This window comes from Vicugna pacos, unplaced genomic scaffold (assembly GCF_048564905.1).
Source record: "Vicugna pacos unplaced genomic scaffold, VicPac4 scaffold_20, whole genome shotgun sequence".
In the NCBI taxonomy this organism is placed as follows: domain Eukaryota; kingdom Metazoa; phylum Chordata; class Mammalia; order Artiodactyla; family Camelidae; genus Vicugna; species Vicugna pacos.
In genome coordinates, this window is record NW_027328741.1 from 11,686,375 (window position 1) to 11,758,463 (window position 72,089).

Here is a 72,089-nt window from a genome sequence, read left to right on the forward strand (position 1 = left end):
ATGACGGTCACTTCTGGGAGTGGGATTTGCAAATCTCTGCACTTTTCCTTTAGGCAACATTTCAAGCGTTTATAATGTATCTATGTTGCTTTACTAATTCTAAGGTATTAAAAGCATATGTTACTTGAGATTCATTCATATTTCATCTATAGAATAAAGTTTATTATTTTTATTTTAAAATATTTGTTACAAGTACAATCAGCATTTATGAGAGTAAAATGATAAATTCTAAAGAATTAAGAATCAGATAAAGAACAAAACCTTTTGGTGACTCAGACACAGGCCAGCTATTTGGCAGTAAATGGCAGGGTGGGACAGGTTTCTCCAGAAGGTTGTGTATGTTCTGAATCAGCATCCAATAGAGGCAAGGAAAAATTACAAGACATGTACGCTGAAAACTACAACAGCTTGTTAAGAGTAATTAAGAAAGACCTAGCCCTATTTTAAAATTTGAAGGAGCCAAAATGGCAGAGTAGACAGACTCACAGCTTGACCTCTCCCACAAATACGCAAAGAATTACATCTACAAAAACATTGAATTGCACAGAAACCTCCTGAACTCTGGTAGAGTGTCTCTTATTTTGAAATACAGGAAGATTCTCACAAAATATGGCAAGGAGTAAAAAGAGAAAAGAAAAATTCAGTGCAGAACTGATCCTGCAGGGAAAGAGTAGCATAGGAAGAAAGGCACACTCACACTGGGACACAACCTCTCTAGCTGGGAGATCAGCTAGGAAAGAAGCAGAGCTTCCAAGGTTTGGAGGAGACAGTGGCAACTGCATGGCAGGCAGAACTGGGGAAAACTGACACAGAGGGTCCCTGTGATGACCAGCCCTAGACATGAGCTAGCAGGGATGAGCCAGAACTGGCTACTGGAGTCAGTGAAGAGCCCAGGCAGAGGGCTGGGTCACACTGCAGAGAGGCAGCCTCAGGAAACTAGAGGGCAGTGTGAGCTCTGGCTGTGTGTGTGTGTGTGGAACAGAACAGACTGAAACTCTCATAAAAAAGCACCAATGTTGGTATAATGGGGGAGGAATGAAACACAGCTGTGCCAAAGTCACTTTCTCCACTTGGCTCCATTGTTGGTGTGTTCTCATGAGAAGAGAAATGGGGCTTGGTGATAGCCAACACTGCTGCACAAAGGCAGAGCTGAATGTTGACGCCATACCCTGTGCCATTGCAACTTCACAGGCAGGACTGAGATTTGTTTACAGCCCCAGGCAGAGAGGGTGGATTTGCTGTATCTGGTCACTTTGTGGATCCACACCTCTGAGACTTACAGGCAGTGAGTGGAGTTCTGACTCAAGAAGGGTGGCCAGTGAGGGTATTTACAACAGGGTGGTGTATGGTTCCATATGTGGGTGCGGGATTGGGGTTTGAGGTGAACCTATAGTGGACCACAAATTCATGTGTGTGACTGCACACTTGCTAAGGCAGGTCCAAGGGACTGACACTGCTGGATCTGCACTGATGTTTCCTGGGGCTCAGAACCTGAGGGGCACCAGAGTAGGTGGCTGACATTCCCATAGCTAAGGCAGGGATAAAGCCAACATCAACAAATAGTACTTTGTAAGTCTGCATAACAAGTGACAGGCAACACCACAGAGAGAACTCCCCAGTGAACATCTTCTGCCTATTCTTCTTCACAACTGAATTGCTCCAACCCTGCCTACTACATATCACAGCTCAGAAACGGGTCTAAAAGAAATACATAGAGCCAGAGAAATATAAGTAAAATAAAGAAGCCGAGGAACCACTTTCAATTAAAAGAACAAGAGAAATCCCCTGAAAGAACAATCAGTAAAATAGACTTTGATAGTCTACTAGATTTCAAAAAGGAAATGATCAACTCACTGAAAGAACTAAAAGAGACTATCAATAGAGACAGAAAACTTTAAAAAGAAAATTTAAACTATAAAGAAGAGCTAGTTAAAAATAGAAAATTCAACTACAGGCAATCAAAAGAAGACTAGATAATGCAGAGGAATGAATAAATGACTTAGGAGACAAGATAAAAGAAATAATCCAAAAAGAACAGCAGACAGAAAAGTCAATAAAAACCAATTAAAGCAAGATAATATAAAGTGTGCCAGCCTATGCATAATGGTGAGTCCCAGAAGGAGAAGAAAGAGAAAGTGGGATTGAAAAGATAGTTAAAGAAATCATGACTGAAAACTTTCCAAACCTTAAGAAGGAAAGAATTATCCAAGTACAGGAGGCACAGAGGGTCCCAAACAAGGAGAAACCAAACAGACCTACACCAAGACATACTATAGTTAAAATGGTTAAAGTAAAATAAAATATTCTAAAGGCAGTGAGAGAAAAACAAAGTGTTTGTTACAAGGGAGTCCCATAAGCATTCAGCTGATTTCACTACCTAAAATCTTCTGGCCAGAAGGGAGTGGCAAGATGTATTCAAAGTCCTGAATAAGAAAAAGGCTGCAAACTAGGATATTCTATCTAGAAAGACTATCCTTTAGAACAGAAAGAGAGAAAGATTTTCACAGACAAGCAAAAACTAAAAGAATTCAGCAGTACTAAATCTATGCTAAAAAACAATTTGAAAGTTCTAATCTAAATAAAAAATAAACAGGAAGCTATAGAAATGAAGAAACCATAATTGGAAATGCGATAAATACAGTGAGTTGCAAGGGAAAACATGAGGATATAAATAAGTCAGTAAGTCAATAAAGAAAACAAGAAGGCAAACAAGAAAGAGAGAATAGCAAAATCATGAAAGGTGGAAGAGGAGAGCAAGAGAATATATATTTTTTCTCTTTTTTTTCTTTTTTCTCTTTGTCTTCTTTCTTTTTAGGATGCACTTGAGCCCACATGACTATCAACTAAAACCAAACAGATGAAGTAAGGGGTTACCATACTTGAATGACAAGGTAACCACAAATCAGAAGTATATATTAGAGTCATAAAACCCAAAAAGAAACCAAGCTAATAGAAAAGGAATTTATCAAACCACAAAAATAAAAATAATTAAAAGAAAGAAACAAATAATTACCAAAATCAACTGGAAAACAAATTTCAAAATGGCAATAAACCCACATCTATAAAATAGCTACTATAAATGTCAATGGACTAAATGTTCCAATCAAAAGAAAAAGAGTGAAGGAGGAGGAAAGATGGTGGAGTTAAAAGGATGCTCAGAGCTCACCCTCTCCCACAAATTCACCAAGAGTGACATCAACAGACACACCCATCACCCAGAACACCTGCTGAACTTTGACAGAATATTGACTTCTTCAAAAGATAAAATTTTCCACAAATCTGGTGGGAGAACAGGAGAAAAGAAGAAAAAGGAAAATAGTTCTGGACCATTCCAATGGGGAGGGAGCTGCAAAGGAAGAATAGCATTAATACACTGGGTCTCTCCAACTCCAATGGCCAGTTCAGCAGGATGGAGATGGAACCTCACAGGCTCAGATCTGTATAGAATAGACTTTGACTGACAGAAATAAGTTAATGGGGCACAAAGGGTCCCAACGATCCCCAGCCCTAGATGCGAACCAGCAGGTGTGGGATGGGACAGGCTGTCTGAGTTGAGCAGAGGACTTGGGCTGACTCTACAGAGGAAAACTTGGGGGACTGCAATGTTCTGTGTGCCATGGCTGGGAGAGTATACAGAATAGCCTGGGTCCCCCATAAAATACAAAAAAAAAAAAGGCAGAAAACACTGCTGGTGTGCCCTGGGGGGAATGGTAGCCGTAGCCTTTGTGTCCGCAGACCCACAGTGCCATTATTGGAGACTTCTTGGGAGAAGAGAGTCAAGGCTCAGCCATAGCCACTATATTTTCTGGTGCATGTTTCCCAGGTAGAGGAGGGGTCAAAACCCAAATCCCTACCTAGGGGCTCCACAACCTCATAGGTGGGACTGAGATTTGTTTACAGTCCCAAGAAGGGACCATTACACACCGATGCTTCTCTGAGTTGGCTCTTCTAAGACAAATGCACAAGAAGCAGTGTTCTGGAACAGAGCAGGGATGAAGGCTAGTGAAGCTGTTTCCTCTGAGTCCACCTACAAAGCATGGACCTAATGCGGCAGGGGAGCTACCTGCCAACTACCTTGCACAAGTGTGGTCCTGGGACCAGGCATCTGGTGGGGGGTGCAGACCACCCATTTACTGATGCTGGGACACAGACCAGGGGCACGACTAGATGGCCTCTGGAACCAGCAAGTGGAGTTTTCACAGCAGGATATGGGCAGGAGTGTGACAACCACAGGAAAAAAAGTAGCTCCTGCTCAATAGCCAGGGCAGATTCAGGCCACCAGAACACCAGCCACACCACCAACAAAGGGGATAACAGGAAAAAGGCGTGGAAGGAAGACTTGGCAACCACCCATAGTTAAAAATAACCTTATGACAAAATTATTAAGAGTGTATATTCTTGGAGAAAGGCCAAGATAGTGGAGTATAAGGATGCTTGTATCTTATCCTCTTCAATAAATTCACCAAGACTGACATTCACAGACACACCCATCCACTCAGGACATCTGCTGAACTTTGATAAAACATTGCCATCTTCAAAAGACAAAATGTGTCACCAATCTGGTAGGAGAAAAGGAAAAAAGAAGGAAGAAAATGCAAAATGGCTTGGGGTTCGTCCTTTGAAGAGGGAGCAGCAAAGGAGGGATAGTCCTGGTTGACTGGGTCTCCCTGTTTCCAACAGAGAGGTCAGCAGCATGGACAGGGAACCTCTGAGGCTCAGATGTGTACAGAACCACCCTTGACTGACAGAATTAAGTTAAATGGGCACAAAGTGTGTCAACAACCCCCAAACCTAGAAGTGAATCAGGGATGGGAAGGGACAGGCTGCTGGATCCAGGCAGACTCTGGTTGACTGTACATAGGTAACCCTGGGGGACTGCAGTGTGCTGTGGACAACTGCTTGGATTGTATACAGATCAGAACAGCCTGGGCCTCAAATAAAATAAGAAAAAAATAAAGCAAAGCAATATTGCTGGCTTGCCTGGGGGAAGGGGTGTTTCGTCCTTTGTTTCTGCTGACTCATGGCAACATAACTGGTGATTTCTCAGAATAAGAGAGATGAGGCTCAGCCACAGCCATCATACCCACCCAGGCAGACATGGGGTTGAAACCTGAATATGTACCTGGCAGTTCTGCAACCTCATAGGTGGGACTGAGACTTGTTTACATCCCCAGACATATAGGAAGTTTCTGTCCTGGTGCCTCTACGAACTCACACCTCTAAGACAAGTGAACAAGGAGCAAAGTTCTGGCAAAGAGCAGGGACTAGGGCTGGTGTGGCCATTTGCCTCAAGCCCACCCACAGAGTGTGGAACAGATGTGGAGTGGGGAGTTGCACTGAATATGGGAGCAACCAACCCAACTATTGTGGAGGACTGCTGCACCTGGACACGGCATTGGGAAGGGGCACAACCTGCCCACCTACCATGCAGGAGTGCAGCACCAAGATGCAGCACTGGGAGGAGATGTGACATGTCTACCTACAGGCACTGGGAGCAGCACAGACCAAGGGTGTGACCAGAGGGTCTCTGGAAACAACGAGCTGAGTTCATGAAGCAAGGCAAGGGCAGGAGCTGTGACAACCACAAAACAAAGAGGAGTCCCCATTCAATAGCCAGGGTAGGCTCTGGTTAACAGGTTAATGGCCACATCATTAACCAAAGGGATAACAGACAAAAGGCACAGAAGTAAGACTTGGTAACCACACATATTTAAGAAGGACCTCTTGATAAAATTACTAAGGGCACACAATCTCCACGGGAACATACTCTTTTCTTTTTCTGTTACATTTTCTTTTACTTTTTAAATGTTACTTCTTAAATAATTTTTATATTTCTATTTTTAATCCCTTTTAAAATTTTCTTTTAAAATACTTTTATTATTATCTTTCAATTTGTCTAATTTCATTTTTATCCTTGTTTTTTTCTTCTGTTGTGATGATTATACTCTGTTGTCAAATATTTTTTCTTCCTTTAATATTTTAAAAATTCATCCCAACTCAATTGTTATCTTGTTTCAATATGTTCTTCTGTTATTGATTATACTGCTTTTAAAACTAATTTCTTTGTGCTTAGTTTTATTTCTGCATCCATTTTATATAAATAAGTAAACTCTTAAAAGACCACAGTAGATAATTGATACTCCATAAGCCATAGTGCCAGAGAGATATAAGCAAGATAAAAAAGCAGAGCAACCTGTCTCAATTAAAAGAACAAGATAAACCCCCTGAAAGAACAATCAATGAAATAGACATTGATAGTCTACTAGATGATTTCAAAAAAGGAGTGATCAAAGTACTGAAGAAACTAAAAGAGATTGTGTATAGAGACAGAGAATATGTCAAATAACGAAATTGAAACTCTAAAGAGGAGCCAGTGAAAATTGGAAAACTCATTTGCTGAGATGAGAGTTGAGGTAAAGGCTGTAAATTGTAGGCTGGATAATTGAGAGGAATGAATATGTGACTTAGAAGACAGGACAACAAAACAGCTGAGAGACAACAAATAAAAACCAATGAAAGCAATATAAGGGACCTATGGAATAACATAAAGCATGCCAACCTACTCATAATGGGGGTCTCAGAAGGAGAAGAAAGAACAAAGGAGATTGAAAAGATATTTGAAGGAATCATGACTGAAAACTTCCCAAACCTAAAGAAGGAATCAGATATCCAAGTACAGGAAACACAGAGCGTCCCAAACAAGGAGGACCCAAACAGACCCACACCAAGACATATTACAATCAGGATGACCAGGGTTGAGAATGGGAAATGATTCTAAAGGCAGCAAGAGAAAAACAAAGAATGAGATACAAGGGAACCCCCATAAGACTTTCAGCTGATTTCTCTACAAAAACAGTAAAGGCCAGAAGGGAGAAGCAAGGTATATTCAAAGTCCTGAATGAAAAAATGATGCAGCCTAGGATACTTTATCCAGCAAGGGTATCCTTTAGAATAGAAGGAGAGATAAAGAACTTCACAGACAAGCAAAAACTAAAAGAAGTTAGCAACACTAAACCTATGCTAAAGGAAATATTGAAAGACCTACTCTAAATAGAAAAGAAGCAGGATGCTACAAAAAGGAGAAAACCATAATTGGAAAGGTGATTGCTACAATGAATTACAACAGAATAACCATGAAATCATAAAAGAGGGCATCTAAATCATTAAGGGTGGGAGAGGCGAGCAAGAAAATATACAGGTTTCTCTCTCTCTCTCTTTCTCTCTGTCTCTCTCTCTTTTTTGTTCTTGGTAGGATGGGTTTGAGCTTATATTACTATCTGTTTAAAACAAACAGATATAGTAATGGGTTAATATATGTACAAAGTAGGTTAACCACAAGCCAAAAAGTTACAATAGAGTCACAAAACTAAAAAGACACCAAGATAATAAAAAGGAAAATTATCAAACCACAAAAAGAAAAAGTAAGGAACAAAGAGGAAATACAAAATGAACTACAAAACAAAGTTCAAAGTGTAATAAACACATTTCTATCAATAATTAATATAAATGTCAGTGGACTAAATGCTTTAATCAAAGGACATAGAGTGCAGAGTGGATAATAAAGCAAGTATCTACAATACGCTGTATAGAAGAGACCCACGTTAGGGAGAAGGACACACATAGATTGAAAGTGAGAGGATTGAAAAAGATATTCCACACAAATGGAAATGACCAGAAAGCAGGAATATCAACAGTGATTTCAAATAAAATAGACTTTAAAACAAAGATTATAAAGAAAGATTAAGAAGGATATTTTATAATGATTACAGGAGTCATAGATGAAGATATTTCACTCATTAACATATATGAACACAACATAGGAGCACCTAAATACATAACAGATAACAAGAAAATACTAACAGATAAAAAGAGAAAATTTGATCGGAACACAATCACAGTAGAAGACTTTAACAATCCATTAACATCACTGGACAGATATTCCATACATAAAATTAATAAGACAACATAGAAATTAAATGATACAATAGAACAATTTGTCTTGGGTAATATTTTCAGAACATTATATTTCCCTAAAATAGAACATACATTCTTCTCAAGTGCACATACCACATTTTCTAGGATAGATCATATACTTTGTCACAAAAGAAGTATTAACAATTTGAAGAAGATAGAAAATATTTGAAGCAACTTTTTCTGACCACAATACCATGAAACTAGAAATGAACTACAGAAAAATAAAGGAGAAATAAATGACAGTATGGAGGTTAAACAACATACTACTTTAAAAAAAAATGGGTGGATGATGAAATCAAAGAAGAAATAAAAAACACATTCAGACAAATGATGATGAAAACACAACCATACAGAACCTATGGGATCCAGAAAAGGCAGTGCTTAGAGGGAAGTTTATAGCGAGAGAATCAGGTCTACCTCAAAAACGAGGAACAACTGCAATAAACAATCAAACTTACCACCTAAAAGAATTAGAAAAAGAAGAGCAAAAATAACAAAAGTAAGCAGAAGGAAGGAAATAATAAAGATCAGGGAGGAAATAAATAAAATAGAGATATAAGAAACATTTGAAAAAATCAAGCCAAGAGATGGTTTCTTGAAAGAGTAAACACAATTGACAAAATTATGTTCTATGCTGGAAATTGACACAACAATGCAAACTGACTATAACTCAATAAAATAAAAATTAAAAAAATAAATATATTAACAAAAGAAAAAAGAAAAGGTAGTTTCTACTCACCAGACTGGAGGAGGGGACTGCAACCCATGCGGGGTCACACCCCATGGGAAATCCTGGGGTCAGGATCGGAGGAGCAGGGTGCTGTGGACATGATCTGTCACAGGGTTTCTGCAGGAGGGGAGTGTGAGGCATGTGAGCAGGCTGAGGACTGGCCATTTGAGTAAGTTCATGGGCTCTGTGGTGGAGGGGCTCCCCCAAGTTTCTGGACTTGACTCTGGGTGAGTTGGGCAGGTGGACAGTGGCTCAGTGTGAGTCCAAGTCCAGTGGAGGAGGTAGTGAGTTAGATCTAGAAGGACTCCTTCTGGGGTGGGAGGGCCCACAAGGGAGGCAGGAGGCCAAGTCCAGGTGACTGAGAACAGGGTGTGTCCTGCACAGGGCTGCAGGGCAGATGAAAGCATCCAGTCTACAGAAGGTGGAAACACGGTCCATACAAGGGCTCAGCTCAGATGTCACCTCCTCAGAGGAGCCTTCTCTGCCTGCACAGTCTACAGGGACAGCCTCCTCCAAGCACATCTCCCCAGCAGACACCTGCTCCATTTCCTGCATAGCATTCAGGACACGGGCCCCTGCTCCGTACCCAGCCATGGTTCCGCTGCCCTGAGGAAAAGCCCTCACAGGAGCCATAAAGCCCTACACGACCTGGGCCCCACCTCTCTGTCTCCTCTGGCACCACTGTCTCCACCTGGCCCTCTTCTCCTCCACTCCTGCACTCCTGACTTCCCCCAGCCTTATGTGCTCTCCAGAGCACAGGTCCCTCCTAACATGCTGTGTGTGCTCACTGTGTCTAATCCACTGCATGCCTCCCACCCAGGTCAGTAACCAGCACACAGTAGGGCTCAGTAAGTAGAGTATGAATGACTCTTACCATGACTGCTGGGAAGGCTTTTGTCTGTGGCCTACAGTGATCACACACCCGTCACACAATCTCTGAGGTCCTACTGTGTTGGGTGGGTTCCAGATACCGGGCACAGCAGGTAGTGAAGCAGTCAGGTCTCCATCCTCATGCAGCAGACAGCCTGGTGGGGGACACAGAGAAAATTAAGTAAAATATACACAATGTCCGGAGGTGATATGTTCCATGGAGAAAAATAAGGTCAGGGAGGACATTTGAGCAGATTCCTGGAGGTGTTTAAGAAGCAGGGGGAGAGAGAGCCTGGCTGAAAGAGCAGCCATCCCAAAGGCCCTAAGGGCAAAGTGGGATGTATGTGGAGGGTCTTAGTTATCCGTGTGAGTTCTTAGTCCTGCCTTGAGTATGTATGTTGCTTTCATTTGTAAACCTTGATTTCACCTTTATAGCAAATTAACCTGCATCATCAGTCTGCATAATTTAGTCAACTCTGTTTCAGGTGTTGTGGGCACAATGGCAGGCTAATTACTTGGGTTGGTAAAGAATTACCAGCGTCTGAGAAGGGTTTAGGAAAGTTCAATAGGGACACTGCTATAGGCAACATCAGGCCACACAGGCAAGAGGTGCCTACACGAGAGCCAATGTTGAGTGTGTGGGGTCTGTTATTGGGGGGGGTGCTGTGCACACAAGGAGGAGGGGGCTGCATGATCAATTCATGCACAGGTACCTTGTTGGTTGTGAGATCTGTCAGGGGCTTCTCTGAACAAAAGGCTTTACCAATTTAATAAGGGAAGGATGTGAGTTCTCTCTTCCTGGGGCAATGAGGTTTCATAGGGTAAACACACAGCAAGAGAAGATGTTTTATAGCTTGTGGAAATGCAGGTGTGCAAAGGGTCCTGCAGTGGGGAGTGGGAGGTAAGGGGCCACTGGGCTCTAGGCACACAGAGAGCCCATGGGTGAGGGTGTATGACTCTGAAGAGTGCCTGCTGGCTTCACACCAGGGACTTTATGTGGAAAGAGGAGAATCTAGGTTATCGGCACGTGTCTACTCAGTGACCTCCCTAAGCCTAACTCTGTCAGGCACCAGGTGGCTATGAAATGAACATGAAGGTCCCCACCCTGAGGACCCCAATGAATGAACATCTTGATATCCTCAAGCCCCTTCCCCTGCACCACCGCCCCACCACATCTGGGTCTCAGGCTTTGACCCTGACATCAGTGGCATCTTCGTTCCCTACATCCAGCTCCTCTGGACATCTCTGTGATGAGCTGTTCCATGTCAGCAAGCCCCAAACTGAGCTCTGCCTTTACCCCATGTTTGCTTCCTTCCTGTGAAGCCCCTCGTGAAGGAGCCACCACTAGCAGGATCCTACAGCTCTGAGGCTCTGCCTTCCCCACCCCTCCGATGTCTCCCAGCCCATGATCCCCTATGGAGGTCCCTATTATCCTCTCCCTCCCACATCATTCTTGGGATGCACACCAAATCCCTCTTCACAATCTCCCACAAGACAGGTCCAGGTCCACTTGGGGACACTGAGGTGACACAGGCGGATGTTGCTGGGAATGAAGAGCAGGATACTTTAGCAGAGGAGAGGAAAGGGCTCTAAATCCACCAGAACACACGCTAAAGTGGTGGCAAGACACCCATAAAGGGTGAGGCAGGCATCACACTGCAGCCCCGCCCTCTGCTCCCCCAGGGTGCCCTGTGTTTCCTGCTTTGGCCTAGGGGACTCCCCCCTCACTCTCTGTTAGAGGGGTGCCCATCCATTCATTCACACCCTCATTAACCATGTACATGGGTCCTGCTCAATGCCAGGCCTCAGCTAGATGACAGCTCATCCTTGGGGACACAGCTCAGATCTTACCTCCTCCATGAAGCAGTTCTGGATTCCCACCCCCCCTGAAGCTCCTCTGGCCTCAATTGAGACCACTAGGGCTGTGACCACACTCTGATTACATCCCAAGTCTGTGATCTCTGTGAAAGCCCTGGGCCCAATGTAGAAAGAGACTCAGAAAAATGGGGCCAAAACGGGCTAAGAAAAATGTTACTAGTTCTCTATTACAGAGAAGGGCACTGAGCAGAGAGAGGGCAGTGTCCAACCAAAGCCACAGAGGAGGGTCTCAGTGAGCCCTCCCATGGCCCTGTTACTAGTTCTCTGTTACAGATGAGGACACTGAGCCACAGAGAGGGAGCAGAGCCCTGCTATAGCCTTGGCCCCACGACCTGTGTCCTTTATGACTAGCTCCATGCTGCCAGCAGGGGTGTGGGCCTGGAATGGACGTTGAAAGCAGCCTGACCCCCAGGCCCCCTTCATACACAAAGTCAGTCTCAGGAACACCCCTCAAGACCTACCCTATACCCCTGGGATTGGGACCTGATTGCTGTTCCTGGAAGCTGTCTGGGCTTCCCTGTGAATTGCCCCAGGAGGTGCTTGGGACAGCCACAGGGCCCCTGAGGCTTCCTGTCCCCAGCTGAGCAGCTCTGGTCCCTTTGACTGTCCCTGGCCCAGGCCTGATTACACAACGTTTTGGCTGGGTAGCCAGCTGTGGAGATGAGGAAATGGGGGCAACATGCAGATACACGCAGAGGTTCAGGTATTCACTCAACAATCACTGATTCAGGCTTTGCAGTGTGGCTGGCCTGGGCCCAGGCCTGGGTGTCCAGTAGTGAATACAGTCAACCCCTTGAGCCTTCTGGGAAAGCAGTCCTCAGAGAAACGGGCCCTCAGTGCAACCACCCTGCTCCCCATGAACAATCACACTGAGATGAGGCTGCGGCCATGGGTCCCAGTGGAGGATGAAGGGAGGAGGAAAACCCAGAATGGGCACTTACCATGAGCCTGGACACTGGAACCAGATGACCTGGGCTATGTAATCTGGGGTGGTCACCTCAGCTGTTCTCTCTGCGCCTCAGTTACTTCTGCAGAAATGGGTGATAATGCCTGTCCCTGCCCCACAGATTTTCATGAGGAGTCAGTAAGCTTCTCTAAGGTGTGTAGGACAGTGCCTGGCTATGGGTCAGGATCCTGCTCACCTCACAAGAGTCTGTCCCACTTTAAAGATGATAAAGTCAAATCTAAGGGGGTTATGAGACCAGCCTGGGCTAGCCCCCTTCTCATGGTCTGCTGTCCATGTCTCCTGCTTTTACATCATACCTCTGCCCCCATATCCACCCAGCAAAGTAGGTGCTGAGAATCTGAGCAAATCAGAGTATGAATGGAGGCACACCCTCTCCCCATCTTGGGCACCTGGTGTGGTGGGCAGGTTGGGGATATCGGGCTCCTCCAGACTGTCCAGGAGGCCCAGCATGTCGGTCACCTCATTTCCACTCAACACGGAGTAGGTGTGTGGCCAAGGGCCAGAGGGCGCTGGAGTAACCCAGGGTGGGTGGATGCTAGGTAGGTGTGGGAGGCACAGAGTGGCCCCTGGAAGACAGTGTCCAGGCAGCCAAGGGGCAATGAATGAGGGTCCCCAAAAGGGGCAGAGGACAGAGTCCAGCCTGGACACCACCCCCTGCTGGACCCTGATCTGGGGTGAGAATTGGGACAAGCCAGTGCCCCTCTGGGACTCTACATCCAGCAAAGAGGTGAGGAAAAGTTAAGGAGACCGTGCTCCCTGTGTGAGGGCGCTGCTTCCAGGATCCTGGAGGTTCCATAGACCCTTGTGAAGTGGCTGCTGTTTGCAGCCCCATGTGGGCAGAAGAACTGAGGCAGGGAGGACAGAGTGACTCAGGACAGAGCTAGGATTCATCCAGGAGTGTGTGCTGAGCCTCTTGCTAAGAGCAGCCTCTGGGAATCATGGACTCAGGAAGTGTCTTGTCGTCCCTCTTAAGGCTCCTGGCATGTTAGGCAGGAAAGGTCCCAGTGCCCATACCTGGGCCTCTCTGGGTGATTCTGACATGTGGGATCATGATGGTCCTGAGAAAGGAGAGAGAATGTGGGCTGGGCGTCAGGTCTGCATCAGACCCTAATGATGCCCCTAATGTTGTGTGACTTGGAAACTCCCTGACCTCTCTGTGCCTGGCTTTCCAGCCCTGACTCAGAGGACTGCTGTGATTGGCACACAGTAGGACCTCAATCAGAGGAAAAAGCCAGCCCTTCCCCAGGAACCTCTCCTCTTACATTCCCAAAGCTAAGCCCATGTTCCACACATCACCAGAGCTGAAACTTGACAAACAGGGCAAGTGAAATCCAGCAACTCCTCCCTCCTGCCTGAGGCCCTTCCCTCCTCAGTGACAGTGGCTCTGAGCAGGTCTCTGCATCCCAGAAGTCTGAACTGAGCCTTGTGACCTGGAGGAGTCCCTGTTCCACACAACTTTGTTTCCAGGTCCTTCCAACAAGACACAAGATCACCTGGTCAGTGTCTTAGCTACAAGGTCCTCCCTTTGCAAATTGCCCCATCACACCCGGGCTAGATGATGTGAGTTCCAGAGCACATGACCATCCAAATGATGACTTCAGGGAAACATCCCTGCCCACACTGCACTCTTCAGAGCCCACCTTCTAAACTAAGGGGTAGTGACCCACGGTTGTGCACACTTTTATCAGAACACAGCCCTCACCCACCCACCATTGGAAACACGTGAGAAGCAGAGATTCCCAAGTGCCTGGACCCCTGTCATCCAGAAAGCAGAGGGTAGGATAACAGACAGAAGGGGAGAAAGTACTTTCAGACTATATATCTGATAAGGGGTTAACACCCAAAACATATAAAAAACTCTTACAATTCAACAGCAAAAAACAAGCAATCTGATTTAAAAAGTGGGCAGAGGAACTGAATAGACATTTTTCCAAAGAAGGCACACAGATGTCTATCAGGTACATGAAAAGGTGCTCAACATCACTCACCATCAGGGAAATGCAAATCAAAACCACAATGAGATACCCCCTCTCACCTGTCAGGGTGGGTGTCATCAAAATACAAGAGATAACAAGTGATGGTGGTGGTGTGAAGTAAAGGGAAACTTGTGCAATGTTGGTGGGAATGTAAATTGGTGCTATCACTCGGGAAAAGAGTAAGAAGTCTCCCCCAAAATTTAAAATTAGAACTTCCATATGATCCAGCAAGTCCACTGCAGGAAATATATCCAAAGGAAATGAAATCACTATGTCAATGAGACAACTGCACCCTCATGTTCACTGTATCATTATTTACAATAACCAAGATATGTAAACAACCTAAGTGTCCATCAGCAGATGAATGGGTACAGAAAACGTGATGCATATATATGTATATAAAATGGAATCTTATTCAGACATTAAAAAAGTGAAATACTGCCATTTGTGACAACTTGGGTGGACCTTCAGGGTATTATGCTAAGTGAAATAAATAAGACAGAAAGACAAATACCTATGATCTCATTTATATGTGGAATCTACAAAATAAACCGAAACACATAGAAACAGAGATCAGGTTGGTGGTTGCCAGAGGTGAGTCAGGGGGTGATTGAAATTCGGGAAGATAATCAAAATGTACAAACTTCCAGTTAGAAGATAAACAAGTCCTGGGGACATAATGTACTGCAAGGTGACTGTAGTTAACAGCACTGCGTTGTGCATTTGTTAGTTAAGAGAGTACCTCTTAAAATTTCTCATCACAAGGAAAATAGTGTGTCACTATGGGTGATGACAGAGGTCAAGTAAAGTTAATGAACTGATCATTTCACAATATGCACATGTAACAAGTCATTATGCTGCACACCTAAAGCCAACAAAGTTATGTGAAAATTGTATCTCAGGAATACTTATGTCAGGAAGCGGGGGTGCGAGCCTGGACTACCTACTGCAGGAGCTGCCTTTGCCCTCCAACAGCAGAGGGTGGTAGTTGTGACAGAGACTGTAGGTCCCTCAAAGCCTAGAATGTTTACTGTCTGGACCTTCACAGGGAACGAGTGCAGACCCTGCCCTGGAAGACAGTGGTCATGGCAGCAACAACGGCCTGCCTGTATGCAGGCTCAGCCCAGACAGCTCCTGTGCTCTGCTGTCACCGCATTTACTTCCCTCCACACCCTCAGAGGGAGAGGCTTCAAAGTTCTCACTTTACACGTGAGAAAACTGAGGCTGATTTGCTCTGAATTATTGACAAAGTGGTGGGGGAAGCTTTGAATTCCAGTGTTCTGATTTCAAAGCCACATCTCAGTCCTGATTTTTAGAAGTTGGAGGTCCAGGCACTGGGGACCCTCCACCTTCCTCACTTGTAGTCGTACTCCAGGGCTGCCACTCCCAAGGCGTCTGGGTGAACACATTTAATCCGCTTACTCTGCACCAGCTGAGCCCTTGGCTGCCAGTCTCTTGTCACTGCCTGAAACCAGCTGAGGTTTTACAAGTGAACCATCACCCCCTGCCAGCCCACCTGCCCTGCCATGTGGAGAAGACCCCTCCTAGCCTGGACATTCTAAACCCTTAGCTCGCACATTTGCACAACTGCATCAAAAGGACCCTACTCCCTGTGTGGAGATATCGACAAGGGGAAGGGAGGGGAGTTTGGGGTGGCCGCTTACTGTGAAGGTGACACATGACAGGGACATGTTCATGTCCATAATGGCACTCAATTTGAAGCTTAGAACATGGTCACAGCGAGGGGTAAAAGCTGAGAGGCTACAAGGCTGCCTAGAAAGGGGCTTGACTATTGAATTGTAAATGTGTAATTTAATTTAAAAATTAGCCCCCTGGGTGATAAGAATTTGCCCCTAAGGCCAGAATTGGCCACCAGACCCCTGGGAACCCCTCAAATCCAGGATGTAATCATCTGAGCATGGAGGGGGCTTAAATTGGAGTGCTGTCCTCTCAGTCATGGTGCACCTGCCCACGTGTGCACCCATGATCTGCAGTGCTCACACATCAAGGAGGTCCAGGTCATAAGGAAGGGATGACAGACTGTGAGGTCACACGTGTGCCCCTGCAGGGGTGAATGTTGTATAGAGAAGAGCCTCCCACTCTCACCTCCAGGAAGGGTGATGGAGGGAACAGGACTCCTGAGCCCCGAGGCTTAGCAAGCATCCTGGCTGAGGGTGGGAAGGCTGTCCACTCCGAAGTCATAGGTCAGATGGTAGATTGGGGTCCCACCCCCACATCTCACCAGTGAGAACGTCTAGTCTGTTTTCTCTGTAAACTGGAACCCAGTCACCCTCACCCTCAGAACTGGGGGCAGCCTGTGTAAATTACTACACAAAGCCCTGGGCTGTTTCAGGTGCCCGGGGGTGTCCAGCCCCCCTAGGCCCGGCAGGTGGGAGAGGAGAGTTGTGGGTTAGCAGGTGTGACAGCAGAGCTGAGACTTGGCTGAGTGCAGGCACTCTAATATCCAGGAACTGGGAGCTACCAGTAGCAAATCTGTTCACTGAGGCCATGTGTACTCTCCCTTGTCATTTACAATCCCCTGTTTGAACAGAGGCCTCTGGAGTCTATTTGCCACATTGTTGCCTGTCACCTCACTGTTGCAGTTCCAGGGTCTCCATTTAGCCAGCTTGAAGGAATAGTCAAACTTTTTCTTAAAACCAGTGACAGAAAACCAAAGTGGCTTTAAGAAGCAAACAGGGCAGGAGAGAATGACTTACCTAACTGAGACGTCCACAGGGAGATAGCTTCAGGCAGGTCTGTACCTGGTGCTCAGTGACATCAACAAAAGTCATCCTTCCCCACCTCTGGGCTCTGCCACTGGTGTCATCTTCACATGGCTCTGCCTTTATAAAGCAAGATAGTCACCAACTGCCACAGGCTGACATCACCACCCCTCAACTCCCAACTGAAATAGAACTTCTCTGCTCCCAGGATTCCAGCAACTAGGCCTGACCTCCGTGGAGCCTGATTGGGCTGGTGCCCAGCCTTGAGCCAATCACAGTGGCCAGGGAGGATGGAAAATGCTGATCGGCCAGATCAAGGCCATGTGACCATCCTCTTCAGGAAACCTGTGAGCTGTTCACCTGTTTCCAGCTTGGGAGAGTGTGATGTCTCCCAGAGGATTCTGCTTCTAGCACAACCTGCTGGTGGCACAATGAGCTGGAATGAGCCTGTCTGCTTGGTGACAAGTGACAGGTCACTTAGTGGTTCCTTGCTCCGGGGAGGGAGGCATGTCCACACAGTATTGGGGCTTCAGAGCCAGAATGTAGTAGAAAAGCCTCCTGGTCTCCCAAAAGGTGGGAAAGTGAGCAGTGACACTGGAAAGGCACTCCTCTCTGTGGCCCTTGGCTTTCTCCTTGTTACAGTGGAGAGTGCAGTGCTGCCCCTGACAGCCCACTTCCCTGCTTGGAGGCCTTTGCAACAGGTGGAGAGTGCTTGGAAAAGCCCATTTATTCTGAGGAACTGTTATTGCTCCTGGTGGGATTATTATTTTCATGTCACTTGTGAGGTGGGCCCTGAGGGGTCCCTGATCTGGGGGCACAGACACCCACACAAACTTGGCCCAGTATTGCTGTTCATTCAACAATGTCTTACCAAGCACCTACTGTGTGCCAGATTCCCAGGGTAGAGCAGTGATGTTGACAGCACAGGTCCCTGCCTCACCTCATCTCTGCATCCCAGGTGGGGTCACCAGAGTGGGAGTTCAGGAAGCAGAGGATGTAGCCGAAGCCTTGTGGGAACCCCTGGGTTTTTCTCTGTGCTGAGGGACCTAGCAGCACACCGATTGTGGGACTCAGTACCCGCAGCACCCAGCATTGATGGGTAAAGGAGAGGGGCATTTCTACAAGCCCATCCTCACTAACCCCAGGCTCTGGAGGGCAGCTCCAGTCTGCTCAAACCCAGGGGGCATCTTCCGACATTCTGATCACCCTCTGGTATTACTCCCCGCTCAGATGCAATTTTCCCTGTGGTAGCTACACTCAGAAAATGTGTTTGTTTCTCTCCCATGTGGTTAAGTGGACTTCAGATGCATGATAGCGATGGAGTGGCTAAGCCTCTGGGCAGATTGCTGGGTGACCCGTGGAACTTGCTGCACATGGTGAGCTCCCTTCTGTCAACCAATGGGCCAGGCCCCACCACTGTTCTGTCTGTTCTACCTCACTTAATCTGCACAGACACTCTGTGCGGGACATCCTGTTATCCCCCATCTCTGCTAACCGTGGGTGGACAAAGCTTGGGTTTGAGAAATTTGCCCAGGTCACATGGTTGACAAGTGCGGAGCTGGGGATTTGCACCCTGGTCCCAGGAGTCTGGATCATGGAAAGGGCTGGGTGGGGCAGCTTATTGCAAAGGGAAGTCCTGCCCAAGCCCCTCCCATGAGAGCCCACCCAACAGCACAACTCGGAGAGTCAGCATTTCCTGGACCAGATGGACAGAACCTCAAAACTTCTTTGCAGATAGTTTCCATGTTCTTTTGCAAGCACAGAAAGGCCGCAGACCAGGGAAGGATAAGGCCAAGAGTGTTTTCACTGGGGAGAGTGAAGGACAAGTGTGAAGACACACAGCACTCCCAGCAGCCCTCTCGGCAGAGCCTGCCACTGGGTGAGCAGCTACCGTGACTACCTACCATAACCCTGTGAGGTTCATGCCTGTACAACTCTGCCTGTGAGAAGAGCAAAGTGAAGCTCAGAGAGGTGTGGGGACATTCCAAAAAGAAACAGATAAGGTGGGATCATCACCACCATGCTGTGCAGGTGTCACACTGTCACACTGCTCATGCATGGCCTGCTGGGAGTAGTGAAGGCCTGATAGGAGCACAGGAACACTGTGGTGAAGGTGACGTTTCTACCTGGGACAGCTGGTACCGGGGACTCTAGCTGGTTCTTCATTGTGCCTGCTTTGAGTGTCAGCGTGTTGCAGCCTCATGTAGGGGAAGGGCTGTCTCCTTTCCACACCGGTGCAAAAGGAAGAGCATGTACACACTGGCATCACCATAGACCACCGGCAGGATCAGGATCTGGAGCTCAGAGCAGAAACTGCCAACACCTCAGGAACTGGTGCAAGAGGAGGACCTGAGTGCCCCCTGAAATATTTCTAGTTTTAAAAACATACTTCATTAGGGGGAAGTGATAAACAGTTGATCCCTTCAAAATATTCTGTTATCCAAGGAACAATAGCACCTCAGCATTGTAAGAGGTTTAACTCAGTCATCAATAACCATCACTATAGGTATGAGAAAACAGAGTGTTAGGAGTTACAAAAGGGTCTCAAGATCATGCAGGTCAGAACTGAGAACCATCCAAAGCATGTGCTGCATGATAGCCTCTCTAAGCTACCTGAGGCTTGGTCTGCTCCTGACACAGGGCAGATGGTTCTGAGAAAACCACACTCCTCAGGGGACCCCAGGGAGTTGACAGAGTTGAGTCTGGGTTCCTGGTCATCTTCTAAGTCTGGAATTTTGAGATTCTTCTGCACCTGTCCTTCCTCCAGAACAGAATCTGATTCAGGCGGGATTCCAAGGACTGAGGCATGTGCCAGGCAAGAGAGCAGGCATGGCTGGATGAGAGCATCACCAGTGCCATTAAAAAAGAGGCCAGGGCACTGAGATTTCCATTGATTTAGCATCATGGCTGGGAGGGGTCATGTGTTCTACAGTGAGTTCCGAGTATCCTGCACCGCCCTCGAGGACCTGCAGGGGGCGAACGAAGCCAGCGTGTCTTAGGTGGCGGTGCGCATGCGCAGTCCGCGTCAGCAGCCAGCGTCTTCCCTGGGGGCGGAGCTTACTTTCCTCAGGGCTGAGAGGGCGGCGCCAAGGAGGCTCCTGGACAGCGCTGCCTGCGTGTCTGCGGGAGGATGCTCCCCGCTCTCTGTCTGAAGTTACGCCGGTTTCCCACGGCCTGAGCCCGCTTCCTGCCGGGGTGTGTGTGGACCTGACCGAGCTGGGGCCCCGGCCAGCAGGGCAGGAGGGGACGGGTGCGCTGGCGCCCGCTTCGACTATTCTCCTCGCCCGCCGGGAGCGGGTGAGTGCCCGTGTCCATCGGGGCCGCTGGGGTGTCCGCGCCCCTTGTCCTCACCGCCCGGGTCCCCCCTTCCCCCGTGTGATCGTAGGTGTGTACACCGCGGGTCAGGAGCGGGGATGCGGGTGTGAGTGTCCGTGTCCATCCGGGCCGCGGGGGTGTCCGCGCCCCTGGTCCTCACCGCCCGGGTCCCCCCTTTCTCCGTGTGAACGGAGGTGTGTACACCAAGGGTCAGGAGCGGGGACGCGGGTGTAATGGGAAAGGGGCTGAGAAAGTACTGAGAGTTAAAGAGAAGTGTGTAAAATTACATTATGTTAATTTTTATATTTTAAGTGTGTCAAAGTCAGAGTTTATCATGCTTTTACTTTCTTGTCTTTAAAGGAATGCAATCATTTAGTTTATACTTAAAATATGCTTCTCAGCTTATCTCATTTTCAAGTCAAAATACTGCCACGGTTGACATTTTCTCATAATACAGTGACAATCTTAAACATGTGTGAATATAAACTCATTGAAAAAATCTTGCAGTATTCCATGGTGAGTTGTCTTCTTAAAAATAATATCCAGGCCATTGCTAAATTATTACAAAAATATAAATTTTTTGAAGCACTTTTAGAAGTTCCACACACAGTGGTATTTTTAAAACACCAACCACTGCATAGTGCTTAAGATCATTTAAGATGAAATATATTCAGACCTAAAACTTTAGAATACTCAAAAGGCAGGGTAATGGCTGCTTTTTCATTGCAAATACACTTTTTTCTTCATAAGTGCAAAATACGAAGGTATTCAGCTAAATTTTGTATATCTTAATTCAAAAGGTGAAATTAGAATATAATCTCATTTTTTATTTTAAGGCTATTTCCCATAAAAATTGGTATTTTTATCTGTAGGACCTTAATTGTCTATTCATTTGTTTTTTTCTTTTCGTTTATTTTCTTTAACAGAGAGTGCATTCTTGTGTCTTGTTAGAGTTTTTAATTCTCCTAACTTATTCCAAGACTTTCTGACACTGATAGTAAATAATGGGAAAGGCCTTATAGTAACTGCATCTTTTCATGTAGTCAGGATTTTTTTTTTTTTGGATAACTTTTTTTTACAATTTCCATTTGGTTCACAATATTATCCCATTATGACAACTCAATAAAAAATTGTAATCTGTTTACACCAAGACACTTATGTCAGCACAGTGCTTTTGCTGATATGATTTTACATTAGATTATAATATAATATTTGATTTGATTTACATATAGACTAATACCTATTTTATATATTTACACACATATATGAATATCTGCTAAATGTCATTAATTTGCATGGGGTGGTAGCTGATAACATGTGATCTTTCTGACCATTGGCTATTCTTATGTGTGTCTAACGTACTTCTTAGAACAGATACTAGAACATCACACCTCTCATTATACAGTATTTTAAAGGTTATATTTTATTTTATTTATTTTTAAACATTTTTTATTGAGTAATAGTCATTTTACAATGTTATGACAAATTCCAGTGTAGAGCACAATTTTTCAGTTATACATGAACGTACATATATTCATTGTCACTTTTTTTTTTGCTGTGAGTTACCACAAGATCTTGCATATATTTAAGATTCCACACATGAGTGATCTCACATGGTATTTCTCTTTCTCTTTCTGTACTGCTCCACCATGAATAACATTCTTCAGGAGCATCCATATCTCTGCAAATGGCGTTATGTAGTCAGTTTTTGTGGCTGAATAGTATCCCATCATATAAATATCCCACATCTTTATCCAGTCATCTGTTGATGGACATTTTAGGCTGTTTCCATGCCTTAGCTGTTGTAAATAGTGTAGAAAAATCAGCTGAAAACCTTATGGGGGTTCCCTTGTAACTCACTCTTTGTTTTTCTCTTGCTACCTTTAGGATCATTTCTTTATCCTTGAATCTGGCTATCTTGATTAGGATATGCCTTGGTGTGGGTCTGTTTCGGTTCTTCCTGCTTGGGACCCTCTGAGCCTCCTGTGCTTGGATATGATTCCTTCTTTAGGTTTGGGAAATTTTCAGTCATGAGTCCTTCCCATACCTTTTCAATCCGCTTTGTTCTTTTTCCCCTTCTGGAACTCCTATTATGCAGACATTGGCACAGTTTATATTACCCCATAGGTCCCGTATATTGTTTTGTTTTTCATTTGTTTTTCTCTCAGCTGTTCTGATTGGGTGCTTTCTGTTGTCCTGTCTTCTAGGTCACTTATTTATTCTTCTGTATTTTCTTGTCTGCTTTGCACAGCCTTTAGGTCAGCTCTCATCTCAGCCAATGAGTTTACTAATTCTACCTAGTTCTTCTTTATAGTTTCTATTTCATTTTTGATACATTTTATATACCTAAACACTATTTCTTTTAGTTCCTTCAGTACTTTGATCACTCTTTTTTGAAATCTTGATTTAATAGACCATCAATGTCTATTTCTTTGTTCATGCTTTCAGGGGATTTCTCTTGATCTTTTCATTGGGAGTGGTTTCTCTGCTTCTTCACATTGCTCATATCTCTCTGGCACCGTGGCTTAAGGAGTAGCAGTTACCTACTTATCCTGGAGATGGTGTGCCCTTAATGATTTTATCGAGAGGTCTTTGTGTCTTTGCCCTGCTTCATGAACTCAGCTTGCTGTTTCATAGGCCTTCTGTTGGCACCCTCATCTGTGCTGCTCTCAGTGGCTGTTGGCCAGCAGATTGTGCCCCCTCCTAACACTAGGTCAGGAGCTGAACTCTTATCCAGTGGGTGGGCAGGTCACTCCCCCTCCTGATGCCACAGTCAGATGCTGTGCTTAGGGGGAAGCAGGTGGGCAGATCACACCCTGTCCCAGCACTGTGGTCAGGTGCTGTGTTCCTGCCAGGAAGGTGGGTGGCTGCCCACCTGCCCTCTCCTGGTGCTGGTCGCTCCGCTGCTCTGTGCAGCTGCCTGCTCTGCCTCGGGTAGGCGGTCTGTAGGTGGGCTCAGGGAAGACCACGGAACAGCCCCGCCTACGCTCTGTGCCAAATCTGAGCTCCTTGTTTCCCTTGGCGGCACAAGTTCTCTGAGGTGTCAGGGTAGAAATATCCTCTCTGCCTCAGGCTATAAACAAGTCTCAGTCCTGCCTAAAAGGTTGTGGGGCCCCCACGTGCAGATTCAGGTCTCAGCCCTGCCCCCGCCCTGGCAATATGCACAGGAGGAGATGGTAGCTGTGGCTGAGCCCTGCCTCTCTTCTTGCGAGATGTGCCAGTAATGGCACAGGTCTGAGGAGACAAAGGCTTCAGCACCCCTCCCCCTAGGGCACATGCCTGCTTATAGTTTTGTTTACCTTCTGAGTTAAAATTTACCTGACAATGAAATGTATAAATTAGACTTTTGAGGTTCATCCTTGTATCAGTAGTTGATTCTTTTTTATTGTTGAATTGTATTCCATTGCTTGAATATACTATCTTTGTTTTATCCATTCTCCTACTGATAAATACTTAGGCTTTGGATATCTTTTTTTGCAAGCAAACATTTTTTTTAAAAAATGCAAATATAATATACATGCTTACATGTGAACATATCTTAAGTATACATCTCAGTGATTTTTCACAAAGTAAACACATCTATGTAACCTTCATCCAGTCAAGAAACAGAACATTGCTGTTCCACTTTGGGTTTCTTCCCAGATACTATGGCACCCCTTTGATGGATTCACCATCCTAAATTCAGCCACCATGGATTGGTTTTTTTGCTTTTGAAATTTTTAGTCCCGTACATTCCACTCAACATTATGTAAGATTCATCCACTAGTGTTTTCTGTAAACTAGTATATTTATTTTTATTGCTTTAAAGTATACAAATTGTATGCATGTGCCACCACTTATGGTTATGTATTTATTGTTGACAGATGTTTGGGTCATATTCTATTTGGGGCTATAACAAATAGTGATTATGAGAATTTTCTGGATGTCCTTTTGTGCTCTGATGTAGAAGCTTCTGAAGGGTACACAGGGAGTGTGTGTTTGTATGTATGTATATGTGTGTGTGTGTGCATATATACACACACACACATATACATATATAACTTTCATTCAAAAAGCCTAATTTCAAATTATTTGTAAGAATTTATATTCCCACTGGCCATGTGTAAGAGTCCCCATTGCATGTTACCCTCACCAATGCTTCATATCACTTAACAACTAACTATTCTAGTGGATGTCTAATGGTGTTCCAAGTGTGGTTTTAGTACGTATTTTTATTATTACTAAAGAGCTCAGCCACTTTTCATAGCTTATTTGGATTTTTCTTTTTGTGTGTGAAGCACCTGTTCAATTTTTTTGCACATTTTAATATTGAGGTTTTGCCTTTTTCTCCACTGGTTTTTGTTCTCTATATGCCCTAGATACAAGTCTTTTGGTGGATATAGATATAGCAAATATATTTTCGCACCATGTGGCTTTTCACTTTCTTAATGGTATCTCTTGATAAAAATAATTCTTAATTTTACTGAAGTCCAACTTAAAACTCTTCTTTTATGTTTAGTGCTGTGTCCTGTTTAAGAACTCTTTGCCGCTTCAAAGTCATTAAAATATCTCCTACACTATTTTCTAGATGCTTTATTTTGGTGGGGGATTAGGTTATTTATTTTAATGGAGGTACTGGGAGTTGAACCCAAGACCTTATGCATGCTAAGCACACATTCCACCTGAGCTTTACCCTCCCCCAGATGCTTTGCTTTTTGTTTCAAATTTATTAGATTTATAATCTATCTAAAATTACTGTTCATGTATGGTACAGGGTTTAATTCAATACTGTTCCATTGGTCTATATGTCTAACTTTAGGAAGTTATCACATAGACTTAATATTGTTTTATAATAAGTTCTTTAACATTGTTCTTTAATATCAGCTTGGCTATTGTTGGCTCTTCAAGCTTCTCTATGTATTTAGAATCAGCTTGTCAAGTTCTACAAAGAAACAGTAACAACAATTAAGTTTTGGGGATTTTGATGTGCACATATAAATCTTTGAATCAGTTGAAGGGGAACTGACATCTTTAAAATGTTGAACCCTCCAATCCATAAATTTGGATTACCTCCCCTATACTTATTTTTATCACTGCTGTTACAAATTATCACAAATTTTGCAGCTTAAAGCAACACAAACTTATTATTTTATGATTCTGTAGGTCAAGTCAGGAACAGGTATCACTTGGCTAAAAATCAAGATGTCAGCAGGGCTGTATGCCCTTCTGTAAGTCAAAGGAAGAATATATTTCCTTGTCTTTTCCGGCTTCTAGTGTTCACCCACATTTCTTTACCCATGACCCTTCCTCTATCTTCAAAGCTAACAGCTTTACAGCTTTCTAATCCTTCTTCCAAAGTCATATCTTTCTGACCACATCTGGGAAAGATTTTCAATTTTTAATGACTCCTGTTGTTAGACTAGGCCCATGTAGAAAATCCAGGCTAATCTCCCTGTCTCAGAGTCCTTAACCTGATACATCTGCAAAATACCCTTTGCCATGTAAAATAACATATTCACAGATTTCAGGATTAGAACATGGATATAGGTAGGGGTCAGTGTGGTGCACTATTCTGTTTATCAAACTGTTTAACATTTGATACTTTCTGACAAACGTATAAGATAGAAGATCCTGGTCATGTTTAGAATGCTTCCTCTGCAAAATATTGGGCACTGAGTTTATTTGAAAGGACTGAAAATAATATTACCACAGGAATGGTTTCCTAATTCTACTGACATTTACTTACTTTATACTTAAATACCCAAAATGGTCAGCCAGGAGTGGGATCTTGGCAAATAAAATAAAAGTATAATTCAAGCTTTTATCACTGAATTTATTAGCTAATTCTATTTTAGAAACAGACAGAAAATAAAACAATTTAGAGTAAGCCTGCTTGCTTATATATTAAGTGAAAATAAAGTTTTAAAAGCATGTCTGAATATGGGATAAAGTGAGCATCATAAAATGTAATGTTAATATTTAGTACCTGGAAATCTCAAACTCCCAATTTATAAACAAGTTCATACTGTATAGCACAGGGAACTATATCCAATAAAGTTTTGTAGTAACTTATGGTGAAAAAGAGTATGAAAATGAATATATGTATGTTCATGTATGACTGAAGCATTGTGCTGCACACCAGAAATTGACACAAAATTGAAAACTGACTACATATATATATATATATATATATATATATATATATATTTGAAAGGACTGAAAGGACTATATATACCAAGAAAAAAATTAGATTGCTAACCAATAAAAAATCTGTCAGTAATATAATGCTAGAAACACTGAGACACAAAAGAAAATTTCAGGCATACATCTGTTTATAGAGTCATAGAAAAAATAATGCCTATGCAAGTCCCTGATAAGCATGAGAAAATAGGAAAGGCAATATAAAAGTTCAAAATGCTTTGCTATGTAAGAGCTGCAACATGACTCAGACACAAACTTCAGTGGTCAAAATATCTATATAATTAATGATAACTTAAAGTAATTGAGGGCATCATTTTAAATGAGATAAAAATAGCTGCTCAATTTTCATATTACTAACCAAGTCATTTCTGTTTATAGTAGGTTTATATTATTTTTATATGTATTTATATTTTATAAAGACATATCAACTTAGATCCTGGCAGATAATTGACAGTGGAGCAACTGATTGATTTAAATGGGCATCACAGGCTTATCAGATTTCATATGCTTTAAATATACATTAGTTATTAGCTGTCAGGAAGAGTTCACTTTTCATTTATTCTAACATAGCTGTGCCACAGGCAGGTTACTCTGTATTCACAATGGAGGATCATGATAGATATGAAGATATCAAGCCTTATTGATCTTCATAGGGGTGCTTTTATAAGAAAAGGAGAATAAAATAAAAAAAAATCTAAAATACTACTTTTTTTATAGTGTTCTAACAGTTATATCTTTTATTTTTTAACTGAGTTATAGTCCATTTACAATGTTGTGTCAATTTCTGGTGTACAGCACAATTTTTCAATCCTTTATGAATATACGTATATTTGTTTTCATATTTTTTCACCATGAGCTACTACAAATTCTTGAATATATTTCCCTGTGCTATACAGTATAAGCTTGTTTATCTATTCTATATATACCTGTCAGTATTTATAAATCTTGAACTTCCAGTCTGTCCCTACTCACACCCCTCCCCCCTGTAAAATACTATTAAATCAACATATATTTTTGAAGAATTATGAAAAATGGGAAACTATAAGTTGTTTCTTTAAATTGGAGCAAAGAGAACTACTTTAACTGGAAAAATACTTAAAATCTGGCAAGTTTTATGATTTCATGTTCACCCCTGACAGCTTTTCTTTCCTCCTTTCTCCTTCAATCTTTATTGGACCTTCTAAAGAATTAAATTACAAAAAAGAAAAAAAGAAAGAAAGAAAGAAAATTAAGAAACAGCTCTGCATCTAAAATAACCTCCTAACTGGAAAGATGGTATACTTTGTGAAAAATTTACAGCTGCCAACTTATGATCTATGTCTCTGTCCACACTGCCTTACTTGTTAGGGAGGGTCTTAAAAAAAAAGTAAAGAAAAATAGCAAATTATAATGGCTTTTACATTTTAAATGCTTTTCTATGTGTCTACAATCTGCTCTATCATGAGTTATTAAGATAAACATTATCAGCTATACTCTACTTTCCTATCAGGCACATTGTGACTCTAAGAAGCACGCACGCTCTAACTTACCATCTGCTGGTGGTGTACAGGTTAATGCAGTTCTTTTGGCAATATATGGTTTTGTAGTCTAGTTGTCTAACTACTACATAATGGAAAAGATGTAGAACTACTGGTACCACTGCCCTCGGTCTCTGTCATTTACCTTAAACATACCTGGAAAAGTAGATTCAAAAACTCATTGGCAAGAACATTTTTCACACTCCAGATCTGATATTCTTCTAGAGTTAAGATGGCCATTCTGAAAGAGAAACAATATTTAAGAATATCTTAAATCTTCATTTTCTTATATTATTTGAATTAAACTTGTTTTACTAAACTTGCAATGGTCATTTGTCTGAAAGAAAACTAATGATTTAATGTAGATGCTGTGTATTCATCCGAAAGTAGGCCAGCAAGAATAAGTTCAAAAGTAACCAAACTCTGAAGTAGTCACTCATAACGTGGGCAATTTATCACCAAAAATCTTCCTCCAGTAAGACCTGGGAAATAACTCACAGTATCTTCTGGTTCAAGGTGAAGTTTACTAACAGAACCCACAAAAGGTTCTGGGTAGAGAAAAAGGACTATTTACTAACTTTGAAAGCATTTTTCCAAACTCTTTGGATTATGCCCTTTGACCCTAACAATTTTCTAAGATCTTTAAAACATCTGGCAATATTATTAGACTTCTTAAGAGATTTAAAAGAACTAAATATATATAATAAATGAGTATCTATATTAACATTTCCTCAAAATAAAATGTAACATTACTTTCACAAGTTGAGTAAAGCAGTATTTTTTTTTTTTGGTGTCAAAGTGTACCAAAAATTACATTTATATACAGTAGACAATATTTCTTGGCAGGCAAAAATATAACCAAATGCTTCTTACTTCATGTTTTGAACAATCACCTTAACAATCCTAGATGAATAATAATGTTCTTAGCGTTTATTACTTAATTATATTTTTATTATCTAATGATTTATTATTTAAAGATATTTAATAATATTTACTATTAATGATATTCATGTATTCATTCAATATATAATACCATTTATTACAAGAAAAGATTTTAAAGCACTGTGATGGTAATTAATGGCTTTCATGATGCAACTTCCATTGAAGTATATTAACACCAATGTAATGGTACAAAATAATGGGTAATATTGTCACCGTCTAGTCACCAGTGAATATGGGTAATAGGTTTGGTTGAAAGGTCCAAAATCTATTCTAAATTTTTACCATTTCATTATTATGGTTACACGGAGATGGAGCAGCTAAATGATCTTTTTTTTTAATGTTCAAAAGTACAGCCATAAGAAGAAACTCGGTCTTATATAAAAATAGACAGCAATGATAACCTCCATACTTATCAAACACCCAGAAGAAAGGCGATGGAAATTGTATCTCTACATAAGGTATTTCCTAATAGAAACATTCCTGTGTTTCTGTTTTCATATATACCAAATAGAAATGGCTACCTTAGTTTTGGGCAGAAAAGTAAATGAAGACGGTTATCTGAATTGCCAAACAAAGATCAAGCCCTGAAAAATTCATTTCTATTATTTATTTCTATTGAGTGTCAGTTAATAAGACTATGATGATTTCTTCTGGATTTGTGATTGAAAAAAATGTTACTTATTTTTCTAAGCCTGTGTAAGGCCACTATGGTCTACATCCTACCATTTGCAACTTGGTACATGTCAACATTTGAATAGAAAGGGTCAAATTAACTCATATGTGTCTCACATATATGGATTATCTTCAGTTTCACAGGGATACATAGACATTAAGGCAAACCTATTATAATATCTTTAATAAATGTTGTGAAACTAAAAAAATTCAAGGCTTTATTCTTTGTAAAGTACATGCTTGTTTCTGCTATTATACACTTATTCTGGCTGCTATTAAAGAACTTAGGACAGACCCTCACCATTATTGAAAAAAAAATTTAAAAACTATATACACCACCCAGATTGAGATGAAAAATAATTTCCATCATCCCAGATATCCTATGCTCCTTCTCAGTTAACTCACCCATCTCCAAAATCACTATTGTAACACTTATTAACATTAGTTCTGTCTCTGTTCTAGAACTTCATATAAATTAAATTGTACAATGTGTTCTTTTATTGTGGCTTCTTTTGCTCAATATAAGTTTTGTCTTACCATAATGTATTAAACTGGGAGAAGTAAAGATTATAAACTACAGATGGCAAGGGCTGTCTCTACTTAATTTTTACAAAATGCCTAGCTTATAAAATATAATGTTTTTATGTAAATAACACTTAATGGAGTTGTTTAAAGGTCGAATGGGCTTTCCTTAGGGACAACTTGGAGTTATTGTAACCACAGGTCCAAATAAGCATTTAGCAGGGATGATGCAGAAGAGATTCAAGTATGTATATGTAACGTATGTATACCAATTCAGAATATAATGTATTTTTAGAAAAGAATAAATTAGTCTCTGCTAGACTCACCTTTGTGGTGTCATGTGCATTCTATGTGTCTCTACAATGTTGGATAGATCCACAAGTAATTCCTTTAAAACCAGAAACCCAAATCAGTAGTTAGGAAAGAGAAGGTATCATTTTTATTAGACAGTAGCTGAAGTATAAAATATTTTTTCGGTCAAGTTTTGTTTTTTTTTAATTCCAGAAATAGATTGCTTGTTTACCTTAAAAATTTATGACAATTTTCCAGTGGTTTCATTTTTTTTTTACATAATACATTCAGTTTATTAAATTTTCTAAGGTAAATTCTCTTCCCAATTTTGCATCTTTGGCTATGAATATTTTGAGTAGCATAATATAGAACCTAGAAGTAGTAAGAAATCTTTTTCTCAACCTCTTTTAAAAAATTCTTCACTCTATGTTCCTGTTGGAAGTTTACATGCAAGAAGATGTATACAATCAGACTTTACCAGGGTATCATCGGTGCAGTTGTCCTTCCAGACCTCTGTGCAACCACGTGTCTCTCAGTTCAACCCTACAGAGAACTCCATCACCATCAACATCAAATACCTTGAAGCAAACTAAAGAAAAGAAACTCTTATGGAGGAAAATTACTTTTATATTCTGAAGTATAATACATTTTATTACAACCTGCCCTAGTGAAATTACTTAGTTCCTCAAACAACTACATTCTGGATTAAGTTCTTATTTGGAGGAGATTGTGTCATTAAAGTCCTTTGAACTTGTAGGAATTCCTGTACACTTCACAAGTCTCTCTCCTTATATAATTAGCCAGCTTAGAGAACTCTATCCTTCATCTAAATCTAAAGTTAAATTTCTTGCAAACTGAAAAAGAAGGGCCAAGTTACTATACAATATCTCACAGATTTTGAGAAGGTAATTCAAGCTTTTAAATTAATTTCTAATATTTATAACTGATCACTTCAGAGTTGATTCTTACAATGCTGAAAATATTCCATCTACATTAAGAATCAACAAAAAGCTGGTACAGTCAGCTCCCCGTATCCATTGGTTCTGCATTCACAGGTATAAACAATAGATCAAAAGTATATATGTATATGTATATATATATATATATATAAATTTTCCCAGAAAGTTCTGAAAAGCAAAACTTGAATTTGCTATGCACTGACAACTATTCACATATCATTTACATTGTATTTACAAATAATTACATTGTATTAGGTACTAAAAGTAATCTAGAGATGATTTAAAGTATACAAGAGGATGTGCATAGATTATATGCAAATACTATGCCATTTTACATAAGGACATGAGCATCCATGGACTTGGTATCTGAGGGGGTCTCAGAACCAATCCTCAGCAGATAATGAGAGATGACTGTATAAAGATTTTGCCTCTCCAATGTAATTAATGTGCACCCAATATTTTTGCCTAAGAACAATTTCAATTCTTCAATGACGTTTATATACAACAAGCTAAAAATCCAAAATATCAGCACTTTGCTAATTAACATCAATATCAGCAAAATTGCTAGTTAGTCTATTTGGTTAACTTCCACTAGTCCACTGGCAAAAAAATAAATTAAAAAAAAATTTAAGACAACAACCTCAATTGAGAAACAAAGACTTCAGCCTCTTTAATACCAGAACTTTAATGTGAACAAATAATCTATCACAAAGCCAGGTTAGAGTAATGGTATACTATCAGGGAAGATAAAATAAATCTAAATTTTTAAGATTAAATAATTATCTACTTCACACACCCATGTAATAATTATGCTATTAAGTTAACTGAGTGCATCACAGTACAACATTACTAAAGAATATTGAACTATTAAGTATCATACCCAAAATATGCAGTATTTGTGAAGCTGTATTTTAGAAAGATGCAGAGATAATGACCCTAGTGAATATGTAAGAATTAGGTTCCAATTAAATGTAAACTGCTGCATTTTCCTAAACAAATATGGTTAAGATATAGGAATGTAATATGCTTATAAATTATGCCATAATATTTTAGATAGGTTTAAAAGATAAATTTAGTATTTAATAAACTTGTTTTATCATAAATTTAATTTTGCTAATAAAATATCAATATACACAGTGATAGAAAATAAGTTGAAATTCAAGTTAAGCAAGACAAATTTTCTATATAGACTACCAGAAAATATTTTCTATATGCTTAACATTTTCAAACACATCATGACTGATGTAGTTCATTTATCATGAATTGTACATTTATCTGGAAAATCAACCATTATTAATAACAAAGATCTTAAATTACTCCACAGTAAAAAAGAATAGATGATTGAACCTTTACACTGACGTCAGTAAAACCTTAGCAAGAGATTGCTATTTGCAAAAGGGATGAAAATTCAAGCCTTAATCAGATGATTTTTTACATGAATGGATGCTAATTTTTTTCTCTGTATAGCTTCCAAATTTTGTGATGTTTAACACACTTACATTTCTGTCTTTCAGCCAGAGGTCCTCTGCAACAAGCTGATAGCCCACAGGATATCTCCTTAAAATCTATGTGGCTGTCATGATTTTCACCAAAAGCATTAAATAAACCTGTAAAATAGGAACACAGACAGAATAAATCACAGCCAACAAACTTTCTGTTAATAATGACATGCCTATGAAAGGAGGCATGACTCGCATAAACTGATTTAGTTTTTAAAAGTTATCAGTAGTTTCCACTGTCTTAGGAAGTTTTTCCCCCACCCCCTGGCATAATTATAACCAACATTTAACTTCCTAGAAGAAAATACTATCATTTAGTGTTTGGTTTTGTCTGCATACCTGTCTCTATCTTATATTAATTCCAAAAGTCAAAAGTGATTGTAGAATGTAAAAAATAAAAATGTATTTTAAAAATTTAACTGGAAAAATGTCAGAGACCACAATTATCCTAATTTGGAAAGACTAAGAAGAAAAAGGAAAAAAGAAGAAGAAAAGTTGAACTCTATCAAAGATATACTGTGTTGTTATTAATGAGATTCATACAGCTCCTTCATGAAGCAAAGAAAACTAACACACTATATTATAAGAGACAGAAATTCTGTACTGCAGTCTTCATTGTACCACTTAATCTGTATAACTAAATATATTAAATTTCAGAAATAAAGGGCAATTTATAATCTAATCCTGTGGTTTTTAAACTTTTCCTAAAAAATAAATGGAATCATTTTATTTTCAAATGAAATGATTTCTCAATCTCTAATTATAAAAAGGTAAAAACATAACTGCACTGCTGAAGTGGAAACCCTGTCTGTTCTAGCTCCCCTAACAAATAAATATTTCTAAAACACACTAGAAACCTGAAGAATACAGACTGTCTATTTCAAGAATCTAATTCTGTGCCCTCAAAGAGCAGAAAATTGAAGCTAAGAAGTAGTTAAATGACTTGCTAAAAGTAAGAAATTTTTTTTAAAAAGGTCTGAATCAGAAGAAGAACCCAAGCTTTCAGATTTCAAATACAGTTTTTGTGATTATCACCCACAACTGCTCCTTGTAAACCTCATTTAAAATATATATAGTAGTGAAAAGTTTAGAGCTAAGTGGGGACCTTAGAGATGGTCTAGTGGTTTCTTAATTTTTTAAGGGTGGGGGAAGTATACAGCAGTGGAACCTTCTTCTATATAAAAGAAATACAATAGACACTCCTCAGCTGAGGAAGAGGTGGGGTCATGTTTGGAAGCTAGAGCTTTGCCTATTCAGTGTCCACCACCCTGACCCTGCACCAGATGCTGAGGCACCACACTGGAGCACACTTTCATAATGATTGTCTTGGTCAAACTGATTTTATATATGAGAATATTCAAGTGCAGAAAGGTAAACCGACTTACACAAGGCTCCAAAGGTGGAACAAGGCTCAGGTGTTTAGCAAAGAACATTTGTAGAAAATAGAAGGATTCCCACCTTCACTCAGAGATGGACGAATTGGTGGTGAAGCCAATGGGCCAAATGTCTCTAAATCAAATCATCCAGTTCAGGATTGAGCCCTCAGCAACAAATAGCATTTCTCCAGATGAATGATGTCTGATTCTTCCACTGACAATCAAATCAAACAAGATTATAAAATCTCACTCTTCTCTTCTGGACAATTAATTAGTTCATCCTGATAATGTAACTTCTAAATACACATTTTAATTTCCCAGTTAAACTGTTAAAAAACTACCTAAAACAAAAACTCTGAAAGTCAAATATATTGTATCTAAAGTGGCATGAAAATTAAATTCAAATTAATGTAAAAGAGGCTTTAGAATGGGAAAAAATTTGCAATTTCCCATTAAGCAGGCTGTTTAATTCCAACATGTAAAATAATAAACTAAGATACTTATTTTTTGCTTCCCACACTTTTATCTGTATACCCTTTGGTGATTTTAATCTGTATCTTGGATTTGAAAATTCTTGATCATAGTCTCTCCTGGCTACACAGGTAACACACTAATAGCAGAAACTGTGTTTGATTTATCCTGTCACTATTGTAACCACTTACACATTTAATACTTATTAAATAAATGTACAAAGGGGATAGACCTAAGCTTCTCCTCCTTGGCCCTAAAATTCTTACTACCCCTCCTATAAAGGCAGGAGCCTCCTCTGTAGGACAGAGTGTAAATGTATCTCCTGAGAAGGATTCCCCAACAAGGGCTGTCTTTACAGCATGCTTTTAGATGTTTTTATGGGACATTTCAATAAAAGAATCAAGGACCTAAGCTTCCCAGTATGGTGGGCGTTGTGATGGGCATGGGAGGATGCTCACTTGGGAGGATGAGATGTTAAAGACACTAACAGTGAAAAGGACAGGGCAAGATGAAGGGCGATTGGGAAACAGGACCACAGAGATGTGACATCTACTTCCCACTGTCATCTAAGTGATACCTACTTGAAAGAAACATTTCTACAGTTAAATTCTATAATGGGGGTTATTTAAATGAAGCACACATATACTCAGTGAGTAGATCACATAATTTTTAGAGATTCAGAGTGCAGTAGCATTTTCAGAGTACTTTTTACATCAATAACTAGTATTTATAAATTCCTGTGTACTAAATAAGTATGTGGAATTATTTCCATTTTGCTTTTAGACTTACTACAGCTTAACGTATTCACTGCACTGATACAGAGTAATTTTTCTAATGAATAAAAATGATAATGTACAACCTTGTTAAAGATTCTTTAATTTCACCATCACCAGATTTATGAACATTTAGGCCTATGTGTCAGGCCCTGTTTCTTACCAGCTTTTTCACCAACAACTTACATTGAGGTTATATTGCATTACCCAGAGGTCAGGAAATGTTCTTTCACACATCCACATCTTTATTAGGTCCTGTGTCCTCTGAGGAGAAACATTCTCCCCGCTTTCACATCCTTCCATTTTACAGCCTAACCACTAATCCTTCTCTAAACACCTTCTAATGCTTTCCAACCTCACCAGCTACCCTAGGATTTTAACTTCTCTCTTCTGCAACTGTCCTCCACTGTATATAGTATCCAATATTCAAGTGAAGTATGAGTCCTCATTTACAGGTCTGTGGCCTCTCTAGATTACAAAGTATTTGGATTCAGTAACCTTGTCCTTTTATCACTTTTGCTGCTAGAGTTCCTTTCATAGGACCTGATACATAGTAACCACACAATAAATATTTCCTGAATGAATAAATGAATGAATGAATGAATAGCCAAGGCAATCTTCACAGCCAAGGCTTCCCCAACCCAGCTCAGTATTCTTTCTGTTATATCAAAGAGACTCTGCCCCATGAAACAATAGACCCTGCACATTTTAACAAATGTATACAATTATTAGGAACTATTATTAGAACAGAGACTAGCACTACTGTTCTCAAAGTTATGTCACATAAGTAGTGTATTAAAGCTCGTTCTGATTTCTTGTTTATACAAATCAGCTATGTCTGTCACCAGTTTAAATATTAGTAATTTAGAAAACAAAAGTTATTGATTTATCTACTCATCAGAAATCATTACAACAGATCTATTTACATACCTCTTCTGTCAGTTTATATACCAACTGGAAAAGAAGGGGTGTACAGTCAACTCTGAGAGTATAATTGCCTGCAAAATAAATAAGAGATAATTTTAATACCTCCAAATGGACTACAAACCTGTATTTAATTCTAACTTTATTTTCTAATTATAAACAATATATAACAGATTTCAAATTCAAGGCATCATTCCTGGAGAATTAAAAATAGGGTGGACCCTACAGATTATCATATTCAGTGAAGTATGTCAGACAGAGAAAGGCAAATATCACATTCTATCACTTATATGTGGAATGTAAACAAACAAAAAATGATACAAATGAACTTATTTACAAACCAGAAATAGACTCATGACATAGAAAAGAAACTATGGTTACCCAAGGGGAAAGGGGGAAGGGAAGAGATATGTTAGGAGTTCAGGATTAACAGATATACACTATTATATATGAAACAGATAACCAACAAGGACCTACTGTATAGTACAGGGAATTATATTCAGTATCTTATAATAACCTATAATGGAAAAGAATCTAAAAACAATGTATATGTATATGTATATGTATATAACTGAGTAACTTTGCTGTACACGTGAAACTAATATTACAAATCAAATGTACTTCAGTAAAAAGAAATAAATAAAATTTTAGAATAGACAGATAGGTAGGGAGATAAATAGACAGGCAGACAGTCTGGCTAAAACTAAAACACAAGGTGGAAATAACTCTTCAGGAGCCAGAGAGGCTGCAGCACACACTCAGGATAGGAGACTGCAGAGGTGGACTCTGCTGCTAAGGCTGCAGCTCCTGCAGTAAAAGTAAGGGTCATTGCTCATTACGGCAGCAGTACCTAGGGGTCTTTGGCAAAGGAAGTGGTAAGGCCATAATGTTCATGTTTTTATTCATTTATTCAATTCAATATGAAGACTTTAGACTAGAGCATGTCAGTAATTAACATGTGTCCTGTGACACTTACCTAGAAATAACCATAATACGATGAAAGCCTACAGATGCACATGCCACATGTCAGGGTCAAAAGGAAGTTTGTAGTGGGTGCTTATTTCAGAGTTGTTCCAATACATACAGGAACTATTTCTGTATGAAATATTTTAGCCCAACTTTTAAAAATAGCTCCACAGGAAGAATGTCAAAAGTACTAAAGTTTTAAGTAGTAATCCAAGATAGGCAAATGGTAAATATACTAAAGAAATTAGGATCAATAGCTTAGTTATGAATCATATTGATTCATTTGAATCATAATAATGTTCTCTCTGGTAAAATGGAGAAATGGAGGTATTATTGAGGCATCTCATAGAAAGAGGATAATCCTAGTTTATGAGTTGGAGTTGATAGACTTAAATACTGGTATACTATTTAATGACAATCTGAAATAAAATTTACCTTCTGTGTATGAGTCTGCATTGATATATGCAACCTCTCTCTCCTGGAGTGTTTTCACATTCTCCTGTAGTTGAAGCAAAGCAGTCACTTAACTCACAGCATTTACAATTTTGGAAATACAAGCAAAACAAATTAATTCAGTAAAAGAGTGGTTTGCAGATACCATTATAAATCAAACACCTATGCTTTTGACCATAATTTTAAGAAAATGCTATTAACTGGTTGATAATACTAATGCAATTAAAACAAGAAAGAAAAATATTAGTGATGCTGTAGCCGCTGTTCATAGCAACAGCAGGGAGACCCAGAGGAAAACTGCCCCTGATCCCCTGCACCATAATATGAAGGGGGAAGGCTCGGAGATGCTCAGCCTCACCCTGGATCTACTGGAAGAGGACTGCTCAAAGTAAGGCCTGGAAAACTGTATTTTTAAAAGGTGTCTCTGGAAATCCTTACAGACATTAAAGTATGAGATCCCTTGATGTTGGGGATCCAAGTAACTTTACCATATTAAAAGTGAGGTTGTACTGAACACTGGAATTTGACACAACACTGTAAAATGATTATGAATCAATAAAAATGTAAAAAAAAAAAAAGTGAGGAAGTTGGAAATTTGATTTATCAAGAATTTTTTGAAAGAGAAGATATTGATGAAAAAGAAAAATATAGGAGGGGAGGATAGAGAAAAAAACTCTAGGGAGAGAAGAGTGGCTATTAGGACAAAGACAAGACATTTCTCACACATACATGCACACACGCACACACATTCTAGAAAAATACAGCAGAAGAAGACTAATGCCATCACACAACATGGGAATATGCAGAGAGAACTCTTTTCTTCTCTCTGTTTCTCTCTCTCTCTCTAGCTTGCTACCTTATAAAAGCAGTTACAGTAAAAACATTTAAAGCTGTGAGTGGTCATCCCACAAATGAGAATTCTCACCTCTGCGCTTGACCACATGGGATAGATGACAGCTGATTCTGCGGCAGAGTATCCATTATGACAGAGCTACAGTAGAAATAAAAAAGATTCCTTAATTATATATAAAGGTAAATGTGCTGCTGAATATGATCAAGAAGCTAGTAGAAAATGGGAAACAATATTCAAATTGTCTTTTAACTCACATGAATTTAAATTAATGCAAGGCATATTATCTTGTATCTTGGATTTATTTTATCTGTATTTTAAGCTGCTTAAATTATAAAAAGACACATGTATTTCTATATACATGTGTTCACAAGAAATTACATATTTCTAAAAGTAAATGACCTTAATGAATAAGCTCTGATTCATCTAAATAAGTGTATTATGAAATGCATGTTCATAACAACAACATAATAATAAGACTTTGCCATATAAATGGAATCAAATGTGATACAAGTAAATGTGATTTTATTCCCATACTTATTTGATTCATATTATTATTTTAAAGTATGCAGAAATGAGTCAGAAGGAAAGCATTTTAAAAACCATTCACAATAATAAGAAAGATATGACATTCTTTAAATCAATTCTATAAAATTTGGACTCATAAATGAACAAAACAGAGGATAGTCACAGGAAAGTGCTTTTTGGTGCGCCTGCCTTTAAAAAAATACACAAGCCTACCTTGAACATGTAAGAACTTAGAGTTACTGGACAGAGAGCATAAGGGAAGAAGATGAAAGAAGGGGGTCTATGAGAGACACTTTAAAATAAAGCATTAAGAGCCAGTGACAAATGAAAATTAATCATAATTGAATTAAAAATAAATCCTTGAAATTTTAGAGTAATTCAATTTACAAAATCATTGTATTACACTTCCCAACCAGGCACTTTTGTAAATGGTAAAATATACCTATGGTTACAATTTAGTGTTGAATCCATAAAGGAGAGACTATAATCAGAGTATAGTCATCTAAAAAGAGCATGTTGTTTTCCTGGATAGAAGAAATCCAAGGAAACTGTAAAAACTTGAAAATTAATGCCAAGGATCTAAATCAGATTTTCAATAGGCTAATTCACTTGTCAGAAGTAGTTTCCTAGGTTTGACTATTTTCTGAGCTTACAGATTTTACTTACTTATCACAAAACCAATATAAATAGAAACTAAAATATTTTAAAAATAATGAAAAAATTGGTTTGTGCTTAGTAATTAAGAGGTTGTTCTGTTTTGCCAAACTGATGTAAAAGCAAAAACAAACTCTATTTCTTAAATTTTCTTGTTTTTATCCAATTTAAAACAGTATCAGGTAATGGAACACATCTGTGATTACCCTGAGATACATGTTGACCAAGAAGATATGTTTACTGTCTTAGTTACCTCAGCCCATTTGTGGAACCCAGAAGTCCAAATTTTTCTGCATCCCAGCTGGCAAAAATGGAAGTTCTTCTCAGTCTCCAGCTTGAAATCATTGTTAACATACATGGTTAGGTACATCTGCCTAAAAACAAAGGAAAATTCACTGAAGTCACTTTCTGTCATCACTTGCCATGGAAACATTATTTACCTCTACTAATCAGTTTTCCAAAATTCTGGACAACTTCTTATAAATCAGCAGTTCCACTGGTTAGGTCAATACCTCCAAATACCCAGAAGTCCTGATGATCTCCCAGAATAACACATCTGTCTGGAAAGGAAGGCATTCAAAAGAATGACAACTTAGAATGTATTATAAAGAGCAGTAATTTATGTTTTTAAATTAAACTTCCTCCTGCTTGAGTTTCCTCCATAGAAAACCATCAAGGTACTGTCTCCTTTTAGAATTTACCTTTTTTTCCCCACATTTAATTATATCACATCAACCAGGAAAAAAATATTAAGAGTTGATTAAGATTTACCTTCTCTTACTCCTGTAATCTTTGTAAAAACAAAATGTTTTAAGACATTTTAAAAAATTCACCAACTCACCAAGTTTCACAGATCCTCAGGTAGTTCTGATTACATCATAAATGCTTGTGACTTTCTTGAAGTTATGAACATGCATTTTAACCTTCCTAGAATTTCACAAAGGGAACAAATTACTTCACATAGAGCATTATGTCTAACAGGTTCCTTCCAATGTTTTATTATAAGTCTCAGAAGTACAGAAAACTGTTTAATAAGATGATAAATTCCCATATGCCCACCACCTAAATTCAATCATTGTTAATACTGTTGAACTATTTGCAAGCGAGTTGTGCAAATCATGACAGTTGTCTCCTATGTATTTAAGAATGCACCTTACGGTGAAATCAAATAAAAAAATCAGTATTTTATATTTTTCCTCCCTCATAGCTCTATTGTTGGTATTTATTTAAACTCCAAAATTATTACTCAACATGAAAAAGAATCTTGTTCTTAGCAATTTTTTTTTTAAAAAAAAATGTGTATTTGTCCATTTAGAGCTCAAATCAATTAAGGGATATAAGCCCCAGGTGCTTTTTTTGGTATTTTGACCAGGGAAGATTTCTGTTTCTGACTTTTCTCTTAAACTGTTACTGAAGCTACATGCTCTGTTTTCCTTGTGTCTGTATGTATCTGTTTATAAATCACATTTTTCATTGTGTACCTCTAGAGGGTATTAATACATGAGATAATAAAGTCTCCTATGTTAAAGGAACTCTGTTCTAATTGAGTTAAATAAACACTTTTTAAAAATTCTTATAAAATAAAACTGAACTTCTAATACCTTAAGAGTTCTGAAATTTTAAAACAAGCTTCTTACAGAACTTATAAAATACTTGCAGAATCCAAATACAAATTGCTAAGGCAAATCATTAATCAACAAGGCTCATTCAACCATTTTAGTTTAATAAAAAACAGCTATCTCCTCTCTGATTCATCAGTGTGAAGTTTCCCTTTCCCTCTACATTTCAAGCCAGTCAAACTAAAGTTCTGATCATGCCATGCTCTTTTCCAGCCCTGCACAAGCTGTCCTCTGCAGCTGGCATTTACTGCCTGTCTTGATTCCGTGGAAAACTTACTGTTTGTGTAAAATTAAGCTCAATGAGCACATGTTCTGTGGTCATGCCTCCTTAATACCAGAACTGTCTGGGGTTAGTAACAGTAACGACTATGATGGTAAGCGCACTGGGCCATGTAGCAGTTACGCGTTCACCACTGTGACCACTTAACCCTCCCCCGCAGAAGTGACCGGTGAACTTCGCTCCTTTCCCCCTTCTCTCCTACTCCTTCCCTTAAGTTAACCTAGTATTTTGCATGTACAGTGTTTTGACAGTTATCTGAAACACTGTTTTAAACCGTCAGTTGAAAAGGGAAGACAAAATGTTACACCTGGCCCAGAGGAGGAGAGGGGTGGGGAGTGGCTCAGAGGAAGCCGAACAGGACGCGCGGCCCCCGATCACAACACAGCCCTGTTCCTTCCCGAGTTTCGCAGCCGGGAAAGCAGAGGCGTGGGGCCCGGACTGCTTCGGGGCCTTCGTGGGAGGCCGAGGGAGGGACGGAGACCCGCGCAGGGCTGGGGAGGGGCCCGCAGGGACTCACCGTCTGTGCAGCGGCTCCTGACCCACAGCTGGGCGGGCGGCGGTGGCGGTTGAGGCGGCGGTGCCGGCTGAAGGGGCTGAGGCGGCATCGGCGGCGTTACCTGCTGAGGCGGCTGTTCCGGCTGAGGGGGCCGAGGCGGCGGCGGCTGCAGTGCCGGCTGAGGGGGCTGAGGCGGCATCGGCGGCAGTACCGGCTGAAGCGGCGGCGGCGGCTGCGGTGCCAGCTGAGGGGGCTGGGCGGGCGGCGGTGCCGGTAGAGGCTGCGGTGCCGGCTGAAGGGGCTGAGGCGGCGGCAGCTGCGGTGCCGGCTGAGGGGGCTGGGCGGGTGGCGGTGCCGGCTGAGGGGGCTGGGCGAGCGGCGGTGCCGGCTGAGGGGGCTGGGCGGGCGGCGGTGCCGGCTGAGGGGGCTGGGCGGTCGGCGGTGGCGGTAGAGGCTGCGGTGCCAGCTGAGGGGGCTGAGGCGGCATCGGCGGCGGTACCGGCTGAAGCGGCGGCGGCTGCGGTGCCAGCTGAGGGGGCTGGGCGGGCGGCGGTGCCGGTAGAGGCTGCGGTGCCGGCTGAGGGGGCCGAGGCGGCGGCGGCTGCGATGCCGGCTGAAGGGGCTGAGACGGCGTCGGCTGCCGTGCCTGCTGAGGCGGCATCGGCGCCGGTATCGGCTGAAGGAGCTGAAGCGGCGGCGGCTGCGATGCCGGCTTAGGGGGCTGAGGCGGCGGCGGCGGCTGCTGGAAGGACTTGAGGGACTCGAAGGCCTTCACCATCTTTTCCAGGGTCGCCATGGCGGCCTCCCGCCACGCGGGGACAGCCCCCGGGGTCGCCGATCCGACCGGCGTCTCTGGTCATCAGCGGTGGCAGTGAACGGGGCTCGGGGCCGCCAGCAGTTGCGGACCCCAAGCGCGCGGCCATCTTGGAACCGTCCCGACAGTCCCCGCGGCCCTGCGTCCTGCCACGCTCGGCCGGTGGGGCGGGGCCGGGCCGCGGGATTGACAGCCAGAGGCAGCGGCCTCCGCCAATGGCTGCCTCGCTCGCCCCTTGAGCTCAAAGAGCCGCCACGGCTGCTGGAGTTACTGCCGTTCTTCCCGGCGATGGACGTGGGGTACTGCACGGGGATCGGGAGGGCGGTTCGGGGGCGGGGTTGCAAGGCAAGGCGAGGAGGGTGGGGAGGGCGGGTGACTTGTGATTGAGGGTCTCTCTTGGCGAGGGGCGTCCCCGGATGACGCATAGCATGTGGCAGGGAGGCCGGGCAGTGGGCTGGGAGCCCCAGACCCCTGCGGGGCGCTTGCCCACCCCGCGGCGCGGGCGGAGGGCCGGCTCGCCGGACAGCCTGCTATAATATGTTGACTGTTACATATTTGGCCTTACCCTTGTTAGTAGCCTCAAATCACTCCTTGTTCACCTTCAGGATCATTATCATAGATATACTTCTGACAATCCTCGTACTTAACTATGTTCCCTCATGCTACAGGGGCATGCACATGCTATTCTCACTCTTAGAAATAATCTTTTACAGATCAATCCCCTACTCCCCTCAAGGGATTTGCCTATCTAATTCCAATCACTCTCATTGCTCAGCTAATTTGTGAATTCATAAAGCCCATTACATTAACATAATTCCTTAACACCATGTAATTCTCCTTTATCACAATTATTAAAGTATACTTTATAATAACATAAAAACTCTTCCATGCATGAAGGTTGATATTCAACAATTAAGTTCACTGTATGAAGTTGTAAGTACATATACTGTATATTATGAAAAATGTTAAGGAATTACATACTATAGTTAAATTCATTCATATTTTTTCATAGAAATTTGGAAATATTTATTCCAAGTTGGATCATCACTATATTTGTGTGTGTATATATGTATATATCTTTCATCCTTCATTCACATTATAAGTTCTGATAAAATATTGCCAACAATTAACTTTTATACCAAGGAAGGAAAGAGGAAGGAAGGAAAGAAGGAAATGGAGGGGTTTTAGAACTCTTGAGATTGAGACATATTAGATAAAAACTCAGATCTGTACATTTGTATATGATAATTATTTTCCTGAAATTATATAAAAACGCATAAAGAAAACTGAAAGCTAAATATAAAATTATTTACAACCCAAATTTGAGGTTAATTTATATCTTCAAATGATATGCATTTTTTTAAATTTAATACTACACTGTTCCATTGCTATAATCAAATTCATAAACAGAAAACTATATATGATATATAATCCTCTCACCATTTATAACATCTCTGAAAGCATTTTTGAAGTAGAATATTTTATATTTAAAGTTTTTATCATTAGAAAGGCTTTGAATATTTTGACACTATTAGATTTAATTTACTTCATCGTATTATTTTTTCCAATACATGTGAAATAATATCTTATATGGTTTTGATTCATTCTTTAAGTAGTTTGTTAATATTGTGTAATAAGTGAATTCATGGAATATTGTTATAGAGTTAGACATTTTTATTTGAAGATGTCATCTTTTGTAGTATAATAATAAGGCCATTATTGTAGGAATGTGAAGGAGTTAGACATTGCTTTTAGTAAAATCATCACTCTAACGGGCATATTGGCAATAGCAGCATGCGGTTAAGATCATGTCACTTTTTTGTAAATCTTTAACAAATTCTGAAATCACTCTGGTTGCTTGCAAATTTATAAAACACAATTACTTAGTGGAAGAACAAGGCTGTAGTCAGTGCATGACAAAGGAATGCTGCTTAATAAATAAGTGAGAAGAATTAAGTTTAATTCAAGGAAAGCAGCATTCTTAAAATATTTTGAATTGATTCGAGAAACAGATTTTATGATTATTTAGCAGAGCTTATATAGACATTTATGTGTGTGTATGTATCCTTCATCTCTGTATCAATTCAAATAAGATTTTGCCAAAAAAATAAATTTTAGAGCCAAAAATACCAATCAAAAAGAAAGAAAAGAAGAGGGAAGGAAAGCAGGAAGGCAACTTAACATCAAAAAATTTCATCATTATTTAGAGTAAAGATCTATATCAACTAAACATTTGTATTGTGACCTCCACATTCCACTAAAACTTATGCCATTTACCTACAAATATAAGCTTTTATTTGCTTCTACAATAAATAATACATAAATTTAATGAAACTGCAGCTCAAAAGACGGAAATAGCATTAGAAATTCAGTCATCCAGTGCAGTAGCTAAAGCATGGGTATGACCTGACTCTAAGCAATCAGAGAACAACCAAGAAAATGTGCCAAACTGTTGGATATCCAGATTTGTTCCCAGGGCAGGGAAATAGGCATATCAAGATAAGTAAAAGAATATACCATGTTTAAAGCTTAATTATAATGCAAAATAGATATATATCTATATCTATTTCAAAATGTTAAATTTAAAAGTGGACCAGAAAAAAAACAAAAAACAAAATTACTTCTATAGAGAAAACAAAGAATAGCCTTGTCTTCTTCTATTAAAGACTGACTAGCCACCAAATATTATGGAAATAGCTATAAAGCTTTAAGAAAAAATATTATAATTCTATAATTGTGTTACCACTAATGTTGTTATGTTTGTAGTTAAGCCAAAGTAATACCAAGACATTCAAAGAATCAGAAGGAATGGTAACTATATATTTATCCTAAAAAATAAATATAAATACTAAGAAAAGGATACATTTTTTAAAATTTAAGAAGTACGATATGATTATATAAATGCTATGTTAAAGGGTATTGAATCTACAGGTAGACAAAATAAGGATCACGTCTATTTTGAAAATATTTCAAAATAAATGCCAATAAATAAAAGTAATTCTTAAAATGATACTTCCGTCTAACTTGTTTGATTTTGTAAATGCATGTTACTTTATATCAATTTGCATTATTGATTATTATATGGTTAATAACACAGATACAATTAAAAGAAAATTATAAAAAAGTTGAGATAGCAAAAATAACTTTCTTTTCTAATATTTACAAATAAAAGATTTAACAGTGAATTTTTATCAATCATAAGTCTTTATATTTTAAGTATAATATAAAATTATAATGGAGAAAAAAGTAAGCAAAAAATGATTCAAATAAAAATGTTAAGGGGAATAATCGTTTATAACATTTGCCAGCTACCTCTGCTTGGTACTATAACCAATCACAAGCCACTGTAGCCGCTGACCTCCATCACTCCCTAAAAGTTCACAGTGGAGATCAGGAATGGAGCACTTTGTGCTGTGGGGAAACTGACAAAATAGAGCTTCAGATAGATGTTTTCAGGAGAAGATTTTATAAGCCCCAATTCTTGCATCTCCTTATATCTAGAAGAGCACAAAATTCATTAATGGTGACGTCTGCTCCTCATAACTGGCAAAAGAACTCAATGTGTGTTTGATTGCACGTAATCCCCTTCACTAAAATTACATATATAATATTGAATTTCCCCCGCCTCTTCAGAAAAGGTCCTCAGAGCCATCTGAGGTGCTGTCTCCTAGATTATAGTCCTCATTTTGCCCCAAATAAAACTTAATCCACAACTCTCATGTTATACAATTTTATTTTAGTAAACAGCATGTATATTAAAATAGTTCAAAACATTGATGTAACAATTGGTGAAAAGATACCTCTGCCTATATAATTTCAAATTGAAATAAAAAAAAAACTGGGCCACCATGATAATGAATCTGTGTAAGGAGAGACATTTTCAGCATGATGAAAGGAAGATAAATCACTCTAAGCTTAAAACTATGCATCTGGACAAATTAGCAGTTGTGAGAGTAATAACCAAATATACTTCTAGAAATAAAAAGGATGAAAAAAAATTTACACCCAGACATCTTCACAGAGAGAATTTCTGGAGGATGTACTTCAGCCCAGTCTGCTTGATGATCCATGAACTGGTCCAACACAGACGGGAAGGAGACCATAGAAAGAAGCAGAGCCCTGCAGCTTAGTGGGCAGCAGGTTTTATCAGCAAGATAACTTAATTATGAGACTTGTCTTGAGCAGCCACAAGAGTCTCCCTGCAACCCTACCAGAATCTTAAAAGTTTATATAGAAGCCTTAAAATACTGTCCGATGGTCTCGGCAACAAGCACATTACTGTCGCAAGGCTGAGTACTTGGTGGGACTTCTGCAGGGAAGGCAAGCGAAACACATTCCAGTAGTCATGTCCTCTTGATGATCCCTTCAAGACTGATCCCTATCAGGTATAAGTAGTGGGGAAAAAGAAGAAAAGGAAAACAGAGTTAATGACTTCTTGGATATGTAAAACATTTTAAAATTTCTGTGCAAAATTTATAATTAAAATAATGAGTATATTTTTAATGATAGCATTCTGGAAGTCTCTATATCAAAGATTAAATTTAGTTAATTATGGGCTTGTGAGTAATATTTTTTCTGTTTCTATATTTCATAATCTATATTATTCACTAAAGATTTTTAATAATTTAATTACAAAGTTAAAATCATTTCAAATGTATAAATAAAGAGATATTAGAATGGTTATTTTAATAGAAAAATTACAGTGTGAAGCATTAAAAACAATGTAACAACATCAGTAAAGCTGAGTAATTATATTTCTTATGGTTTTCACAAATAAAATGTTACTTTGTTATTAATAATTATATTTACAGTCTTTGAAAACAATCAGGGATTCTCAATATAGAATGTCTAATGTTCATAAAGCAAAATTGTGTGCATAATTTGATTCTAGGACAAAAATATACATATATATAATATACACACACATAATACCCAGGAATTACATACAAAAAAGAATGTTTAATTCTTTATTTGTTACATTACAGTAAGATTTGATTATATTTTTTATTTGCATTTCTAAATTATGAAACATTTGATACATACAGGTTATGATTATAAAATATTTATCCATTACTCTACCACCCAAACTGAGAAATAAAACATGACATTTCCAATATATTTACCCTTGCTCATTTATGTTGCTTAAAACTAAAACTGATATAACTACATTTTATAGTAATAGGTATTTCTTTCTGGTGTTTCTTTTTCTATATTTTTATTTTCAATAATTTTTGCAGCATGTTTAAGTGTTCCTCTTGCAAATATCCTAGAGATTCCCCCCAAATATCTGAGAATTTATGCATTTTAATGTCTTTTAATAGGGAAATTGACTTAATTTAGGCTTATCCATATGTATTATTGACTAATTTATTTATGACTTTATTTTGTTTTCCACATATAACTTTGTTCATTAATTTTCTTTTTTTTGAGTGACTTTCTTTTGTTTTTCCTTCAGATGCGTTTTTCAGGCATTAAACACCTCATTCATTATACCACTGAAGATAATTTCATTTATTTCATACTTGTATAATATTTTGGCCTTTTCTAGATTTTAAAATTCAGGATGACTTTTCTACAAAACATACATTTCAAGAAGCTGTCTTCTAATCCAGTTTTGCCAATATTATATAAAAAACAACCTGTTTATTGTTATTTTCTGATAGTTATTATTCTATCCTACACAAGGATAGTTAAATTTTTTCTAATTATATATTTTTATATATATTTTCTACTTTATATCAAGAAAGTAGTCATGTTAACTGTTTTTTATATTATAAGTTCATTATGGTATTTTGCTCCATCTTTGGAAATTAGTTTCTGCTATTTAAAGGATTATCTAGTCCATATTTTGACTTTGTTCACTTTACTTTTTGATATACCATCAAAGGCATGATCAATGAAAGGAATAATTTCTAAGCTGAACTTTAAAAAAAATTACAATTTGTTTTCTTTGCAAAAGACATTGTCAAAAGAATGATAAGACGCCACAGATTGGGAGGATGCATATTCAAAAGATATATCTGATAAAAGGCTATTAGCCAAAATATACAAAGAATTCTAAAAAGCTCAACAATAGAACATTAAACAACCTGATTTAAAAAATGAGCAAATTACCTGAGCAGATACCTCACCAAGGATGATGACAGATAACAAACATACGAAAATATGTTCAGCATTGTATGCCATTAGGAAACTACAAATTAAAACAAGAAAATACTACTACATACCTATTAGACTAACCAAATGTAGAACACTGACAACACCAAACATCCTGCCAAGATGTAGAGCAACAGGAACTCTTACTTATTGCTGATGGAAATACAAAATGATTAAAACAGTTTGGAAAGTAGTTTGGCAGTTTCTTACAAAACTAAATGTGCTCTTACCATAAAATCCTTCAAGTCTACTCTTTACAGTTTACCTAAAGGAGCTGAAAACTATGTCCACATGAGAACCTACACAAGGATATTTACATCAGATTTGTTTGTAATTATCAAAACATGGAAGCAACAAAAATATCCTTCAGTAGGAGAATGGATAAACCATAGAACAATCAGACAATGGATTATTATTCAGTGCTGAAAATAAATGAGCTATTAAGCCATAAAAAGATAATATAGATCCTTAAATGTATAATGATAAGTGAAAGAAGCCAATCTACAAAGGCTATGTATTATATGATTCCAACCTCATGATATTCTGGAAAAAACAATACTATGGAGATAATAAAAAGATGAAAAGTTGCTAAGTGTTATGAGAAAGGGAAGATTGATTATTTAAAGCATAGAGGATTTTTAGGGCAGTGAAACAATTGTGTCTGGTACTGTAACAGTGGATAAATACCATTGTACACTTGTCCAGACACATAGAGTATTCAACACCAAGAGTGAGTCCAAAGGTAATTATGAGTGATTATAATGTGCCAATGTAGATAAGTATATATTTATATATGCTGCTGGGTCCTATAGATCCCAGGACATGGGCTTTCTCTGGGAAGAATGATTGTTGCATCAGGGTCTTGGTCCTCTCACATATGTAGATATAGGGTAGACTGACAAAAAAAGAATGTCTGGATACTGAGAAACTCAAAATTAAAGTGAGAAGATTTACAATAATAAAAACCAACTAATCCCTTGAAGATTTCTAGATTAATTAGACAAAAAAGAACAGGGAGGACTTTCTTATAGAGTTTCCAACCTTTGTCTAACAATTTGTACACCTCACAGAATATATATTTTTAAATGTACATATAAAAATGACAAAAAATAACTATATAGTAAGTCAGAAAGGAAGTGTCCACAAATTTCATGATGCTAAAGTTGTACTATTTTCATAAAAATAAGTAAGATAAAATTTAAACAACAAAAATGGCTAATTGTCTGGCTAACTGAAATTTATCAACCTTCTTTTTGAAATTAACTAAAACATGTACTTTATTATTAAAGCCCTTAATGTGCTTTTATTTTATCCTATTTACCTCTCTTTCTTCACTACGGAGTATCCTGAGATTTTAAAATGCATTCTCCTGCTTTTCTTTATAATTTCTTGAACACACTTATATATCAATAAAATGATATCATTTAGTTTAAGTTGCCATTTATATTTATTAAATGTTATATTGTTGTTCAATTTCCCCTGAAACATTCTCTTTACTGCAATTTTTATATTTAGAATTATTAATTTTTATAAAACTGAAATTTTTAGAATGCAACTTAAAAATTACTCCATTAATCCATTTTCCAAAAAGTGGATGTTTGAGTTATTTATGATGTTTGATTACTATAAGCAATGATGTTATAAACATACTTGTATATTTATCTTGGTGCACACTGAACACAGGCAGAAGGTTGAAGGTAACTTAGGAAAGAAATTGCTAGAGTTTGTGTGTTGAAACCTTTAATTTATAAGGATATTATAATTTTCTGAAGTTAATGTAATAGAGGAGAAAAAATCTGACTCTATATTAGATCTGTTCCTTTAGCTTTGACCACTGTGCCCTGTTTCCTAGGCTTGGTCTTGCTAGCTTTGCACTCACATAAAGATAACAAGCTGTAGAATAGAGAATAACATTTGTTTTTTGGAGGTTTACAGGGACACCATGAACTGCCCCTCATGGACAGCTGCAAGAACAAAGAATTTCTACAGCAAGATGTTTGCAACAACCTACCATACACCTTCCCTTGTTTTTTATTTGTTTGTTGTTGTTGTTTGTTTTTGTTTTTGTTTTGTATAAAAGAAGCCTGTATTGTGACTGGACCTGGATGGTTCTCCAAGACATTATTCAGCCATCCTCTCGGTCTGCCAGCTTTCCAAATAAAGTCGCTATTCCTTGCCCCAACACCACATCTCTTGTACTTAAAGTTTAAAGTTTAAACTTAAAGTTTCAAGTTTGGGTAAGTGTTTTTCTAACTTTTCTGCTAAGTGTTACTGCCTAATATTTATGGCTGGAATTTACACTCACCTAAATTTCTTCAAGAATAACTTGACTATCATTGGCTGTGTCTTTTTCCATATAAATTTTAGAGTAAGTTTGTTGAGTACCATTCAAACCTCTGCCAGCATTTAATCATAGAGATTAAATCTGTGAATCACTTTGGTAAGATTTTATATGGTTAAAATATAGGCTTTCCATATTCATGAAGAAGCTATATTTCTCCATTTACTTTTGTATCTTTAATGCATTTCCACACAGTCATATATTTTTTCTGATGGCTCACAAGACATTTACTTGGTGAATTCCTTTTCTTCATATTTTCTGTGGTTAAAATTGTATCTGTTTATTGTATTTCTAACATTTTGTTTCTAGGCATAGAAATACACCTGATATTTAGTCCCTGAAAACTACTCTTTTATATTTATTTTTTTAAACATAAACAGTTTAGAATATTTCTTTCAGATTCTAGTAAATAATACATTTGATTCTGTTTCTTACTAAGTTCTTATGTACCTCCCTTACAATGATGAATGGAAGAGGTCATAGAGGATATTGTTATCTTGTTTCTAATATTGAATTTAATGTTTTTACCTTTTTTGTATTAATCACAATAGTTTACTTTGGGTGTTTTTTTTTCCAGATATTCTTTGTCAGAATAAAGAAGTTCTTTCATTTCTTGTTTTCTAAGAGCTTTTTATCAGGAATAGTATTGGACTTTAAACACGTACTTTCTCTGCATCTTCTGAAATGATCAATTGCTTTTCCCCTTGTAGTTTTGTAATCTATTAATGTGCCATAATACATTAATTTATTGTATACAGGCAAACTAATTTGCATTGTTGGAATAATCCCATTTATTTTTACAGGTCAATTTTGTCTACAGATTCATATTTTTCTACTGTATTTACTTATTTTTGTTCTGTTATTTTGTGTGATAGTAAATATGAGACAGTTTACGCTTTAAGAATTAAATATGCAATGCTGAATCTCACTTTTTTCATAAGGGGTACCTGAGCTCAAACTATTTAAATTGTGAGTTATGAACAAGTAACATTTAGTCAACCTGTGATGAAAGATTCATGGTGAAAAAACGCCCACTATAAAACTATGTAAAGTGAACGCTAGGTCCTTGCTTCACCTAATCCACATAACTGGATATTTACATTTGCTTTTCTCACAGGAGGGTACATCCTTCTTTTAATTTTATATTTATATATAATATGCTGGAAGGAGCATATTCTTGTCAGAGATTTTATAGTTACTAAAAATTTAATCTAATTTTAAGGGGGTCGATGTCAAAGTGTACCAAATAACTACTTCCAGAGATTTGAGGTGTGACCATAATCACTGAAAATACACAGTTAATTTATGCCAAATGACTTTCTATTATTAATGTACATATGTACATGAAAAGGTTGTTTTAGTAAATTTAGTACATTATACAAGGACTAACAATACAAAGGTCCCTAAACATTTAAATTTTCATTAGTAATATATTTATGTGTGATCATTGTTTTAATCACGTAATACTATTTATTGCTCATACATGATATACCAAAATCATGAAAGACATAGCTCTAAGGACTAGAGGTGTATAATATAAAATAAGAGTGTGCTTTATTTTAAGGAGTTAACAGTTACATATTAATGGCTTTAAGTCTAGCATATATTTCTTTCTCTTAGTGGCCTTGAATTTTTATATTTACATTGCCTATTTGTCATTTTTTGAGCCAACTCAGATCAAACACAAACACAACTCTAAAAAATTACCTAAACACACTGACACAACTTATTTTTTAAATCAAGAAGCAACTCCATCACTGTCTTCCATGTTTATGTAAACTGGTTAACTACACAGGGAGCTTACAGGGCCTTCTGAGGAGAATAATTTGCCTATACTTTGATGATCACTTAAGAAATTGTCATGGATACATTTGGTAGAATATAATCATTCATATTATTACATTTATACCATTGATGTTTTCACTGTTTCTGCCTTTGTTGCTTGGTTCTTAAATTATAGTTAAATAATGATGAAGCCTCTGTTTCCTTAAAACAGGGAACACATATTTATACTCCTGTAAATATTTTTAAATAGAAGATCTAAAAAGAAAAACATATCTGATATTGCAATCACTGTAAAACACAGATTCATTTGTGTCTGTCAGCTATGGGTCTGCAACAAAACATCCCATAACTTAGAGGCTGATAAAGATAAATATTCTTATGCACTGACTAATTGTTCAGCTGGGGTTCTAACTCAAACTGCTGACCCACTAGGCCAGCTCTGCTGAGACCTCTGATGCCCTCACTTTTGTTTAGTTCTAGGACATGGGTTCAGTTCAGGTCTAATCTTAAGTGCCTTTGATTTGTTTGAAACCAATCAGCCTACTCAGCATGTCTTCATGGTAGAGGTAGAGTACAAGAGAGAAAGCCCAGTGCATAGGCACATTTCAAGCCTTGGCTTGCATCACATCATATCTGCTGATAGCCTAAGGGCCAAAGCAGGTTACAAGTTCAAGCCCAAAAGTAGGAGAAGATAAATACTCCTCATGTGGAAATATAATGGCAAAGGATATTCTAATATGCACCATAACCTTCCCTGACCTCCACTCAAAAGTTCCCCACTGAAAATTAGAAGCTTAATTGTAATGGTTAGTAATTTTAAAAAAGATCTTTTTTAGAAAAAGGACTCTATATTAACACTTTCTATATCACTGACATTTAAGACAGTGCTGGTCACGTATTAGGCACTCTCTAAATGTTTACTGGCTAGCTGGCTGGGTGACCTGGTGTCAGACACATAGACATGTTATCAATATAATAATGTCCAACTAAAAGAAAGTTACATTATTGTACCAAGAACTGGATTGTCTTGCCCACGCAGTTTTTAAAAAATATGCATATAAAATACAATATACAGTATAATTCACTCAATTCACAATATGAAACACAACAATGAAGGTAATATTCCCACTGGATATTCCCCGTTGACATTCTCTGATGTATTAACTCTCCTGGAAGGAGTTGCATTAATTATTAGATATTTAATTAGATTTTCACTAATGGTGTAAACACAATATGAAAATTGACTTTGATTTGCATTGTCATTTAGATTCATTAATCAACTGAGAGATATGAACAATCATGGCAGGAGACTGAAACTTCAGCATTGAGGGGTTTTTAAAATATGCTTGGCATCATTAGATGAACATATAGTCTCGATTACAGAATGTGAAATTCCATTAAATTACCCCATATGAGTCAATGCCCAGAGGACCATTTTTGATCAGGGTAGAATAACTCATTCTCTAGGACCTTAGGATGGAAAATTTTATATTTTAATGAAAAGTAACATCATGAATACTCTTTATTCCTTCACTGTAAAAGGCAGGAACTGTTATTCCCCTTCAGTAAGTATAACAGTTGCTTGAAAGAATAAACAAACTTTGAATTTAAAAACTAGAAAAATTCTTTGTTTTTGTTATTGTGATTTAGATTCCACGTATGAGCGATCTCATATGGTATTTTTCTTTCTCTTTCTGGCATACTTCACTAAGAATGACATTCTCCAGGAGCATCTATGTTGCTGCAAATGGCATTATGTTGTCAGTTTTTATGGCTGAATAGAATTCCATTGTATAAATATACCACATCTTCTTTATCCAGTCACCTGTTGATGGACATTTAGGCTGTTTCCATGTTTTGGCTTTTGTAAATAGTGCTGCTATGAACATTGGGGTGCAGATGTCATCCTGAAGTAGATTTCCTTCTGGATACAAGCCCAGAAGTGGGATTCCTGGGTCATATGGTAAGTCTATTCCTAGTCTTTTGAGGAATCTCCACACTGTTTTCCATAGTGGCTGCACCAAACAGGACAGAAGTAGACTCACAGACAGAGAATACAGACCTGTGGTTACCAGGGGGGTGGAGGGTGGGAAGGGTAGACTGGGATTTTAAAATTGTAGAATAGATAAACAAGATTACACTCTATAGCACATGGAAATATACACAAAATGTTATGATAACTCACAGAGAAAAAAATGTGACAATGAGTGTGTATATGTCCATTTTTGACTGAAAAATTGTGCTGAACACTGGAATTTGACACAACATTGTAAAATGATTATAAATCAATAAAAATGTTAAAAAAAGAAAATAAAAAAATAAAAAATAATAAAAAACTAGAAAAATTCTGTACTTTTTACTTATTTTGCCAGTGTTTTTCTTTATAATTATTAGTAGTAAAAAATCACAAAGTCACTTGGGATCTATTGTCCACCCCCTTTTTTTTTAGTATTGGCTAAATGAGCTAACCCTGCAAAATACACATTATCTTTGCCCACAACAGGCATGTGTGTGTGTGCCCCCACATACAGAACACAATATATCCACACACCCTCCTTACTACTATTTATTGTAGTATAAAATCTCCTAAGTTTAGGAGCAAAGTCATTGTTTTGAACTCTATGTCTCTGATGAAAACACAGAAATGAATCCTTCACTGCCTCTCCTATGAAACAGTCATTGTCAAACACTTGCACTGCTCTGTAACTACTGACTACATGTCTTTCACTATCTTAATAAGACCACATACTCCCAACATCAGGCACTGTGGTTTGAACCTCAGTCTATATACCGTGTACATAACAAGGCCTAGCCCAGATTTGTTTAAAATCTGTTTTCTGCAATAGGGCCATAGGTTTGATTGGGATAGTCTCTTGCAAATTCTCCTTTGATTTTTGTTTAAAATGAATTTCTAATTCCTCAGTTGTCTTAGTTATGATAAGGTTTGCAAACCCAAATGAATTTGGAACACACCATAATCAACATTTGTATGAATGAATCATAGAAATATGTGCACAATTGGTAAAATATATACCACAGTGGTTGGTGTAAGTAGTCAGTTGTATTACAAAAAACAATAATAAAATAAAACAGGCACATGAATAGTTCAGTAAATTATACAAAAAGTTTATTTATGATCTATATAATTTTTCTTTCTTTGGGTAATTTTCTATTTTATCTATCAAATGATAGGATTAAGAAAGATAATTTTGAAATTTCTCTTCATTTCCAAGAAAAATATAGTAGAACTTTAGAAATCTATATATTAATGGCATTTGCATTTATTTATACACAGTTCCTATGTGTTTCTGGCTAGAAGTAGAAATTACTGGCTTAAATGTGTGCTGGTTTCCACTGTTCACTAGCTAAAATTGAAGTAAATAACTATTAAAAATAATAACTATTTAAAATTCAAAGTACTGAATTTTCTTCCAACTAATTTTATCAGAGCAGCAGTTACATAAGATTCAAATCTATATTTATATTTTTCTTGGTAGTACATGAACTTCAGAATTCCATGTAATAGAATATGTAAGCTATCCACCTCTTTGTATGTGTCATGAATATTAAATTATTAATATATTATCTTAGAAGTTAAAAGTAAGGATTTAGTTAACAAATGATTATTGAATTTTTTATGTAAATTTTGTGTCCTGCACTGTAAAAATTTGAAATCTACAATCATAGACTATAGAACAAGCAGATATACACAAGACAAGTTAAGCCCACACTGTTTCAAGAGGCTTCTATTTTTAAAATGTATTAAATATTTATTATCACAGATTGATGTGTTTAGGCAAATCGTTTTAAAATATGTTGTCACAATTACTTTGGAAACAACAATAATTTTTATCACTATCCTAATTTTCAGTGTATATTCACATGTGATTCCAACAACTATGACACTGAGTTGCTGAAGCAAAATCAAACATTTTAGAAATAAAGAAATTAAAGTATAGGAAAATTAATTGACTTGCAGCAATTTTTTGCACTGTCATCTTGGCTAAGCTAGAAAAGTTTACAAGAATCCCCTATCCTGTATGATACTTTGTTAACTGGCCCAAATAAGAAATTCTTTTTACAAATTTTGGAAGGGGAAAATAAAGCAGCTCATCTGAAATCTGTTATTTTAGAGGTACGAGTAACAAACAAACAGATACATGTGGATTCTAGCTAGTTCTTGCTGTCTTTCTCTCCACACCCACATCATCTTCCCAAATGAAAATCTTGCTGACCAAAAGCCACTGAGACCCAACAGATTATTGGAGACAGCAGCTTTCCCTAATCTTTTCCACCTTTGCAGACTCACTTGGGCAGCCCAAACTGCTTTATATCAAAGGGTTGGATATCGTCTTTTCTCTGATCCTCCAATTCTCCCTTTTAGAAATTTATGACCCCAGCAATACACACAATTTGGGGAAGTGCTATCACATATCTAACCCTTTTTTACATAATACTCATATTTTTTTTCATTTTCAGATTGAATATGACTGAGATATAACTTTGATGAGATCACACTGTTATTAAATGTCAGTATTGAAAATCAAATATTTCTTACTATATCTCAATCTTGAAAGAAAAAATATTTCCAAAAAAAAAAAAAGAGGATTTGTTAGGGTATGTATTTACTCAAAAAGAATTTGGGAGCAAGAATAAGAGGTTTCAAGAGAGAAAGAAGTGAGAAAAAAGGAGATAATATAGCAGGAGAGAATAATTCATGCTTAAGAATGTTTTCATGGTACCCAATGCTAACTGCCAGGTGGCTGGTTATATCAGAAAATACTGGTATAATTGATAACATGGAAAACTTTCAAAGTTTCATGCTCTTAAATTTCATTGAGGATAAAAATGTCCTGATTTTGTATATAGGCTAGGTATACTCATGTGTGTGTGTGTGTGTGTGTGTGTGTGTGTGTGTGTGTATGTGTGTGTGTGTGTACACACACACACACATATATATATATATCCAAATTTCAGTGGATTAAACAACAAAGATTTAGAATTTACTCAAGCAAAGTCTGTATCCAGATAAGAAGCGAGATGAACTGTTCCAAAACCAGAAACTCAGTGATTCAGAACAAGGAAATTACCGCCATCTTGAAGCAACACCATATGGAGCTTACTGCCTCCTCATGGGCATCTCAGAAAAAGAGGCACCTGCAGAGCCATTGCTGGGTTTTCCATGCTTTGTGCCAAAACTTATACATGTAAATTTGACTCATGGCCATTGGACAAAGCTAATTACATGACCTCAATTATCTTAAAGTGGATAAATAATATAGTCTTGCTTGTGCACAGAAAGGATACTAATGAACACTGATAATAATTTTTCCATAAAGCTTAATATTTGAAATATTTGACTTTGGCATAGGGCTTTATGGTATTGGGTATATTATCTGTTAAATTATCTGTTCCTCAATTTTCTCACTAATAAAATGGAAGGCAGTAATATTCCACTATTAGAACAATTAGGGAATCAAATGCAGGCATATAGCACTCAATAATATTAAACATTATCAAAATCATCATTATCATCATCATCATTCTCTATATCTCTAGTCTTTGACAACATGTATCACTGAGGCTGATAGATTTTGACAAAAAAATAAAATATTAGAGTTGAAAAGAATTTTAGAAATTACATACTCTGGTCCTGTCCTTTCATTTATGAGAAAAGAGATGTCCATCAGTTAAGTGACCTTCCTGGGCCCAAATCTCCTTAACAGCAAAATTGAAAAAAGATGTCTAAGTCCAGTGTCCTTTTTTCTCAAGATAGGGAAATTAGAACTTTCTATCAAGCATAGACTGAAGATATCCAACTCTTTTGTATATTGCTAAATCTGTTCCATGTTACCTTTGCCCATTTTACTCCATCGATTAATTGACATTTTGTAATTAATTAAAATCTTCCCAAAGGTGCAAGCTTAATGACTTTATAAGCATGGCAGAAATATGTTGATATAGTAAAGTGCTTATTGCCTGAGCAAATGCATTTTACAATTTCTAAGAACTAGTCACCCAAGGAAATTTTGCTTACTGTGCTAAAAATTAGGGATATTCATGGGGGGAAATGAACAAGAAAAAATTAAAAAGAGAAACTGTTAATAGATAAGTTTACTTAAAATATTTCATTATTGAAAGAAAGTAGTATTTGACTTATAATGATACAAATGATTTTTTATTCTCCCATTTCCATCAAAACAGAAAAAAAGATGCTATTAGAATTGTATGGATCAATAAAACCTTACAGAACACAAAATAAAGAATATAACTAACATTCTTGCCATTATGAACTTTCTTTGGGGAAGAAATTTGTACCATCTGGAAATATATGAATAAGACAGAAAAGGCCAGGTGACAAAAACACATAAAATTGCTTAATAAATGGATAAAACTTAAAATGCTAAATGCCAAAATGTCAAAATTCCACTTCAAGTTTAGAAATGCTATTTTAAAAGACATTCCAAAGCATTTTACCACTTTTCTATGAAATCAAAAATTCCCTTTTAATCACCTACAGATGCACAAGGACCTCATTTAGACTCACAAAAAGACCAACCAAGAAATATGTTTGCTATATCCATGGCATGTTGCTGACACAAAAGAGAAAAAAAGAGAGTGATGACTTTGTGTGTGTGTGTGTGTGTGTGTGTGTGTGTGTGTGTGTATGCATGTGTTTGGGGAGGGGAAGGAGGTTTGAAGGTGAAGTAGACAGGGAAAAAGAGGCTTTGATTATGGTGTTTTAAACTTAAGAGATAATAAAAACTCTGATGTAAATTTACTTAAATCTGCAATGTTTCATCATTACAAAGAATGGAAATCAAAATGCATTAAGATTAAAGAAACCTAGATGCTAAAAATAGATAGATGTTTTGCATAAATGAACTGCATCTAAAAACTGTTATTCTCATTAATGTGTATTAAGAAACACAATTTCAATTTATTTGTCAATTATTCCTGAGTTAAATAAAAAATAAAATTAAAAAGTCACAATACACTCTGTTATATCTTTCAGAACAGAATGGGTCTTTAAACAGAACAACTTTCAAGCAATGAATTGGGGGAAGTACATAAGGCAGAAGTCAGAAATGCTAGGTAGGAAAGTACTGTAGTTGACCAGGAGAGAATGTAAAGTGTTATAAAAAGCTGGATTTATTGAAGAATTTTTAAGGAGATAGAATTGATGGGCTTATGTACTATTTAAAATTAGGACATGAAGTTGACAAATATAGATTGACCTTCATTCAAGATTCTTGCTGGAGTAACTGAGTCAAAGGAGTGACTTACAACAATAGAGAGAGTGGGGAAGAGACAAGAAGATAGGGAAATTCACCAAGTGTAGTGAATTCAGTTTAAGATATGTTGGGTAATCTGTGCCTGATTTTAGAAGGCATATGCAATTTCGGTATATAAATGAGTACTAGTTTAAACCACAGATTTTGATATTATTCTAAAACTGTATATAAAGGACGATCCTCAAGAAGACCAGCATTTTAGGCATTATAGGGGATGGTAAATTCAAATTTTTTAGAGACTCTTAAAGAATCATAATAAAGATGAAAAAGCCTGGAAAGAATAGTGGATTTGATAAAGAAAAGAAAAGGCTATATATTAACCGATGAGGCCTGCAAAATACCACAAACTAAGTGGCTTAAGCAGCAATTTATTGATTAGGATACTAAAAGTCTGAGATCTAGGTTTTAGTGGGGCTGATTCCTTCTAGGGTTTCTCCCCTAGTTTCTGGTGGTTTTCTGGCAGTCCTGAGAATTCCTTGGTGTGAAGAAGCATTGCCCCAATCTCTACCTTCATTTTCACGTGGCATTGTCCCTGTGTCCATGTGTATTCATGCTCTAATATTCCCTTATCACAGGGACTCCGGTCATATTAGGTTAGAGGCCCACACTAGTCCAGCATGATTTCATCTTCACTAATCACACCTTCAACAGCTCTATTCCATATAAGGTAACATTCTGAGGCAGCCAAATTTTAGACTTCACATACAAACTATACAGGGACACAGTTCATTCTATAACAAAATTCTTGCTCAGTGGTAGAGTGCATGCTCAGTATACACAGGATCCTGGATTCAATTCCCAGTATCTTCATTTAAAGACACAAACAAACAAACAAATGATAAATAGATAGATAGATAAACAAATAAATAAATACCTCCCCCATCAAAACAAAATTTAAAAAATATGATCACAAGGAAAGTCATTTTTTCTAACCAATTTCAATTGGTGGTATAGGCTGATGTTGAAAATCATTTACTTAGTTTAAAACATAAACTAGAGACAATAAATTTAAACTCATTTAAAAAGGCACTTGGATTTGAAGTGAAGGCCAAATATAAAGACACGGTTAGAAGAGGGAGATTGATCTTGAATTAAATATGAGAAAAAGATAGATGTTCATTTTTTTATTTAATTTGGCCTACCTTGAAATTTCTTTTGAGAAAGTATTCTGTGGAGATAGACCTGGGCTGCCTGGATCTATTTCTGGAAGTAGCATGGTCTAGCAGAATGAGTAAGAGATTTTGAGTCACAAGATTCACTGTGTGGTTCTGGATCTGAAATCTAAACTGTGCAACTTTGAACATGTTTACTGACCTCTCTCGGACTCACTTCTCTTCAATTGTAGATAATAGCATTCCTGTACCAGAGTGTTATGAAAATTAAATATTATAATGTTGTCTAAATGCACTTTTATCAAAATATTATATGTGTATAATTTTTTTATATTGTCAGCATCATTTTATACTGTCTAGCTATAAAGCTTTTATAAACATTTAGAAAATGCAGAATTTGACTTCCTATGATTACCAGAGCATAAGAAGGATTGTTAGAAACATAACCATCTTTCCAAAATAGTACAACTTTTTGTCTTAAAATACTAAAGGAATGTATTACTATAAAAATGTGTTGTATTGTGGCAATGGCAGAAACAAATCTTAAGAAAACTTTGTGAACATCACTCAAGACACAGAATGTGCAAACCAAATGGGCAGCAAAACAGAAATATTTTTGAATTTAATAAAATAGTACAATTGCATTCTGGTGCATGGACATCAACCCACAGGAAATATTAATAGCTATTATACTCACATTTATAATTCAATAAAATGTAATTTTATATTCTTTTTAAAATCAGAAAACACTAATAAGATGGATTGATTAAATTAGATGTGAGTAATGACTATGATGCCATTGAGAAAATGGTAAACCACAATGTTGTTTCAATCACAAAAGCCCTCGGTGTTTGCTTCCCCAAAATAAAGCAGATAGTGCCCTTTAAAGATTGATATGAAAATTTTGAAATTGTGAATTTTCTCATCTTAAAGTGCTCTTTTCTATACAGTGAATTAAAAAGTGTTAAATTTATATTCTATTTACCTGTAACATCAGGTTGTCTGACAGACTATAAGACTGCATAATTTATCCAAAAGTTTAATTGAATTAAACTAAATATCTAAGGAGATATAGTATATATATATCTATATATATTATAATATTATATATATGTATATGTATATAAAAATACTAAAAAGTAGCTTATTTTTTGGGGGGTGCACATTGTAAGAGGAGTAGAAATCTATCGTGTCATATTCCAGAGCATTCTGTGCCCACCATCCCCTCCAGCCATCCACAGGTAGTGTGATTGCCCTGATCACCTACTCCAATTACCCCGCAAGCAAGCTTCATGTAAGGAGCATGACCTCAGTGTTTCACATACAAAAGGGAAACTTAAATCTTCTTAGTGCGGTACTTAGACATTTACACTGAATCTGTCATTCTAGCCAGTGGCAGAAATCTCCAGTTGAGTATGCTATGGAGTTTCCTATTGAAACACTCATCTTCACCCAGCATCTTCATGATGTGTACATGTTAGTGATCAAAATGCTCAAGTACACTTCTACAAGAAAGTACATGTATTGAGGAACACATAAAAAAAGAAGTACCCTAAACTCATTTGCCTTATTGATTGAGTATATTTACATGTTGTCTCTTTCCCGAAACAAGTGGAAACATTTCTTCTTCTACTTTCCCTTTGAATGCAAATTACTAAGGATTTATCTCCTGGAAAATGGGAAGAATGTATTACTCACCTCTACAGTAAAGTGTATAGTATAATACATTATAGTATAATATAATATGTAGCATATATGTTATAGCATGTGTAACATAACATATTCTATATGTGGCATGTGTATGTGTGGTAAAGCTGTTCATGCTGGTTGTTGAAATACTTGTCATATTCTCATTGTACTATGGGTGCCTGGGGGTCTGTAACACATCACAATTTTATGTATATTTTGTTCTCTCCTAAAGTAATTATCAGGACTAACACAGATCTTCATATGCATTAAGTCCGATCAAAATTTACTCAATGAATAGTATCATCCAAATATATTTAAAATAAAATACAACTACCTGTCCCATGCTCTAAGCTTAAACTTAAAGGAACCAAAAATAATTATAACAATCTCATAACATCCTGAAGGCCTTCAGTGTCGAGGACTGAGAAGTGTCTAAAGTTTCTTTAGAACACAGTTCATCTCTTTCACAATAGATCAATTTTGCTTTTGGCATCTGATAGTTTCTCCTCTGAATGAGCAGCTGACTTACTGAGAGCAAGTGACGTTAGAGCAGAAGAAGGCAGGACACAAATGCTTACTCTTGATTCTGAAACTCACTTTTCTTTTCTGTGAGACAAGGGTTGAGAGTCATAAAACTACAGGCTTATAAGAGGATTTACACTGATTCTTTGTTAAAGGAGTTGTGGGCCAGACTGCCAGTTTTCTATCATTCAATGTCTGCTGCTCCTTTCCTGGGTAGAAATGATAGTTGTTCTTATCTGGGAACATTTCCCAGCATGACTTGTAGCTAGATTTAGTGACTAAATTGTAGTCAGCCACATATAAAAGTAAGTGTTACTTGTTCTTTGAGTACAATTTTAAAGGGTTTCAATGCCCTTCTTCATCCTTCTTCTTTTCAGCTGCCCCGGATACATATGCGCTGGCTTGAGGACCAGCATATTGAAAGAACTTGAAAATGGAATCCCACCTCCACCCTACTGCCCTCCTTAACAGAAAAGCAACAGGACTGGTTCCTGACATTGTGCCCTGTGGAGCTGTCATTACAGCTTAATCATTCCACTCACCAGAGAACTCGACATATCACATCACATGTCTTAAGACTATTTAGGATGATGGCACACATTCCAAGCCAACTTTATGATTTCCTTATTGGTGATCTCCTACTATTGAAAAGTAAAATGTCCTCCCAAAGTTTGTTTTCTGACGTTGGTTAAGTGTCCACTATCAGATTGCCATTCTCCCCTCTCTTTTCTCATGTTCTCCTCTGAATGGATAGCCATCCCTTTGTCATCATTTTGTCTAGTTTTCTAATATCCTAACCATTCTCTTAATTTGCAGTTCCATCTCCTGTATACAAGGAACATTATTCTGGAAGACACTTCCCTGAAACATGAGTTTCAACAGAAACTTGGGGGCAAGGGTTCTGCCCATACAGTGAGAACAAGCAATTATAACCTTAAGAGAGCATGGGAATTCTGATGTCACTACTCCATGATTCTTTATTTTCAGTCAATAAATAACATGTACCTCTAATGATGGCTGTATGGTCAGGCAACTCAAGATGGCTGCTCTCTATACATCTCCTGCTTGACTGGTGCCTGCTTCACCTACACACAACTCACATGACTGATCTTCCTTCATATTTGCCCCAGGCCCCAGCTAATGACTGTTCTAGATTTAGAGCAGAACTCACCACTATGCTTATCATAGGGGTGGTAAGAGCCATGACCCTCTGCTGATTACCCTGGTAACCAATGAGCCAACCTGACATCAACTCCCCTATAACTGGTAACCTTTCCTTCCCCACCACAAGCAAAGACTGCCATCATGTCCTGCCCTCCAGCTCCCACACATGGCAGGATTTTGCTCCAGGACTTTGCTTCAGATGTGCAAGATCACCCTAATCATTAAACTATTGATTATCTCTGTTGCTGACTCTGGGCTTTTTCTCAGGTCTTGAAGCTGGGCAAGTACAGGGCTTGTAGACCTGCAGGGTGCAGTCCAGTGCTGACATAGCTAATTAATATCCTCACATAAAACACTTTGTTTTTATAAACATAATGTAACTAGTAGCCAAATTGGGTTCAAAAGAATAGAAATACATGGAGATCAGAAGCAACCTTAGCTCTAGGGTCCCTCAGTGGGATATCATGTTACAGCACAAGGCTTGTGGGGAGAAATGAATAGCAGGCACAGCTTTTTCCATCTCTTATCTAATTCTCAATAGTTCCTTCCGCTATTGGACCAACCTGGGATGTGTCTATGTCCATCCAAATACTATCCCTTTCTGAAACTCTTATGAAAATTTCAGTGCAAAGTCATGTTAATTATGATGTTTCACTCATGATGCCACTTAAACATATCATCATCTTGCATTGTTTCAAAATATTGAAAGTATGTAATTACTCTAATTATTTATGTTGCCTTATTTTAGTTGTAATGGCTATATGTTTTTCCAGGTTTATTTTCTTCAATTGTAAAACTGTCTGCTCAAGCAAAGTAGATCTACCCTGTGTTTCACAATGATACCCTGTACACTTTGCCTTCCCAAAATGTTACTTTAAATATTCTATTTGAAGAGTTTTCTCTCTCTTCTCACTCTGTGTGAATAGTGTTCATCCTTCAAAAAGCAGTCAATGCCGGTGACTCCAAAAGTGTCATTCCTCTCACAAAAGAGTATCTGACCTTGTGACTATGCTTATTCTCAGAAAAAAACATGAATTTGCATAATTTGTTTGGAAGTTTCTATATACAGGTATATCTTATTTTATTGTGCTTCACTTAACGGTACTTTGCAGATATTGAGTTTTTTCCTTACAAGTTGAAAGTTTGTGGCAACCTGGTCTCTGGAAGTCTATCACTGCCATTTTTCCACATTGTATCTCTCTGTCACACTTTGGTAATTTTACCAGTATTTCAAACTATTTCATTGTTATTATATTTGTTATGGTGACCTGTGGTCTTTGATGTTACTACTGTAATTGTTTCAGGGTGCCATGAACCCCACCCACATGAGATGAAAACCAGATTCATAGATGATGTGTGTGTTCTGACTGCTCCATTGACTTGACTGTTCCCCCCTCTCTCTTTCTTTTCTTGGGCCTCACTATTCCCTGAGACACAATAATATTTAAATTAGATGAGTTGATAAACCTACAGTGGCCTCTAAGTGTTCAAGTGAAAGAGGAATCAATCAATGTTTCACTATCAATTATTATTTATTGTTATTTTAAGAAATTGCCAGACATCTCAACTTTCAGCAACTGCTAGCCTGATCTGCCAGCATCGAGGCAAGACACTCCACCAGTAAAAAAATTATGACTCACTGAAGTCTCAGATGATGCCTAACAGATTTTAAAGTATTTTAATTAAGATATGTGTATTGCTTTTTAGATATAATACTATTGCAAGCTAAATAGACTACAGTGTAGTATAACATAAATTTTATATGCACTTGGAAACCAAAAAAATTATGTGGCTCATTTTACTGTGATATGTGCTTTATTGTAATTTTCTGGAATTGAACATGCAATATCTTTGAGATATTCCTGTATACCTTTTTCTATCATGTATCTAATTATGTCCCTATGAATCTAGTTTCATATCTACCTGTATATCACTTAGTTTGTAAATGCTAAGAAAGTTAATACAATTTTAGGTACCACTTCACACCTACCAGGATAGCTATCATTAAAAAAAAAAAGACAAGCAATAACAGGAAAGAATGTGAAGTAATTGGAAACACCATACATTGCTTTGAGTCGGGGGGATGTAAAATAGTGAAGCCAATTTGTAAGGCAGCTGGTTCTTCAAAAAGTTAAAGAAAGAATTATCATATGATCCAGCAACTACACTGTTATGCCCAAGAAAATTTTAAAAATACGTTCAAAAATTTGTACACAAATATTCACAGCATCAATATGCATGATAGCCCCAAAATGAAAACAAGCCAAAGTCTATCAATAAGAAATTGGGTAAATAAAATGTGGTATATCCATACAATACAACATTATTTGGACATAAAAAGAATGAAGTTCTGATTATGCTAAGTGAAAGGAGTCATACACAAAAAGCCATATATTGGATTCCATTTATATGAAATGTTTGGAATAAGTAGGACAATAGAGAGAGAAAGTAGGTCAGTGACGGTCAGGGGCAATAACCAATTGATATATGGTTAAATAGAGGACTGACTAAATTATAAATAATAAGATAAAGGGGTACTTTGAAAAAATCCAATCCAATTTTCCTCTTTTTGTTTATTATTTTTGTTGGCCTTCTTTATCCCTTTTAAATTTTTTAGTTTCTTTCTTTCTTTCTTTCTTTCTTTCTTTCTTTCTTTCTTTCTTTCTTTCTTTCTTTCTTTCTTTCTTTCTTTCTTTCTTTCTATTTTCTTTCTTTCTTTCCTTCTTTCTTTCTTTCTTTCTTTCTTTCTTTCTTTCTTTCTTTCTTTCTTTCTTTCAACTGAAGTAAAGTCAGTTTACAAAGTTGTGTCAATTTTTGGTGAACAGCATAATGTTTGTGTCATATATGTATTCATACATATATTTGTTTTCATATTACTTTTCATTTTAGGTTGCTACAAAATACTGAATATACTTCCCTGTGCTATAGAGAAGAAGCTTGTTGCTTATCTATTATATATATAATAGTACATATATCTACAAACTCCTAATTTATTCATTCCCACCTCCTTTCACCCTAGTATCCATAAGTTTACTTTCTATGTCTGTGAGTCTTTTTCTGCTTTGTAAAGAAGTTCATTTGTGTCTTTATTTTTAATTTGTTTTAGATTCCACATATGAGTGATATCACATATAATTTTTTTTTTTCTTTCTGGCTTACTTCACTTAGAATGATAACCTCCAGGTCCATCCATATTGCTGCAAATGACATTCTTTTATTCTTTTTATGGCTGAGTGGTTTTCCATTGTATAAATATTCCACAGTTTCTTTATCCAGCCATCTGTCAATGGACACTTAGGCTTCTTCCATGTCTTGGCTACCTGTATATATTGCTGCTATGAACACTGGGGTGCATGTATCTTTTTGAATTAGAGTTATCTCCAGATATATGCCCAGGAGTGGGATTGCTGGATAATATTGTAACTTTATTTTTAGTTTTTGTTAAGGAATCTCCATATTGTTTTCCGTAATAGCTGTACCAATCTACATTCTCACCAGCAGTGTGTGAGGGCTCCCTTTTCTCCACACTCTCTCTTGCGTTTATCATTCATGGACTTTTTAATGATTGCTTTTGGTAGTGTGACCATTTTAACAATATTAATTCCTCCAATCCAAGAACATGGGATATCTTTTTTATTTCTTTGAGTTATCTTTAATCCCCTTAATTAATGTTTTCTAGTTCTCCTGATAAAAATCATTCCCCTCCTTGGTCAGATTTATTCCTAAGAATTTTTTTTATTTGGATGAGATTTTAAAAGAGATTGTTTCTTTATTTTCCTTTTCTGATATTTCATTGTTAGTGTGAAGAAATGCAACTGACTTGTCTATGTTAATCTTGTATCCTGCTACCTTGCCAAATATTTTATCAGCTTTATTAGTTTTAGTATAGAGCCTTTAAGGTTTTCTATATATTGTATCATGTAATCCACATTTAGTGACAATTTTACTTCTTCTCTTTGAATTTAGATTCCTTTTATTTCTTTTTCTTGTCTAATTGCTCTGGCCAGTACTTCCACTACTCTGTTGAATAAAAGTGATGAGAATGGGCATCTTTGTCTTGTTCCAGATTTTAGAGGGAAGGTTTTCACCTTTTCACTGTTGAGTATTATGCTGGCTGTGGGTTTGTTATAAATAGCTTTCATTATGTTGAGATATGTTCCTTCTATGCCCACTTAGGTAAGAATTTTTATCATAAATGATTTTTGAATTTTATCAAATGCTTTTTCTGCATATATTGAGATGATCATGTGATTTTTGTCCTTTCTTTCGTTGATTTGGTGTATCACATTGTTTGATTTGTGTATATTGAACCATCCCGGTGAAGAATCCAACTTGATCATTGTGTATGATCTTTTTATGTGTCATTGGAGTCTGCTAATATTTTGTGAGGGATTTTTGCATCTATGTTCATCAATGATATTGGCCTATAATTTTCTTTTTTGGTAGTATATTTACGTGGTTTTGATATTGGGTGATGTTGTCTTTGTAGAATGAGTTTGGTAGTATTCCCTCCTCTTCAATCTTTTGGAAGAGTTTGAGAAGGATCAATAGGAGTTCTTCTTTGTATGTTTGGTAGAATTCCCCAGTGAAACCAAATGTAAATTATCTTTGCATTCTTCATAGGATGTGTTAGAGCCTTTATGACTACCACTCTAAAGCAAATAGATATACTAATGGGCTAACATAATTAAAAAACTGGGTAACCACAAATCGAAAACAGGGTACACAGACCTATGGTTGATGCCAAACACATCCCCAATGTGCACCAAATCTCCACTCATTTGTCTTAGAGGCACAGTTCTACAAAGGCACCAGGAGACCAAATCCACCACCTCTGCCTGGGACTAAAATGACAGTCTTGCCTGTGATGTTGCAGGGCCCCTGAGTAATGGTTCATGTTTCAGCCCCTCCTCTGCCCAGAAGACGAGCACCAGCAGTTGTAACGCTCCAGAGCATGCTGAGAAGATGGTTGTGACTGAACCCCGCCTCTCTTCTCACAAGAATGCTCATCAACATTGGTGCAGAGCAACACCCTGTGCACTAGTAGAGATGGCAGCTATGAAGGTTGCAATGCACCCCTCATCCCACATGCAATGGTGCTTTCTATGGAGGGACCCAGATTGATTTGCACTCTCTTCTAGCCACAGCCCGCACCACACTCCAGGCTCCTGAGGCTGCCTGTGTGCAGTCAACCCCAGTCCTCTCCCCAGGCTCATCCGTGGAAGCCTGAGTTCCAGCAGCCCAGCCCAGCCTGTCCCCACTGGTATGCATCTTAGGCTAGGATTCAAAGTGACTCTCACTGCTGGTTTCTCTTAGTTCTTTCTGCTAAGCTGCTGGTGCTGCCTCCTCTGAACCTCTGAAGCTCCTGTTCTGTCCCTGTGGATCTCCTTGCTGGAGAGGGAGCTTCCCAGGGTGAGGGCACTTTTCTTTCTATGCTGCTCTCTTTCTGTGAAGCATATCATGCACCAATTTCCTTTTTCTTTCTTTTTTTTCCTCTACCTGGTTTTGTGGGGCTTTCCTTGTATTTCCAAAGTAAGAGAAATTATGTCAAATTTCAGGAGTTATTCTGTGTGAATTGTTCTGTATTTGTATATAATTTTTGGTGTGTTCATGGGACAGGGTGGGCCATGTGTCCTTCTACTCTTGTCATCTTGTCAATCCCTTTTCTGGTTTCTAATTGCCATACATTTTCTTAACAAATAACACCAACTGTAAGTGCATAGCAGTTATATGACTGTCCACTGCTGAGCTTCCCTAAAGAGTCTTAAAGAATGTGAATGGATCTACACTTAAAAGTGCAAGTTTTCAATCTTTGATCTCAATTTTTCAAAGGCATTCCTTGCAGTTGCAGTCAGTGCTTGGCTGTGTGGCTGAAATGCATGAATTCAGTCGGTGAGTTTATTGACGTTGAACAGCAGGAACTTGTAAATACAGACAGTTGAAATTGTCAGTTTACTGATAAACCCTTGCATGGGTAAGCAGTTGAAAGTCCCCTGCAGTCAGCCTTGCAGAGCAATCTCTAGTAAAATGGTAGAATTTCTTAACTTTTTCTCCCCGTTTTCTGCCCTAAAGAAGTCAAATACAATTCCTTGGTTTGACCCATTTTAATTATTCACAAGAAGTACCATGCACAAAATTTTGCAAATGTTGATTTAATATTAATATAAAATAAGGAGAAACAAAATATGAGGTCAAGCTATGGCCAAAGGTGCTATTTTAAATACCAACATCTAAAATATAATATGGAAATATCCTATCTTTTGTTTCTAAAGTTATTAAATGGAAATAATTCACCTTATCCCACAGGAAAACCACATAACATTCAGATATGAAGATACAAATATGTCTAATTCCTTTTTAAGACTCAAATAAGCTGAATCATCTATAGAAGCAAGTACTGATATTGCCAAGTACTGCACTTCTTTCCATTAAGGCTTTTTAAAATATGCTCATGTCAGGTAGCTGAAGTATATTTTAAGTTAGTGTGTTATTTTTTCTTTCTAATTTGTTGGTAGAGATTTCATATCCTTTCACTCATATCAATTTTTATTTAACATGCAAAATCATTGCAGGGGAATGAGCAAACTGCATAAATGATGGTCATTTATTTAGATGGCCAAACTCCCTTAGCCAAGCACTTCCCTTTAGCATAGTTTAATTTAGTATAGTTTAATTTTGTACTGAGAAACAAAGCTGACCTTATGCTTGTGTTTCAGAATTTGCATTTATGCAAGTTTAGTAAAACAGGAATAATTCTATTTGTATTATATTATCACAACCTTTCAAAAGTGTATCTCAAAAAAGTA

The 72,089-nt window shown here is 38.0% G+C and overlaps 1 protein-coding gene across 3 annotated transcripts; it reads right to left on the reverse strand.

Moving 5' to 3' along the window:
• Positions 1–8,713: 8,713 nt before the first annotated feature.
• On the reverse strand, positions 8,714–42,698 carry LOC140694131 (N-acetylated-alpha-linked acidic dipeptidase 2-like). Of its 3 annotated transcripts, XM_072957553.1 has the most exons (15): positions 42,427–42,575; positions 40,852–40,937; positions 40,264–40,384; positions 38,904–38,969; positions 37,961–38,024; positions 36,566–36,633; positions 34,474–34,605; positions 33,016–33,123; positions 31,036–31,146; positions 30,593–30,654; positions 28,287–28,371; positions 19,245–19,489; positions 17,113–17,238; positions 9,579–9,729; positions 8,714–8,821 (listed from the first exon to the last, which is right to left on the reverse strand). In XM_072957553.1, the coding sequence occupies exons 3-7, from the start codon at positions 40,378–40,380 to the stop codon at positions 34,558–34,560; spliced, it is 363 nt and encodes a 120-aa protein (XP_072813654.1). In that variant the 5' UTR covers positions 40,381–40,384; positions 40,852–40,937; positions 42,427–42,575; the 3' UTR covers positions 8,714–8,821; positions 9,579–9,729; positions 17,113–17,238; positions 19,245–19,489; positions 28,287–28,371; positions 30,593–30,654; positions 31,036–31,146; positions 33,016–33,123; positions 34,474–34,557. The 3 variants fall into 3 exon arrangements, with proteins under 3 accessions (XP_072813654.1, XP_072813652.1, XP_072813655.1); XM_072957551.1 differs by lacking the exons at positions 8,714–8,821; positions 9,579–9,729; positions 17,113–17,238; ... (1 more) ...; positions 40,852–40,937; positions 42,427–42,575 and adding an exon at positions 25,118–25,354 and having other exon boundaries at positions 40,264–40,705; XM_072957554.1 differs by lacking the exons at positions 8,714–8,821; positions 9,579–9,729; positions 17,113–17,238; ... (7 more) ...; positions 37,961–38,024; positions 38,904–38,969 and having other exon boundaries at positions 40,381–40,570; positions 42,427–42,698.
• Between the last annotated feature and the right edge of the window lie 29,391 nt (positions 42,699–72,089).

Excerpts from the sequence above, each read along its gene's own strand:
- LOC140694131 (XM_072957551.1), bottom strand. The coding sequence starts at position 40,443 with ATGTTTCCATGGCAAGTGATGACAGAAAGTGACTTCAGTGAATTTTCC. Across the intron at positions 38,970-40,263 it reads GGTTCCACAAATGGGCTGAG|CTCTGTCATAATGGATACTC; the intron begins GTAACTAAGACA and ends TTTCTACTGTAG. Across the intron at positions 38,025-38,903 it reads CCATGTGGTCAAGCGCAGAG|GAGAATGTGAAAACACTCCA; the intron begins GTGAGAATTCTC and ends CTTCAACTACAG.